The sequence below is a fragment of the Sturnira hondurensis genome, unplaced genomic scaffold (genome assembly GCF_014824575.4).
Source record: "Sturnira hondurensis isolate 20B ecotype Veracruz unplaced genomic scaffold, ASM1482457v3 Scaffold0023357, whole genome shotgun sequence".
NCBI lineage: Eukaryota > Metazoa > Chordata > Mammalia > Chiroptera > Phyllostomidae > Sturnira > Sturnira hondurensis.
Genome location: NW_028095988.1, coordinates 9,891,357 through 9,953,408, shown reverse-complemented (window position 1 = coordinate 9,953,408; position 62,052 = coordinate 9,891,357). Strand labels below are relative to the sequence as shown.

Sequence of the window (62,052 nt, the reverse complement as noted above, 5' to 3'; positions counted from 1 at the left end):
ACGGACTAAGGGAGGCCAAGAGGCCAGTGAGGAAGCTTTTGTAGAACTCTGAGAGATGGGTGGTTTGAGCCAGGGCGGATGGAAAACAATGGATGGAATCCATGGATGTAAGTGACTGGATACGGGGGTTATGGGAGAGGGAAGAATTGAAGAGAAGAGCTGGTGTTTGGTTGGGGGAACAGGGAGGTTGCATTTGGAGACACAGGGAATAAGGGAGGGAGAACAGATTTAGGGAGGAAAGACTCTAATTTCAGTAGGTTGACTTCAAGCTGGGACCTACAATGTATATATAAGTCTGAGATTTAGGAGGGAGATTCTGGATAAACAATGCAGAAGTTGCCAGCAAAGGCGGGGGGGGGGGAGGGTGGAAATTGCTGCTTTTGAGAGTGTGTCAGATAGAAGGAATCCTAGGGCAGAACCTTGAGGAAAACCAACAGTTAAGAGATGGGCAGAGGTAGAGGAGCCTGGAAAAAAATGGGGCTTGGACAGAGAAGTGGAGGGAAAGCCCAGAGAGTACACAGTCGGGGAAGTCAGGTCAGACAGTACTTTTAGAAGGAGGGTGTGGCCAACAGGGTCAAATGTTAAGGACAGCCTGAGTAGCAGGAGGACTAGGAAGTGTCCGTTGACTTCAGTGACATGGAAGTAGCGACCAGCTGAGCACAATTTAGGTGGAGTGGTGGTGGCCAGAGTTGGCTTAAGAGGTGAGTGACTGGTGAGCATAGACGTTCAGCTCTAAAGGGGAGGAGAATGATGCCATTTAGCTGTGGGGACATACAGAGCACAGAATAATTATATATCTACAACCATTTCCACATCCATTTTTTCTCTTTCAGGTTTAAGAGACTTTAACTACTGAAGAGAAGGAGTAAGTTGAAAGGGAGAAGTTGGACATATAGGGGAGATGAGAGAAAAGAAGAGGGTGTGTTTGGAAGGAATGGGATCCATGGCTGGAGGGTGAAGATAGTGGCCTTGGCAAGAAGAAGGACACATCTTCTACTGAGCCAGGTTGGAAGAAACCCAGATAGGAGGGCAGTAAGTTTCTACATGTGGTGACGGGAAGGGTTTCTGCTTGGTGTTTCTGCTTTTTCAGTGAAGTAAGATGTGAAGCTGTCTGTTGCTGACAAGTCGGGGCGAGGTTGGTGGGGTAGAAGTTTAAGGAGAAAATGGAAGGCCTCACTTGGATTCTGGGGAGGGTGAGAAAAGAGGCTGGCAAAGGAAACTGCAGAAGAATTGCCTGGAGCAGGGGTCCCCAACTCCAGGGTCACAGACACCTTGTCTGTGGTACCTGGTACCACAGATTGGTACCAGGCCACCTGGTACCAATCTGTGGCCTATTAGGAACCAGGCCGAACAGAAGGAGGTGAGTGGCAGGTGGGCACGTGAAGCTTCATCTGTATTTACAGCTGCTCCCCATCGCTTGCATTACCGCCTGAGCTCTTCCTCCTGTCGGATCAGCAGCAGCACTTGATTCTCATAGGAGTGTGAACCGTAAAGGGATCTAGGTTGCGTGCTCCTTGTGAGAATCTAATGCCTGATGATCTGAGGTGGGGCCGAGGCAGTGATGCTAGTGCTGGGGAGCGGCTGCAAATACAGATTATCATGAGCAGAGAGGTTTGATGGCACAGAGACCATGATAAATCAATTGCTCGCAGACCCATATCAAAACCCTATCAGTGAGTGGCAAGTGACAAGCTGCGTCTGGTGGCAGGCTTTACAGTGGTAAGTGAGTTGATGCACTTCAATTGTACAGTTGCATCTGGTGGCAGGCTTTAAGTCAAAATCTGACACTTATTTTAGTCCACATACAGTTTGAAAACAGAAGTGTATGGAAATCTGACAACTAAGGAGTTAAAGAAGAAACATTCACCCAGACTGGTAGGAGGGGAAGAGGCAGTCAGCTGAGGTGGACAGGATGCAAGGAAAGGCGGTGACGGGCAAGGTGGTGGCTGGCAGACCAGGCACTACCACACTAGCATGTGGATAAACCAGGAGGAACAACTGGGGAGTGAGACAGGCCACACAACCTGTTCCAGCATGGGTAACTAAAGCCTCAAAACCTCTGGCTGTAAAAATCTGTGGGGGTTGCGGTGGTGGGAGAAACTTCAAGTTTCACAGGATAGTTCATTAAAGGGAGCCATGGAGTCCTAGAAGGTACACAAACCCACCCATCTGGGGATCAGCACTAGAAGGGCCCAATTCACTTGTGGGAAGTGGGAGACATGACTGAAAGTGGGGTGAGAGCTGAGCAAAAGGTCTTGTTCTCTCTCTGACACCTCCCCCACATATAGCACCACAAAGCAGCAAAGTGGGTTGCCCCCGCCCTGATGAATACCTGAGGCTCTGCATGTTACAATGTAACAGGTGTGCCGAGGCAAATAAATATGGCCCAAATGAAAGAACAGATTAAAACTCCAGAAAAAGAACTAAGTGACAAAGAGATAGCCAACCTATCATATGCAGAATTCAAAACACTGGTAATCAGGATGCTAAATGAAATGACTGAGTATGGATGCAAAATACAGGAAGAAGTGAAGGCTAGGCAAAGTGAAATAAAGAAAAATATACAGGAACCAATAGTGAAAGGGAGGAAATTGGGACTCAAATCAATAATTTGGAACAGAAGGAAGAATAAACAAGAATTTTAAAAAAAGGTGGAGAGGCTTAGGAACCTCTGGGACAACTTCAAATGTTCCAACATCTGAATGGGGTACTGAAAGAAGAAGAGAAAGAGCAAGAAATTGAACACTTGTTTGAAAAAAATAATAAAGGAAAATTTTCCCAACCTGGTGAAGGAAATAGACATGCAAGTCCAAGAAACACAGAGAGTCCCAAAGAAGTTAGACCCAAGGAACAACACACCAAGGCATATCATAATGACATTACCCAAGATTAAAGATAAGGAGAGAATCTTTTCTCTTCTTTTTATAAAAAGATTTTATTTATTTATTTTTAGGGAGAAGGAAAAGGAGAGAGACAGAGAGGCAGAGTAACACCAATGTGTGGTTGCCTCTCACATGCCCCCTACTGAGGACATGGCCTACAACCCAGGCACATGCCCTGACTGGGAACCAAACTGGTGACCCTTTGTTGGTTCACAGGCCAGCAGTCAATCCACTGAGCCACACCAGCCAGGCCAAGATAAGGAGAGAATGTTAAAAGCAGCAAGAGAAAAGAGATAATTACCTATAAAGGAGTTAACATGAAACCATCAGCTGGTTCCTCAAAAGAAACCTCACAGGCAAGAAGGGGCTGGAAAGAAGTATTCCAAGTCATGAAAGGCAAGGACCTACATCCAAGACTGCTCTATCCAGCAAAGCTTTCATTTAGAATAGAAGGGCAGATAAAGTGCTTCTCAGATAAGGTCAAGCTAAAGGAGTTCATCATCACCAATCTTTTATTATACGAAATGTTAAAGGGAGTTATCTAAGAAAAAGAACATAAAAAACATGTACAGTAAAATGACATCGAACTCACAATTATTAACAACCACACCTAAAACAAAAACAAAAACAAACTAAGCAGACAACTAGAACAGGAACAGAACCACAGAAGTGGAGATTACATAGAGGGTTAGCTACAGGAGAATGGGAGGGGGAGAGAAGGGGAAAAGGTACAGAGAATAAGTAGCATAAATGGTAGGTAGAAAATAGATAGGGGGAGGTTAAGAGTAGTATAGGAAATGTAGAAGCTAAAGAACTTACGACACATGGACATGAGCTAAAGGGGGGGAATGTGGGTGGTAGGGGTGTGCTAGGTGGAGGGGAATAAAGGGGGAAATAGGACACCTGTAATAGCATAATTTATAAAATATATTAAAAAAAGAAAAATGGTCACCACTGGCAGCATATTTCAGTGACACAGAATAGCTTGCAAAACTTGCTTACTTGTGTGATATATTCAACCTGTTCAATGAACTTAATCTGTCACTTCAGAAGAGAATGACAACTGTGTTCAAGTTGGCAGATACAGTGGCTGCATTCAAAGCCAAACTGGAATTACAGGGGTGACGAGTGAACATGGGGATTTCTGACATGTTTCAAACATTAGCAGAGATTTTGAAAGAGTCTGATCCGCGTCCTTCTTTCTCCCAGCTGGTGCATGATCATCTATCTCAGCTTTCAAAAGGGTTCCAGCATTACTGCCCAGTCTCAAAAGACCCCCGAACTGGGAATGGATCTGTGATCCATTTGTGAATAAGCCAAGTGATTCCACTTTGTCCATGCTAGAAGAGGATCAACTGCTTGAGATCACAAGTGACGGTGGCCTTACAAGTATGTTTGAGACAACTTCAACTCTCCCTACTTTCTAGATTAAAGGAATATCCTGCGATTGCCACAAGAGCACTGAAAAGCCCACTTCCATTTCCAACATCCTGTCTTTGTGAGGCAGGTTTTCTGCAGTGACAGCAACCAAGACGAGATTACGGAGTACACTGGATATAAGCAACACACTTCGGGTGTCCCTGTCTCCTATCACCCCCCGATGGGACCACCTAGTTGTGGGCAAACAAGCCCAGGGCTCCCACTGATTCTGCATTATGATGAGTTGTATCATTATTTCATTATATATTATAATGCAATAACAATAGAAACAAAGTACACAAAAGTGTAATGTGCTTGAATTATCCCCAAACCACTCCCCCACCCCTGTCTGTGGAAAAATTGTCTTCCATGAAACCGAGCCCTCCTGGTGCCAAAAAGGTTGGAGACCACTGGCCTGGAGGACTGAGGATGGTGTGAATGGAGACCATGGATTTAGGTCTACAGAGGGTCCTCCAGTGTGGGACTTTCTCTGTAACGATCGGCCGCCAGGGCATGGCTGGAGGGAGAGCAGGCAGTTGGATGCTATTTTTAGGATCCTTGAAGTCTAAGAAGCTGTTTGTACCTGAAGCAAAATGCTGACCACCATCTGTGCTTTGTTTATTGTTTAATCTGTTTACTTCATAAATCCATTTTAGCAAAAATTGTCTCAACATTTAAACATGATTTATATAACCAACAAATCAAAGTCAACATGTTTTACAAATCAAATTATTTGAACATCAACTGCAAACTTAAATCCTCCTCCACACTTTGACAGAATCAGTAGTATAATAGGTCAGCTTCTCTAAAAGCGTCGAATATTTGGTAAAGCACAGATATCCTACAAACATTATGAAATTTATCACACCAACATTTAAACTCATTATAAAAATTGGTTTGTAGACCCAAGAGACAGACACTATCTCATTTGAGACCAAGTTTTGGATTTGGATATCCAAAAGAATACTATTTCAGCACAGATCAAGTTTTGGATTACCATTAAATACATTCTTATTCCAAATGTATAAAGGAAACTGCGAAACTGTCTTTCTCCAGAGCATTTGAGATCTTGCTTTTCAGCGTGTCATCAGTTTGGCTCCAATAAACTCAAACACACACACAAAAAATGGATGAATTCTGGGTTGGGATCTGGGAACTGGCTTACCTTTAAAACCCAAGCTTATTTTGTATTTCATGGGACCCTTTCAAGCTTACACCTTTTCCATGCATTTAGTGGTATTGTAATTGGATGCCTTTTCTTTCAGTGATGTCATCTTTGAGTTTATTGACCATAATATACAGCTGTGCAAGCCACATCCCTGGAACCACTGAATATGTTATATTTCAAGGCAAAAGGGACTTTTGAAGATATAATTCAGGTTGCGGGCCTTAAAATAGTTTACCATACCCTGGATTATCTGGGAAGGGCCCATCTAATCCCAGGAGTCCTTAAAATCAGAGAACTTTCTCTACTGAAGTCAGGCAGGTGGCAGAAGGGTAGGTCAGAGAGATTCAAACTGTGAGAAGGACTTGGCTTGATGTAGCTGGCTTAGAGATGGAGGGGGCCAGGGCCTCAGTCCTATAGCCATGCTGGGGAGACATTATCCTGTACTGTAAGGTTCTTCTTGCTGTATTAATAATAAAATTAACATGACACAGATTGGCAGGGGAAAATCAAATTGAAGTTTAACACGTGTACACCTCCTATATACATGGGAGAGCCCCAGGAATGCTGAATTAACTTGCCAACAGGGTGGATGCTATCACCTTGTCATACCACATCAGCTGAAGGTAGAGATGTTGGCCATGGAGAGTAGGTTATGGGAGGTTACCAGGAAAAGCACAGTGAACAAAGGTAAGGTCATGCAGAGTTTGGTCCAGGGCCTTCTCCACTGATACTGAAGGCAGGCTGGTATAGTGAGATAAACACCCTTACAGATGGAGACTTCCCTTGCAAATGTAAATGTCCTTTACAGAGAGTAACTTACTCTTGGTTTCTAGAGCTCCTCCCAAGTCGGCTGGCTCTTAAAATTAGTCAGCCTAAAATAATCAATATTCCAAACAGGCATATGTTGGGGTTGCAAATTCTGCTCCCCTTCCACCATCAAGAGCTGAATTCTGAATGAGCGTGGAAGTAGACTGTCACACTTCAGGAAGAGAGGCTGTCCTGCCCACACACCTTGTGTTTGGTGTTGGGAACTCTGAGCAGAGAATCCCATCATGCCCTGCTGGACTTCTGACCCGCAGAAACTGTGAGACAAATGGGTGTTGTGCTAAAACTACTATTCCAGCCAAGGAGATGCAGTCAGAAATGTGAGGTCCACTTTCAGGAAGTCTCCTTAAAGAAAAGGGGTGTGGCCTATCTTTTTTCTTTTTTCTCTTTTTTCCCTCCTTCTTGGGGCTGTAAGGCTCACCATGTAATGGCTGAACTCAAGGGGTCATCCTGTCAGGAGGTGATGTGCTACAGAGGGTAAACACAGGGGAGGGAAACTGGGCTGTGATGCTCATAAAACTACTGCAATATTATGATTTATAAGAAAGATGTACTTGGCCATTCAGATGACCAAAATATATTTCTCATATCTATTTGGTCTTCTTCCACAATTCTTGGATCACAGCTCCTGAAACCCGTCGAATTTCCTAAGTGTCGAGACCAAAAAAGGTGTCTTCTGGTATTTAATGAAGTGACTTTGGAAAGCACTTATCGATGGGGTCTGGCTGCCAATGGAGTCAACGAGAGGATGGTTGGCACTTTCAGTCCCATCACACACTCATCCCACCTTGGGGGAGGGGAACAGGGCTAGACGTTGAATCAACTGCCGATGATCTAATTAAACGTGCCCCTGTAATGGAGCCTCCATAAAATCCGGAAAGGACAGGGTTCAGAGGGCTTCCGGGTTGGTGAGCGTGTGATTTGAGGGAGTGGCACCGGAGAGGGTGTGGCATCTCCGTGCCCTTTCCCTGTGCCTTGCTCTGTGCATCCCTTCCATCTGGCTGTGGCCGAGTCTTTTATAAGCTGGTGATGCAGCAAGTAGCATGTTTCTCTGAGTTTCTCTACCCTCTCTAGCAAAGTAATTGAACCCAAGGAGGGGGGTGAATTTTTCCCAAGGGAAAAATTCTGAGACAAGGGAAAACTTCTGAGACAGTCTAAATTAAAGCTACAGCCCCAGAGAGTGAGAGAAAGAGACAGTGCAATCCCTGTTAATTACTGTATGACAAAAGACTGCTCACATTCTTGTACATCTGTTGGAATTTAGGATTAATTTCCAGGTAGCTATTTCTGTGATTATCCAAGAGAGAAGAGCGGGACACCATCAAACCCCAGGAGCCTTTGCTTCTTCTTTGCACTTGAGCTTTACAGATTCTTGCACCCCTCCCAGAACTAGCCCCTCTTCGCCTTCCCCAAGTCCTTTGCGCATAGCGAACGTAAATTCTTTCAGAACGGGCTTACAGCTTTCTCCCCATACCTGATGTAAAAATACTTGCAAAACTCCTGGACGTCAGACATGTTAACTTTTGTACTTAGCTGTGCAGTGGTTTAGATTCCGTGCCCTGAGACCAGTCGTTGTTGCCATCTAGTCGTCGTCGTCATCATCATCATCATCTTCTTCTTCTTTTGCTAGCAATGGCCTAATAAATCCTTTCTTTTGAAAAATCCAGCTATGGAAGTTCAAACTTTTTATTTAACACTGGAGCCCAGCCAGTCAGAGGTACAGGGAACAGCCTGGACTTGAAACTGGTTTTTGAACTGAGTTGCCAAGGACGGGGTGTGGGGGTGGGGTGGGGGTGTGGGGGGGCGGGGGTGTCGCTGGAACCTCCAATCTCTAGGCAGTTGATCAGAAGTAAATTTAACAGCCTGCGTTTTCCGCCGGGGTCTGAAGTGAAGAGGGTTGAGGTGTAGGGTGAATCCTTAACCTGTGGAATCTGATGCAAAATCCAGGCAGGCAGTGTCAGAACTGTGTTGAATTGAGTCAAAATCTTGGTTGTCCTGCTGGTGCCTGAGCATTGCTTGGTATTTTGTGGAAAGCACTCCCTCCCCTCCACACACACATTAGAATTGAATACAGGAACCCCAAAGCACTGCCATACATCCCTGGACTCTGTCTGCAGATTCTTCTGTGTGAGACAGAAATAATCTTCTACCTTATGTAAGCCATTCTTATTTTGGGCTTTACTGTTACTGTAATCTCATTTTAATTAGTAGGTAATACAGAGGCTCCCGTTCCCAAGAGATGAAGGATCAAGTCTGAGCAGAGAGCAGTTATCTGCCGGGCTTTCTTCCTTCCCAGCTGTAATGTATGGCCAGATGGTGCCAATCAGTCTCTTTCACTCTTGGTACAGTTCCAATTTTTTTTCTGGAATTACTCACAGCTCTCTATATCCACCCCTCTCTGCTTACACAGATAAGGAAAAGTAAGCGTACCTTATGAATAGTTAAAATACCTACTATATTTATACTCTTCTATTTATCAAAATGAAGTACAAATATGTAATATATTCCTTGTTCTTCACTCAGCACATGAACGGCCTTTTTGCATGCTTCATAGTGACTTTTTCCTTTTGGAGTATCACTAGAGTCATAAATTTTAAAAAATCACCTTGTTCCAATTAAGTGCATTATTTTCCTTTTGATTACCAAATTGCCACAGAATAGGAGTCTTTTAAAACTGGTCCCTTTGCCTTCTCACTCTCCCCTATACATTTAGAAAAGCATCCTTGCTTATTGTCATCAACAACATGTTCCAGGCCTAGAAAATTATTTGGGACATGGAGCTGTTCTCCAAGGAACCCTGGGTCCTTTTGAAGGTGAATAATGTTTGAGATAAAGATCCAGGTACTAAGAATGCCCATCAGAATTTCTCCTAATGTTGTTTCTATACTACTTTAGTGATAGTTTGAAAAATTGTTTATTTTGAAAACCACAAATTTACATTGGTATTTCCTACTTAACTCAAGCATTACTAAATCCTTTTTTTTAATTTGACTCTAATGTACAGTTTTATAGTTTCTACGACATACCTGGTGGTATTCTGACCCAAATTCTAAGGGCATCTTCTGTCTTGAATGATCTGATAACGTCTCATCAGCCACAACTCTCTAGTTGTTTTATTGACTGAGTCGCCCATGCTGGGCCAATGGGATGGGGAGGTAAGAGAGTTTATAACAGTGGCAGGAGATTGGCTGAAGGGATGAATTATTGGATTCACCTAATAGAAAGTTTAAGACAGCACAGATCAGGAGAGAGAAGAGAGGCGGTGGACAGTCTAGAACAGGTTCACTGCAGGTAACTGAGAGCTGGGGGAGGGAGGTGGTGGTCAGAGCAGGGGGGATTGAAGTGCAGACTGCAAAGGTGGAACTCTTTTAGAAGGTGGCTGTGGGCACTGATGTGTTTCATGCCTGGATATTTACACTCACCCACATGTGACCTTCTACCTACAGCTGCCCAAGGAAGTGCCGTATACCGGCTCTCAGCTGGTACAAACAAACATACACACCCCATGTCTCAGCTGGAGAAGTGAGAGCCAGAGTCCATTTGGGACCTGGTACAGAACACCCAGGTTCACTGCCTGCTGGTTGCCCCAATGTACATGAAAAATGTGTACCTTGCTCAGGCTGATCACATGTTCCCTTCCTGTCCTATCAGCTATAGGCTCTGGGCTGCTCGGTGGCCCTCCCCACACTTGTACTGGTGGCTGAGCCTCCCGCCGTAGTCCATATGGGCTGGCTCAGCTCCCGACTGTGCTGGCCAACATCCATGATGCTGGCACTCCTCACAGGAAGGAGCCTGCAGGGCATGCTAAGCCTGGTCCATCTGGGCCCTTGTGGGGGCCTGTCAGGCTCACCTGTCCACCTGTTTCCAAGTAGCTCTGAGCTAGAAGCTGGGGGTGGGGTGGAAGAGGGAAGAGCAAAGTTTGCAAAGTATGGCAGGCCTCTTTACCCGCCAAATCCTGCCCTCATCCTAGGGCTACAGACAAAGAGATGCAGTGAGAGGGGGAGGGGCTAAGAGGAGCCAGGTCTGGGGACACCACAGCTCTGCTCATTACCTTAGGTATTTGGCACAGGGTCCCATGCAAGAAGGTGAAATACAAGCAGCCAAAGGGAACCTCTCTCTGACCTCAGAGATATTGCTTTTGGGGCAGAATAGGGGAGAGGGCATAGGCCAGAGGTCAGGGGCTAGATTCCTGTCCTTGAAAGGCATGAACTCTCAGAGTGGAAAGATGAGGAAGCCAGAGAAGCTTGAATATTTCCAGCCACCCAGCAGGTTCCCCCGACGTAGACGCAGAGATACCCGGTCCCCAGGGTCCAGGGGCAGTAGCACAGAGCTGGTGGCTGCCTCTCGGGTCACGTCAGGGTCATTGGCAAAGGCTGAGATGACAGGCCATGTGTTCAGCATCAAGCTCACCTGGGAAGGGAGCCTAGTTAGCATGTCTCCCCAGACTTTGTCCTAGGACCCCATGTTTGTGAGGGCTGCCCTTCTTCTCCTCAGCCCCAGAGGGATACCCTAGAATCTGGGAACCTGGAGCTCATGCACTCTCCTGGGAGGGCTGAAGGGTGGTCAGCGTCGGACTCTGCAGGTCATCCCCATTCTGCTAGGCAGGCCCCTTCCTCCCTCTCTCCTGGCTCCCCAGGACACAGGCCAGTGAAGGGTCTGCCCAGGATTCAGCTGGGCTTCGCTTATTCCTCCCTCCACCCAATCTGGTACAGGGACAGGGCCTAGCAGTCAGATCACCTGGACGGTTTGGCGGTTGTACACCTTCACCACGTGGAACCGGAAGCTGTAGACACCCCGGACAGGGGCCACAAAGGAGCCTGAGGCCCGATCAAAGCCACCGCCCTCATTCACCAAGACCTAGGGGAAGCAGACTCTGCTGAGTGGGCTGGGGGCACCTGGGGCTCAGGGAAACTGCTGGGTTGGGAGATGGGACAGTGAGTAAGGAACATAAGGGGTGGCAAGTAGCTACCAACAGGAGGAATGCACAAATGCAAAAGAAATACTGAGAAAGGGCAAGGAGGAGTATGGGTAGGAGTGAAGGGAAAGGAGGTAGGCAGTGGGATTGGGGGGCAACTGGCCAGAGCACAGTGGGCTTAGATTTGATCCAGGCTTGTAGGGCAGGGGGTTACCTGGTCAAAGTAGATGGCCCCATTGGTGCCGTTGCCGATCTCCCCTGCTGGCTCATGGTGGTGGCTTCGGACTGCAGCAAATGCCACTCTTCCAGGGGGTGCTTCTCCCAGAGCTGCTCCCCCAGGTCCCCCTGCAGCAGCTCTGCCTGGCTCACAGACGACCAGGCACTCACCCTCCAGGAGGACAGGCTCTGCTCCCTCCTGGGCCCATCCGGTCCCCAGGGCCAGAATCATCAGGACCATGAACAATCTGGAGTTGAGTGTGAGACCTGATAGCCAGAGACGTGGTAGCCAGGGCTGCTTTGCTCCCAGCATGGCTGAGCAGCTCTGACTCACAAGTCCTCCTGTCTTCTTGTCCGCCTATCTGGTCCTTTCAGTTTCTGCTCTCCCTCAGACTCTCACCTCTCTCACCCTGCTTCTCAGCCTTCTATCGGCATCTCGCTGTCACCTGGTCCCAGCGTCTCCCTCTCCATACCTCTCTGGGCACCACAACTCTGTCCTGCTTCTCACTCCTGCTGTCACTGCAGTTCCCTTCTCCTTGGCAGGGCACAAAATGACAGCAGTTGGGCTCTGGGAGGGAGAGATGCAGCAGCCCGATAGGAGGGCTACAGCCAGAAACCCAGGACAGGCCCTCTGGAGAGTACTGAAGGCTGGGACTGGGGCCACAGAGATAGGGTGTGTGTGCGTACGTACACAACACAGCTCCTATAGACCTTCCTCTCATTCCTCCCCTCTTCGAAGTCCCTACAGGACTCTGAGTGGCACGTTTTCCATTGTTAGAAAGGAAAGCCCTTGTCTTTCTCCAACAATTGTTTTGGTGGGAAAGTGCTTGGGTCAGTCACTTTTCCTCCTGGGCCTTCCAATAGCTTAAAAGGGACTGGATTAGTCCCTTTAAGGCTTTCTTCACTTCTGACTTTCATGAGTGGCCCCTGTTTTCCCGGAACTACGGAGAATGGGCAAGAACCTAGAGGAATCCAAAGTGATAGTAGCGAGACCCAGGGAACTACGGGCAAGTGGGCGGGGCCGAGACCGGGGGAGGGGCCGAGAGCTGGGAGGAGATTGGCAGGGCGGGGGCGGGCGTGCGGCAGGGCGCACCGCGGGCCCAGACCGGGGGAGGAGCTCTACTGACTCCGCCCCCGGCCAGGAAGTGACTCCAAAAACAGTTCGAGATGTAAAGAGAGGTCCCTGTTGGGTGAGAAATCCGGGAAGGCCCGCCCAGATTCGAGCCCCTGCAGTCCCCAGTCTTTCTCCGCTCGGCCGGGGTCGGGGGCGCGGGAGAAGTTGGGGCCGACGTACACCTAGAGACACCGGCTGGAGAAGACGCAACGGGTGGCCGAGGCGGGTAGAGGTGGAAGTCTGAGGCCTCAGCGCAGTCCTTGGCCGGGGGCGGCGGCTGCCAGAGGCTGTAGGCGGGGCTCGGTCAGGACCCTGGGCCCCCCGGGGGGGTGGGGCGCGTGGCGCAACCTAGGGGGTGGCAGCGGGCGCGGAGGAAAGGGGAGGAGAGCTGAGATTGGCTGGAACCTTGGAAATGGCAGGCGAGGGACTCCAGAGTACAGCGCAGTTCAAGCCTTGGTGAGGATCCATTTTAAAGAGGACGTCTTCGACCTTGTGATTGCAGAGCCCCCCACCGAGGAGAGGGACTCTTTCGTCACCCGTCCACCCTTTTTAGACCCAGACCAAGCTGGAGCCCCCCCCCCGCCCCCCTCTCCTTCTCAGGCCTGTGGTCATCCTTTTACAAAGCCCAGACGCCCATCCCAGAGAGAGCCTTGTTTATCGATGACGTCCTCTTAGGAGAGAAGGCCCATGCCCCTTTATTCTGACATTCTCTTTCTACCCCCAAGATGGCCCTAGATCTCCTGGGTTGTTTATCGGATTTGTAACTAGGTGCGACCTGTTGGTAGCTGATGTAGCCCAAGAGACCAAGATTTGGTTTGAGGGGACGGCGAGGCTCTGAGTTGTCTTTCCTACTTCCAGGTCTGGGTGGCCAAGCAGCCATGCCTACCTGGGGGGCTGGCTCCCTGTCCCCTGACCGCTTTGCGGTGTCTGCGGAGACCGAGGACAAGGTGCGGGAGCAGCAACCCCATGTGGAGCGCATCTTCCGCGTGGGGATGGGCGTCCTCCCGAAGGACTGTCCTCAGAACCCTCACATCTGGCTGCAGCTGGAGGGCCCCAAGGAAAACGTCAGCAGAGCCAAGGTGAACGCCCCCTTCCTGACCCTTCTGGGAACAATGACTCCCTCCCCCTCTCAGAGGCCTGGGAGAAGAGGGGCCCGGAAGGATCTCCTCCATTGCTGGTCTCATGGCAACCTCAGTGGCCCTGGGCTATAAGACACTCTCCAGCTTTGTATTTGTTTGGAGTTTTGGTTTTATTTCTGCTGTGATGACCTAGGTTCTGTCAGGGCTTGGAGACAAGTGATTCATTTCAGATAAGCAAGTGCTCTTTGGGACAGTAGAGAAAATCTGGTTGCGCAAGCAGGCCCCACCAAGGAATTCACTGTATAGAGGCTCTGCCTGGGTTCCAGTACAGCTCTGCTGCCTACCAGCGCTGTGACCTGAGTTTCAGTTCCCTTGTCTATAAAATGTGCATAATAGCAGTGCCCGCCTCTTTGGGCTTATTGTGAATGAGATAAAGCATGAGCTCAGTCAAAGTTGGCAATAGTGATAATTATGATGAGAATACACAACACACACATATAAATATTTAGAGAGACAGTCCTGTAACTAATTAATTATGGTTGTATCTTAATGTCAGTCAAGTTCTAAGTGGAAATACTAGCCATGGCTGTCAGCCAGAAAGGAAAGGAAGTGAGATTCTTGATCCCTGTTTAACCCTCACCTTTGTCAGGATCTGTGGGGCTCCATTGTCTGCTGAGGTGTCCTGGAACTCAGGGGAGGGCAGTGAGCCTGAAGATTCTAGCAGCCTCCCTTTTTCTACCTTTCCCTTTCCCCCTAGGAGTTCCTGAAGGGTCTCTGCAGCCCGGAGCTGCAGAATGAAATCCACTACCCACCAAAACTGCACTGCATCTTCCTTGGGGCCCAGGGCCTCTTTCTTGATTGCTTGGCTTGGAGCACATCAGCCCACCTGGTACCTGGGGCGCCTGGTTCACTGATGGTCAGTGGCCTGACGGAGGCCTTCGTCATGGCTCAGAGCCGAGTGGAGGAGCTGGTAGAGCGGCTGAGCTGGGACTTCCAGCCAGGGCCATCTGCTGGAGCCTCTCAGTGTGCTGGAGTGCTGAAAGACTTCTGTGCCCTGCTTCAGCCCCAGGGGGATGCCCACCGAGAGGCCCTGCTGCAGCTGCCCCTAGCTGTCCAGGAGGAACTGCTGAGCCTGGTGCAGGAGGCGTCCAGGGGGCAGGGGCCCCAAGGGCTTCCTTCCTGGGAGGGGGGGAACCCAGGCCTGCTAAGTGCTCCATACCAGGGAGTCAGACCTCCTCTGAGTGAAGGCAGGAGGTCCCTAGACACTGGGCCGACAGGGTGGCAAGAGTCAAGGGGAGAGAGACATGCTATGGAGAAGCAGGGTGGTCCTAGGGAGATGGATTTGGGATGGAAGGAGCTGCCTGGGGCAGAGGTCTGGGAGAAAGAAGTGACCTCCAGGTCACAATTAGGGGGAGGAGAGGCAGGGCAGGAAGGGATCCTGAAGGGGAAGGCCCTGGGGAAGGAGGGGATGCCTCAGGAAAGAGGAAGGTTCTGTGTACAGGGTGAGCCTCCTGGTGCCCAGGGTCCCTGTCAGAAGGCAGTCCAGCTCCGGGGAGCCTCTCTCCTCCAGCGGCTCCACAATGGGGAAGCCTCACCTCCCAGAGTGCCTAGCCCCCCGCCTGCACCTGAACCCCCGTGGTATTGTGGAGACCGAGGAGACAGGGGAGACAAGCAGCAGGTTGTGGCTCGAGGTCGGGGGTCTCCATGGAAACGAGGCACCCGGGGGGGCAACTTGGTGACTGGCACACAGCGTTTCCAGGAGGCCCTACAGGACCCTTTTACCCTGTGCCTTGCCAATGTACCTGGCCAGCCAGACCTCCGCCATATTGTCATTGATGGCAGCAACGTGGCCATGGTGTGAGTACCAGGCGGGGCTGAGGGTCCAGGGGAGGGGGATGAGATGGGCAGTATTGCTCACCTTGGGGACATGTGCCGAGGGGCGAGCATTCCAGCCAGGCTGCCAGGCCCTCTGCTGGGGCCCCAGAGCGCTGACCCCTTCCACTGCAGGCACGGCCTTCAGCACTACTTCTCCAGCCGGGGCATTGCCATTGCTGTGCAGTACTTCTGGGACCGTGGCCATCGGGACATCACTGTCTTTGTGCCTCAGTGGCGCTTCAGTAAGGATGCCAAAGTCAGAGGTGAGTTGGGCCTTTTTGTGTGTCCTGGAATAGACCCTGCATCTGTCTTGAGGATAACCGCGTTGTGCTCCTCTGTTTCTAGAGGGTCACTTCCTGCAAAAGCTCTACTCTCTTAGTCTGCTCTCCCTCACTCCCTCCCGAGTCATGGATGGCAAGAGGATCTCCTCCTATGATGACAGGTACTTGCTTCTTTCCTGGACCCTTCAAGGAGCTCAGTGGGAGAGAGAAGGAGAGCCAGAAGCTTCTGACCCTTTGCACTGTTTCTTAGCCTGAGGATTGAGCAAAGGGCCAGTTAGTCCACCGTGTGCCTCTATGACTGGGCAGGTAAACCTGCCCGCAGGTGAGATGAGATGGACGGTGGACGACTGTGTTTGCCCATTCATCATTCATTTTCCTTTCACCAACTAAATAATGCTCTGCATTTATATAGTGCCTTACTGTCTGGAACATACCAGTTTAATGGAAAGGTGGGAAAGCTGATGACACGAATAGCTGACAGATGCCTCTTACAACCTAAATTTCTAAGCAAGTGGAGAAATTCCCCAGCATTCTGGAAAAACCAGAGTCAGTGTTCCAAATACCAAGTCAAATGAAGAAATACAATCCATGCATAGTAACATAAAACAAAATGTAAATAAAACATGGTATAATAGAGAGATCGCTGGACCTGGAATTTGATGATCTGACTTGGAGCCCCAGGTTGCACTGCTCTGACTGTAAACCAGTCTGTTCAGGGTCCCCTCCATTCATTCATGCTCCCCGTAACTCTCCAGAGAACATAAGGGGTATGCTTTTCTTACTCAGGGTGCTAGGCAAGAATACAGTGACAGCGCTGAACTGTTTATGGATCTAATCAGGTGCAGCAGAGGGCTTTGTCTCTGTGGTACAGAAATGGAGAGCGGAGGGTAAGGGTGGTTAGCTCTCTTGGCGACGTCTGCTAAGTGGCAAAGGAAAAACGAGAATTTAAAAGGTGTGTCCTGTGATAGACCCTGCTCTGCTGTACCTTGCAGGTAACTGTGTTGTGCTCCTGTTTCTAGAGGGTCCCTTCCTCTGGAAACGGGGTGGGAAATGGTCAGATTTTAAAAGCGAATTAATCAATTAAAAATGTTTACAATGAAAGTTCTCTATTCTCTTAGTATTTCCAGTTTTAAATAAAAAACTAGTTTCCATACCACAGTGATTATATATTTTATCTTTTCAAGTATTTAACTTTTTCTCCCTAACAAGTGAACGGTGTTCCACAAAAAGGCAGTTCCCTGTGTCCCAATGGTATTGTTTTATGTCTAGATCGCACCGATTATCTAAGATGTGGAAGCTTCTTTTTGTACCAGCATTTACGTAGAACTGAAGCTGAAGGTTGAGTCATTTGCTATGAATTTTAAAGGCGTGTGTGTGTGTACAGCTGCATAGGTCCTGATAGGCTGACAGCACCACACGAACTTGGAGTTTTGCCTAGTTACAGTGACTGAGGGTTGTGCACAGCACAGGCGTACTGGGTGAATATCGTTGAACAACATGTGCTCTAACACGGTCATGGTGAATGTGCTTAGCCTGAAAATACTGTTTGTATGTTATCTGATACCCTAAGCAATTGTACATCATATTCCTAATCTGTTTCCTGGACAGAAACTCAGAACCCGGTATCTGTCACCCCAAATTCTCGATACCACACTGTCTTCCCACTTACTGCTAGGTGTGTGGCTTTCAGAAAGAGGTGGGAATGTTGGGAATTTTACTTCAAAGAGCCAAAAGAAACTATAAACCAACCACTTAAGTAACCTGGAGGAAGGGGAAACTGCTTCTGGCTGGGGTTTTGTGGGAAGGGAGAGATTAGTGTTTTTCGATGCTGGAGAAGGATATGGGTTGGTATGGGTCTCTGGGTTCCTAAACGTGTTTAGAAAGATCCTCACCCACCTCTTCATGAGCCCTCCCCAGCTGCATGGAATCAGGATTACTCAGGTGGAGCCCAGGCACCTGTTTTTTAAAAGTTACTCTGGTGAATCTGTTCATCAGTGGCATTTGGGGCCACTTTCCAGATGGAGGGACTAGTTTGGGAAATGAAGTCAGAGAGCATGTTTGAAGAACAGGATGTAATCTGATCATTGATCTGGCACTAGCTGAGAGTACCGTTGGGAATACCTGGAGAGATAAGGCATAAAGGGGACTGGATCAAGGTTCCAGATGGGTTTGGCTGCCAGGCCTGGGCATGTGGACTTTCTTCGGGAAGTGAAGGGCAAGTATAGAAGAATGTTGTGTGGCTGCCGAGCATGTCTCCCTTTTGGGGAGGGCAGGAGAAACTGGAAGGTGGTAAATGGCAGGGGGGCAGGGACCCCCTTATCAGTGTCTCAGCTGCAGTGTCTGAATAGCTAAGGTGGTAATGGTGGAACTGGAAAGGAAGGGGACAGAATGGAAAGCTTTTCAGAGGAAAAACGTGATGGATTTGTGACCGACTGCTGATGGATCTGTGACTGTAGGGTGGAAGAATACAGAACCAGGGCTAGCTCTTACTGCCCTCCTAACAAAGCACTAAGTATTGGGTGGAGGATTGTGGTGAGTGGAGGGCACATCCTTGGGATTCCACACTGCATTCATCTTTGTTTTCTCTCTAACCCATGATATTGTATCCAGTCTGTCCCTTGCTGGCTGGGTCAAGATGAGGGGGGCAGGGAGGGGTAGATCTCCATCACCAGAAGTAGGTTATAGGAGTTGATAGCACTCTTTCGGGTTGAGGCTTTGGAGAATTCCAGAATGTTATGGTTTCTGAGACAGGTTCATGGTGAAGCTGGCTGAAGAGACGGATGGGATCATTGTCTCCAATGACCAGTTCCGGGATCTAGCGGAAGAGTCTGAGAAGTGGATGGCGATCATCAGAGAGCGGTGAGGGGCGTCCCCTGAGAAAAGGGCTCGGACTCAGACCTTTCTCTAAAACTGGTTCTGCTTTGCCACCGGGTGAGGACTCTGGAAATGGCCGTGACACTGGCTTGAAGGATGGTACCTTAGAGCTGCTGGTGGGGTCAGTCTCAGCTGTTTGGGAGATGAGCAGGGACCCCTCTGTGACCATTATTACATTTCCTGTCCCCATGCAGCCTGCTGCCCTTCACCTTCGTGGGAAACCTCTTCATGGTCCCTGATGACCCACTGGGGCGAAATGGCCCCATGCTGGATGAGTTCCTGAAGAAGCCAGTGAGGTAATGCCCCAGTCTGTCCTAGGCAGCCCCCAGCCCTGGCTCCCTTTCTGCAGGGGCCTTGCAGGCCTGGAGACTTGGGAGAAGTGTGACCTCAATCTGGGCCGGCTTAATTCTGGTGGTTTAGTTGCCTCGGGCTTGGCCCTAACTGCTTCCCTGGAAACCCTGACACAGACCCTCCAATCGGGAAGGGAAGCTCCTGTTTCCTGTTTCCCCTAGTCAGTGTTTACTGGAGTTATCTGGAACACGGTTGCTTTTACTTATAGCCACTTGTATTTAGCACTCCCTCTGCTGGGCCATTAAGTAAGTAAGTAATTTATTAGACATGAACTAGATTATAATAGTGGCAGGGTTCTCTTTCTTGGTTTCGAAGGAACCTCCCCTCTCCCCTTCAGGAGTGGGTTGATACTGCCACTTAGTGGTCAGCTTGGGGAACTTCAGAGCCAGGGGCAGGCAGGGCAGTCGAGAGCAGTGGAATGCTGGGAGGCCCACTGAGCTCTAACTTCTCTCCAGGATGTACATCAGCTCCTCTCTTCTCTCTGCTTCTTCTCAGGGCACAGGGGTCTTCCAAGGCTCAGCATCCTTCCAGGGGCTTCACAGAACACAGTAATCAGCAGCAGGGGAGAGAAGAGGAGGAAAAAGGCAGTGGTGGCATTCGGAAGACCCGGGAGACAGAGAGGCTTCGGCGCCAGCTGCTGGAAGTGTTTTGGGGCCAGGATCACAAGGTGGACTTCATCCTGCAGCGGGAGCCCTACTGCCGGGACATCAACCAGCTCTCTGAGGCCCTGCTCAGTCTCAACTTCTGAGCCTCGCGGTCAGCATCAGCCTCGCCCAGCTTAGCCTCTTCTGTGAGAATCCCCGTGATGCTCAGATCCTGACCCAGATCCATTCTGAGTTGGTGCCTTGGGTCAGGGAAGGACTGAGCAAGAGCATTCCAATGCTCTTGCCTGGGGCACTTTGGGGACAGGTCCATAAAGTGACCTGATCTCCTCTTGAGGCAGGACCTCAGCCAGCTCTCAAGAGGTTCTGTTCAGCTCCAACTCCTCAACTGTGGCACAGGGTTTCTGTAGGGATGGGGGCTGCCAGAAAGGGTAGGTCCTGGAGATTGGGACTGCCAGCTCCTCCTTGAAGCTGAGTTGGGGATGGAAGCTGGAGTGGGCAGGAGGGGAATGAAACAGCTGGCAAGAAAGCTGAGCCTTTCCCACTCCTGGCTGCCGCTCTGGATAGCCAGAGGATAGGATGCTTCCCAGGCCTGGCAGGGCTCCTAGGAGCCTTGAAGGGAATGCTGGGCCCTGGAAAGGCTAGCGTGACTGGGTCTGGGTCACAGTTCTGGTCTCGGCTGTGCCTCTCTGTGACCTTGATTGAGCTACTTGGCCTTTACTTCTGTCTTTAAATCAGACGTAAAAATGCCTGTTGGGAGAAATGAGAACATGGAGGGCTCTTTGGAGGAAAAGTACTTGGACCAAGTCTCAGGTGTGTCTGTCTGTGACTGCACTGGCTTCCAAACCAAAACCTCACTTTCATAGAACTGAGGGTCCTCTGTCCCCAGGGCCTGTGCCCTAGATTTTAACATTGCACCCTCACAATGTGCCCTATAATGGCTGCGTCCCTTTTGGGCAACCCCCAAATCCACATTTACAAAACAGTTAGGGGTGACTGTTTGCATTACCAGAATACTCTCAGGGTTCCTCTAAATGGCAGCTCTCCTGTTGCATTCGTGTTTGTTTACAGATTGACAAATGTGTCAGAAAGTCCCCTGTTCAGTGCACACGTGGTGTTGTGAACTCAATGGAAGCCATGCTCTGCAATGACAATGTGATCTAACCCTAGCGTTTTCTCTACAGAACACATGTTGCATAAAGCGAGGCCCACTTCTGCTTTGTGTGTGAGTATATATATATATATATATATATATACACATGGGGGGCTATACAAGTTGTATGTAGATGAGCTAATTATCTGGAAAATGAAAACTGAAGAGTTATTAGAATACGGAGATTCAGACCAACTGCTGTCCCGTTGGAACATTCTGCCCTGATTCCTACAGGTCATTGTCCTGTATCTGCTTGAAGTCCTGTGCCAGGGGACTGACTCCTTCCAAGTAGTCCTTCCTCTAGTGCAGCCCCGATTCGTGCTTCTGCCCTTGAGGCTGGTCATTTCTCCAGGAAAATACAGGGCTGGCCAACTTTCCTAGAGTCCAAGACTGGAGAGAGGAGGGACAGGATCCTTTTCAGGCTATGGCTTCTGCTCCCTGAGCAGCACTGGGAGCTGAAGGCTGCCACCCCAGTTCCTCATTCCAGCAACCAGTGGGAGCTGAGTGGTGATGGAGGGTCTCTGGGCCCTAGTGTGTGCCCCTTCTCCCTGTTGTGATGCGTACTGCTAGACCTACTCAGGGAGGTAGGTGACAGGGACTCAAAGTCCCCTTGGAAGAAAGGTGATTGGTTAATACGGCCCCAGGTGCGGGGCTAGAGGAACTACTGGTCAAGTTGTGGCAGGTATCAGGGTAGGGAAAAAGGGAGAGGGTCTTAAATGAACACTTGGGATTTCTTTTTACCTATTAGGGTTGTTTGTAGTTTTTCGTATGTTCCTTGCTCTTTTCACTTTCAGTGATGGTGGGTGTGAAGTAGACCAGAGGTTTCTTTCCTTTTGTGCCTGGGACTCTGGTTGACTGAGTGGCCTCAATCTGAAGCTTCTTACAGACAGAGCTGTTGGCTTACTCCTGCAGCTTGTTGAACTGGGACCATTGTGTGACCGCTTTATTAATTCACTGCCATTCAGCAACAGACTGAAGGCTGTCCTAGACTTGGGTCTCACCTCGTCCTCTGCTGGCATCCTAATGGTGCCACGTGAACAAGTATGCAGGGTAACCACAGAACCCACTAGAAATGGACCATCACCTCCCCTGTCTTCCAGTGCCTGCCATTATAACCTCATGCCCCAATTTGTTACCAGCTCTTTGGAGGGAACAAAAAGAGAGGTAATTCCCATTGTAACTTTAAAAACCCCACATAGCAGGGGGGGGGGCGGTCTTGTAGGGTGACACCACCCTATAAGAATCTAGGCTAAAGAGATGAGCCAAAACCAATGAGATAACTTATCTTTATTGCTTAAATGGTAGAGCATTCACTACATAGCAAAAGAGAAATGGGGCAGGAATAGGTCATGTAGGGGCACTGAACTCAGAGACTTTCTCAAGGAGTTGAAGACATTACGGTCCCAACCCGATGAGACTGCACCCTTGAAACAGTGGACAGTCGAGGTGCAGCAACAGAATAAGGAGAAAGGACAGGGAGGAGAGGAGTCCCCAAGAACCAGATGGGTTCACATGGCAAGCAGAGTACCTCATCCTCCTCAGTCCCTACCTAGGAAGCCTCTGTTGAGGACCAGGCTGTAGGCCCTGCCATGAACCTTCTTGCTTAGGCTATGACTTCCTTCAGTGCAGCCCCCAGCTCTGGGAAGGAATACTGGTAGCCAGTGGCCAGTGTCCGCCGTGGGATCACCTTCTGGCCCTCCAGCAGCATGATGGCACGTTCTCGCCCAAAGACAGCTTGCACAATGGTGCTAGGGAGAGGGATGAAGGCTGGGCGGCCTAGGGCTGTGCCCAAGGCCTGAGCAAACTCAGCATTTGTAGTGCTGTAGGCTGGAGCTACGCCGTTCAGGATGCCCTGCACGTGGCTGGCTTCAATGGCATGGGCCAGGATTCCTGCCAGGTCCCCAATGTGAATCCAGGGGAAGAACTGTTGCCCGGAGCCGATAGGGCCCCCCAGGCCCAGGCGGAAGGGTAGCAGCATGTGACCAATGGCACCACCCCCACGGCCCAGCACAACCCCTAGAACAGGCAAGAAGGATAGTACAGGGGGACCCCTCAGCCTCCAGGCAGCCTCACTGGTTTTTCCATTTCCCCTTCCTCACTCTTTTCCCATGCTGGCTTAGCTCTGTAGCAGTCCAGGGGTATGGCTGTCTTGGGGATTTCCCTTCCTCTTATCTGCAGGTTGGCTAGAAGTGGCATCCTCAACTCAGTAAGCTCTGCCCCTCCCCTTTACCCCCCAACTCCCTCAGGAGAGAGAGGACATTCCAATGCCACCCACTAGGCAGGGCCCTTGTTCTCACCAGAGCGTACCACCACCTGGCGTGTAGAATCTCCAGGAAGCCTGGCTGCAGCTTCCCATTTGGTTACGAGGTTGGAGAAGAAGTCAAAATCCCCTCCTGGGCTGTCCTCATCATACTCAGCAGTCAGGCTGGGCTGGTAGTAAGCTGCGGTGGAATAGCATTTATTTGCCCTGGCTGGCCTTGGTCCTGACTGGTCCTTCGCAGTGAAGGGCCCCCTTGGACTAAGCCGCCTTGGCCCTTGGGATGGAGCTGTGGATATTTTTCCCTTGAGGGACACCATTAGTTGACCTGTTCCTGCCCTGGAGTAACTTACCTTTTGCTGTAGGGCTGAGCTGAGAGACTGATAAGAGTGTTGTGAATAAATAAGTACACGGGTGCCAGGCTGAGTTTTAATCTCAGCTCCACTGGTTTAACTACAACTTTAGGCAAGTTACATAACCTCTCTGCAAAATCTGTGCATCTTTAAAAGGGGAACAGTAGTCTACCTCAGACTTTTTGTGAGGATTAAATGCTGTAATATGTGTAAAACACTCAGTGGCTAATGTTTATGCTGAAATGCTTTGCAATTATTTGGTCCCAAAGGTGAAATACAAGAATCAGAAATTCTATTCCTAAAGAACTTTGCTGTGAGAAGCAAGGGACCTGGGAGTAGGTGGACATTTTCCTGGCACTGGGGGCAGCACCATTCTACCCTCTTTCTCTGAGGGTCCCTGTTTCTCAGTGAAAGTACACAAAGGTCAGGAGAAAGATGCATGGATCAAGGGCCTAGGAAGAAGACTTCGGGGCATGTATACCTTGAAGGGCCTGAGCTACCTCTTCACTGTGTATTTTCCCTGGGTTAATGTAAGGGGCTGGTGATTTGGGGCATACCTACACCAGTGACTAAGACCCAGGCCTGGGGGGGTTGTGGGGCCTTGGTGATGGCTCTAGCCAGCAGGTGGGTGGTCTCCAAGCGGCTACTGAGAACTTCTTTTTGGAAGGCTTCATTCCACCTGCAGGAGAAACGGGAAATAAGCCACTGAATACATGCATGCACATAATCCCTTCCTCTCCCTTTCCTGGGAGCTTGTCCATGTCCATTTCTAGTAAAACCCTGCATTGTGGTTTAGAGAAACTGTCCATCTCTCTCAGAGAGGGAAAAGGCATATCCTTTTTGGGTATCCTGAGTTATGGGAGGACTAGAGTCAATGGCTGAGTGGGTCGGAGGGGAGGGTGGATTTGGAGGAGTGGGGCAGGGTAAGTAATCAAGGATCAGGCAGCTCCATTCTTCACATCTCAGGTTTCATCAGAGTTGTTCCTCTTCTCCTTCTGCTCTAAAGGGTATCAGTTTTAGGGTCCAGCAGCAACTGACCTTCGAAGAGGGTTGAGGATGTTCTCTCCAGCCAGGTTGACTGCTGCATCGCAGCTGGGCAGCCCTGACGTAGCGAGCTCATCCTGTCAGAGAAAAGTTCACAGTGCCAACCTAGCCCTGCGCCGCCAAATCGGGCCTCCCCCAACCCACTAGCTTCCGGAGGGTAGACATACCCACGTGATCCGACCTGGCCCGGGCTTTCGGGAGATCAGAGTCACTTCATGGCCTCTGGCTTTCAGCAGCTGTATTAGGGCTGTCCCAATGAAGCCCGTCCCCCCACCTGATCAGAAAATACAAGTTGTTTATCCTCCGATTTGGGGTGCCTACCGTTCCTGCATATGGCCCCGTCTTCTGGTGCTATCCCATTTGACCCCAGATTTCTCCCCTCTCTTTCTGCCCCATCCCTGCGACACACAGGTGACACAGGTCACAGGGATTTGGGAGATTTGGCTTCAGTTGACCCGGGGTCCAGGCTGCCAGTGCACGAGACAGTGCCCTGCACCAGAGTCCACTTAGTCCTAACCTCTGCTTCAATCTTTTTTTCCATAAACCCACTTCACCCACGAGCACCCGTATAACAACCAGGACCTCACCCACGAGCACCCGCATAGCAACCAGGACCCAACGCGCAGGCGCCAGCCGAAACACCCCTCTTCCCCCTCTGCGCGTGCGTGCTTCGGGCAGTGTGCTCCAATTGAGAAGTGGGCAGGACTGGGACTAGGCGTGGCTCTACCCGATGACCCGGAAGAATTCACAGTAAAGGCGGCATGTGTAAGTATTTCCCCAGAAGGTGTGGCCGGGATTGTGTGTGGGTGTGTGGGGGAGAGAGGGAAAAGAGGGCGCTGTCCGACAGGAGGTTGGCGGAAGAACTGAAAACGGGGTGGTGGAATTGACCCGGGGTCCAGAAACGAAGGGGAGGAAGCGGAAAAATGAGGGTTTTAGTGCAGAAAAACACCCTTAACCAAAAACCTGAAGCTGTTCGAACCACCAGATCCTCAAGGTCCATTCATCTTGGTGACTCAGTAATCCAAAAGCATCCGTCCACGGTCACAATGGATTTCTGCTTGACCAGGCTTTAATTTTTTTCTTCTTGTTCTTGTCCCTTCCTATAGGCATTTAAACATTCTGTGTCCTCTGCTAATGGCCTCTCTGTCTTCTCCTTCATTGTCAAGCTTCTAAATTATGGCTGTTCATTTTCTACTTCCCAATTCACTGTCGTCTGGCACCGATTTTATCATTCATTGCTTTTCTAGCCAAGATCACCAGTTCCCATGTGTCACCAAATTGAATGCCTTCTTTTAAGCCATTTTTCGGTATTACTCAACGTGTGCTGACTCCTCTCTCCCTTTGGAAATGCCCATTTCTTGACCTCAGTGAGAACTACACTCTTCTGGCTTTTTCTCTTATCTCTTTTCAGTCTGTTGTCTGCTTAGCTACCTCTAAGCTTTTAAAATGTTGGTATTCCTCAAAGCTGGGTCCTACGACCTACTTCCCTCTATGCACTTATGCCCAAGCATCTTTGTTGGTGAACTCAGTTATCAGTTTTTCAAGGAAGACTTGCCAAATCTCCTGTGCGACTTGAATCTCTCCTATGACTATGAGCTCCTGGCTCCTATAAAAACTTCCCACTAAACCTCTGTTCTTGAATGTCTGAAACCCTGTTGATTGCACTTACTAAATATCGCCCATCTATTTATCTCTGCCACCACCACTCTCCTCCAAGATACTATCTAAATTTTTGGGTAGATTTCTGCAATAGTTTCCTAATAGGTTTTTGTGTTTCTGCTTGTTTCTCCTCTCCAAAGTTGTCTGCACATTGCAAACTGAATGATCTTTTAAGAACATGTGGGAGGAACACTATGGTGGCATATATATCCTAAAAAACCCCTTCAATTGCAAAGTGCCTGGATATGCTGGATAAAATTTAACACATCTCTATTTAAATACATTTGTGAGCTAGCTGGAAAACAAAGGAAAGCCCCAGAGATCAAAAACAAAGTGTGCCTTGAGACTGAGGCTGCTTTGTGATTGGTTGTCAGTTTCAGTAACCCAGAGGCATGGGTGACAGGAGATGATGCCTGGGACCCAAGCAAAATTGGGAATGAAACTCATGTGTAAAGTTCTTGGTGGTCTGTGTCCACTTAGTGTCAAAGAACATGATTAGGAAACTTGTTTCTATAGGCTTGGCTCTTGGGTAGGAGCTGCTGTAAAACAACAGCAACAACAACAACAACAAATTAGTCTTTTCTGAGAAGTTGTATCCATTGGCCTGCCCTGATACAGTTTTGGAGTTTGAACTCACTGTTACCTACCTGCTTGGCCTAAGGAGCCCTAAGCCAAGTTTTCAACCTAAGTATTCCAGATAGGAGCCAATGTAAACCCTAGGTTTCATAGGGTCTCATTAGATAAAATCCTGCCAACCATCAGCACACAATCCAAAATTATAAAACATGGGAAACAAACCACTCTGGGGAGGAGTCAGCAGAGTTTGACCAAAAAGGATTTCAGATATTAGAATTTTGAGATATAGAATATAAAACAAGTTTAAAACTTTTAAAGAAGGAGACATTAAAAATGTGAGAGATAAGATACTATAAAAATTATAGCAGAATTGATAAAGAACCAATTCAAAGTCTTAGAAATTAAAAACATTGATTGAAATTTAAAAACTCATCAAATGAGTTTAAGCAGCAGGGAATAGATTTATCATTGGTTAAGAGGATTAACAAGATATGAAGAAATTACCCATAATGCAGCACAGAGAGATAAAGAGGTAGAGAATATGAAAGAGAAGGTGAGAGACAGGGAAGATCAAGTGAGAGATTCTAACTGTTCTATTTGTCATTCTGAAAGAGAGGAGACGGAGAAAATATTTGAAGATTATCTTTACAAAGTAATGAAAGATAATGAATACTCAGATTCAGTAAGTAAAATAAATATGAAGTAGAATAAATAAAAATAAATTCATGCCTAATCACATCGTAATAAAACTATAAGACAAAGACAAAGGGATTTTAAAAGCAGTCAGAAAGAAAACAGCTTGTCCATAAAGAAATAACAATTAGACAGGCAACTGACACCTCAACCACAACCATATAAACCAGTAGTACAGTACAATAGTACCTTCACATGCTAGCTGAACATAATTGCTAACCTAGAATTGTTTGTCTACAAACTGGTATTCAAGAAAGAAGGTTAAAACAAGGATACTTTTAGACAAGCAAGTGAGATTTTATTATCCTCAGACTTCTAAACTTTGTCAGAAAAAAAAATGATCTTGAAAGGAAGGTATGATGTGTGATAGAATAATCCAAATGTTAGTAAAGAAATGGGTAAATATAAATAAACATTGACCATATAAAGCAACAACCATAATATGTAATTCATGGGTAAAAATGAAAAGAGAACTTAAATATTAGTCACCAATAATGGAGAAGTATGTGACTGCAGCTGAATTGTTGGGAAAAGGATAATAATACTGAATAATATTAAACTGTTAAATACATATTTAAAAAATTAAGGGCAGTCCTGGCCAGGCGGCTCAGTTGGAACGTTGTCCCATACACCAAAAGTTTGCAAGTTCAATCCCCAGTCAGGGCCATACCCAGGTTGTGGATTTGATCCCTGGTCAGGGTGCAACCAATTGATGTTTCTCTCTTTCTCTGTCTCTCTCAAATCAATAAAAACATATCCTTGATTGAGGATTAAAAAGAAATTAAGGGCAACTGTTGCATATTAGTAATAAAATGTGCACTTCCAAATCAGCAGAGAGAAACAAGAAAGCAATTTAACCATTTAATTACCATTAAAAGAAAGTGTAGATGTAATTCAGTGGTGGCCGCTGAGCAGACTGGACTCCTCTTGTTTGTGTGCCTCCCTCCACTTCCTCAGCAACCATGTCTGATAAACCCGATATGACCGAGATTGAGAAATTTGATAAGTTGAAATGGAAGAAGACTGAAATGGAAGAGAAGAATCCACTGCCTTCCAAAGAAATGATTGAACAGGGGGAGCAAGCAGGTGAATTGTAATGAGGCCCACACTGCCTGTATGCTCTGTACATTCCACAAGCATTGCCTTCTTAATTTCCTACTTTTAGCTGTTTAATGTTGTAAGATGATCATCATCATCTCACTTGCTTTCTGATTAAAATATGGTAGAGCCAACAAAACAATTAAAATTCTAATATGGGGACCTGACAGATAAAGGATCCTAGAACCCTCTGTTCCTCCTTTGTAAGATGCTTTCCTATGACCCCTGGATTTGTGGTGACAGAGGCAGGATCCCTGAGTCTCTCCCTTCTGTGGAGAGACCAGCTCTTGTCCCATGGGAGTATACCTCCTTTTGTCTCCTCTCCCTTCCACGCAGACTTCTCGATGCTGCCCTCTGTAGTGAGACCATTATCCAGACATCTGTTTCTAGTAGGGAGACATCTGTTTTAACTCAGGAGTTGGTACTTCTCATCTCCACATCAGCTCCATCTTCTGTGTGTGTATTTGTGTTTGTGTGTATGTGAGAGAGAAAAAGAGAGAGATACACACACACACATCAGTGTGAGCAAGAAACATTGATTGGCTGCCTCCCATATGTGCCCTGATCAAGAATCCAACCCACAACCTTCTGGTGTATGGGACAATGCTCCAATCATCTGAGTCACCTGGCTGGGGCCAGAAATTCCATTTCTTACCCACTCAAAGAGAGGGCTACAGGTTACGGGCCACAGGCTGCGGGCTGTTGCAAGTGTTCTGCCTCTGGGCGGTAACAGTGGCCTTCAGGAGGCTTTATCTGGGTTTGTTTTCACCTGGCCAACCAGTGTAGCAAAATAGATGCAGGCAGGAAAAGTCAAGCCAGTCTGGGTGAGAGAAATGGTTTTATTTCATAGGTGGGTCATGAGTTATTAAACAGGGGATTTGAAACCCTTAGTGGCTTTTATGGGCAGCTTATGAGGGCTTATCTGATCAGCAGAGACCTGATGGGAAGATGGTCCATGGACATAATTCCACAGTAAAAGAATGGATGGTTCGGCAGGTGAGAGCAAAGTGACCCTGTGTGTGGGGAGGACATAAATAAGCTTAAAGTACAAACTTACATAATGTTTATGGGAGGAAATCATATTCTCATGTGATTTTCAGAATCACCTTCACATACAATAAAATGTTACCAGATTTTATGTATCATGTCCAGATGCAAAAAATGTATTCAGTGGCCTTCTAGAACAATTTGACATCCTTTCTGGGAATTTTTGAGTGAGTGGGTGAGGTGGTGAAAAGCAAAGTAGACTTTTATCACTTAAGGTTGAATGAGTAATAAAAAATGAACCATGAATATAAAAAAATTGAGTGCTGTCTGTGGTGGATCATATGACAGTCCAAAGAGTATAAAGAGTATAAAGAGTATAAAGTGAGAGAAGCTGTTAATTGAATATAAACTGTATTATTTGAGGAAACAAAGGGTGGAAAATGCCTTTTGAGGGTGGAAATTAGAAGTGATGTTTTAAGATTTTGGGATGTGCAAATAGATTGCAACATAAAGGTTAGGTGTTAGCTGTAATTCCTTTCTTTCTTTTTTTTAAAAGATTTTATTTATTTATCTTTAGAGGGGAAGGGAAGGAGAGAAATATCAATGTGTGGTTGCCTCTCGTGAGTCCCCTGCTGGGAACTGGCCTGCAACCCAGGTGTGTGCCCTGATTGGGAATCGAACCGTGATCAATCCACTGAGCTACACCAGCCAGGGCTTGTAATTCCTTTCATAATAGTGTCTATATCCAATTAAAGCCAACATTCTTGCAGAAGAGGGAGATAATAGATACAATAGGAAAATTAGTCAATGAAAAGTGGAAAGATAGAATGTTAAAAGGCAACACCCCATAAAAATTATTTGAATTAAGAAATATAATTCCTGGATTAATGTTTCCAGGCCCTTAAAGTAGCCCTCTTTAGTGATTAACCAGCATAGTTAAGAGGCTGCTATGGGTAAAAACATATCCTTCAAAAACAAGATTTTTATTTATTTATTTTTAGAGAGAGGGAGAGAAACATTGATGCATGCATGAGAGATATATCAACTGGTTGCCTCTTGCATGCCCCCTAGTGGGGGCCTGGTCCGGTAACCCAGACATGTACCCTGACCAGTAATTGAACCAGCAACCTTTTGGTTTGCAGGCTGGCACTCAATCCACCAAGTCATACCAGCCAGAGCTAAAAAAACACTCCTTCAAAAAGTATAGTAAAGACTTCTGGTTAAGATGGAGGTAAACATGGCTTACCTCCTTGCACAACCACAGCAAAAATTACAACTGGAGTACAAACAGCTATCACTCAGAATAGTCAGAAAATTGAGCTGTATGGAAGTCTGACAACTAAGGAATTAGAGAGATCACATTCATCCAGATTGGTGGGAGGGGCAGAGATACATGGAATGCGCAGTCCCACATCCATATCCATATGTGGTGGACAAAAATCAGGAGGGATACCTCTGGAGTGAGGTACTGTAGCCCCACACCAGAGCACCCAGTCCAGGGTTCCAGTGCCAGGAAGATAAGTCTCCATAACTCCTGGCTGTAAAAACCAGTGGGGGTTGGGGCGGCAAAAGAAACTGCAGGATTCTCAAGCCTCTCTTCTTAAAGGTCCTGCAGTGGAACTAGGACTTATGCAGCCTCACTCCCTCTGGGCTCCAGCACTGTGGCAGCAGCTGGAAGGGCACCAGTGACATACAGGGAGAAACCAAAGCATCTGGCATCAAGGGAAGTGCCCAGAGACAGCTTCCTCTCAGACAGAACTCCAGAGGCCATGCAGCAGCACTGTCCCCTTTCTGAGCCCTCTTCCACACAGAGCCACAGAGCGGAAATACCATATCTGAGACTCCATCAACCTGGGTTTATATAAAGTTGAGAAGCAGACAAAACTAACCTATGGTGTGAAAAGTCAAGATAGAGTTACCTTTGGTGAGAAAGGAAGGGGCAGGAACTGGAGGTGATTACTAAAATAATTGCCAAGGTGGGGCAGGAACATGGATTGTCCCACCTTGGCATTTACCTAAGGCTGTGCCCCATCCAACTTACTGTTATGCTTTTCTAAAATAGGCCACGCTACTAAGACAAAAAGTCAAAGCAACTCTACCTAATACATAGAAACAAACACAGGGAGGCTGCCAAAATGAGGAGACAAAGAAATATGGCCCAAATGAAAGAACAGAACAAAACTCCAGAAAAAGAACTAAACAAAAAAGGAAATAAGCAATCTATCAGATGCAGAGTTTAAAACACTGGTTATTAGGATGCTCAAGGAACTCATTAGGTACTTCAACAGCATAAAAAAGACCCAAGCAGAAATGAAGATTACACTGAGTGAAATAAATAAAAATTTACAGGGACTCGAGTAGAGTGGATGAAGCCAGGAATCAAATATGTGATTTGGAGCATAAGGAAGTAAAAAACATTCAATCAGACTAGCTAGGAGAAAAGAAGTATCCCCCCAAACCAAGGACAGGCCAAGGAGCCACTGGGACAACTTCGAATGTACCAACATTCGAATCATAGGGTTGCAGGAAGGAGAAGAAATTGAACACTTACTTGAAAAAATAATGAAAGAAAATTTCTCTGATTTGGTGAAGGATGTAGACATACAAGTCCAGGAAGCACAGAGAGTCTTAAACAATGGACACAGAAGACCACACCAAGACCCATTGTAATTAAAATGCCAAAGGTTAACTATAGAGAGAGAATCTTAAAAGAAGCAAGAGGAAAGCAGATAGTATCTACAAAAGAGTTCCTACAAAAGATATTTGCAGGCTAGAAGGGATTGGCAAGAAGTATTTAAAGTGATGAAAAGCAAGGACCTACAACCTAGATTACTCTGTCCAGCAAAGGTATCACTTAGAATCGAAAGACAGATAAAGTGCTTCCCAGACAAGGTAAAGCTAAAGGTGTTCATCATCACCAAGCCATTATTATATGAAATGGTAAAGGGACTTATCTAAAAGAAAGAAGAAGGTAAAAACTATGAATATTAAAATGGCAAATTTGCAACTATCAGTAACTGAATCTAAAAATCATACTAAGCAAACAACCAGAACAGAAACAGATTCATAGATATAGAGATCATTTGGAGGGTTATCAGCTGGGAGGGGGAAATGGGAGAATAGGTGAAAAGGTACAGGGATTAAGAAGCACTAATTGGTAGTTACAGAATAGATGGGGGGATGTTATGAATAGTATAGGAAATAGAGTAGCCAAAGAACTTATATGACTGATTTATGGGCATGAACTAAGGGGGGGATTGCTGGAGGGAAGGGGGATACAGGGTGGAGGGGAGCAAGGAGGAAGAAATTGGGACAACTGTAATAGCACAATCAATAAAACATTTAAAATATAGTAAAACTAGCTGGATAAGAAAGAAAAGAGAAATCACTTAATAATAAGATTTAGATGTTAATTAGAAATGAGATAACCAAAGAACTTAGGGGGACTAAAACCCAACTTAACAAAAACCCAACCTTTTCATTTCAATGTAACATTAATGTAACTCAGTGAGGTATCACAGAGTGAACATATTCATGTAAGCATGACCCCAGTCAGTACCCGCCCTCCAGAAGCCTCCCACCCCCCGAGCTATGCACCTCCTCCAGTTCCTGCCCCTTCCTTTCTCACCAAAGGTAATGCTATCTTGGCTTTTAACACCATAGGTTAGTTTTGTCTGCTTCTCAACTTTTTATAAATGGACTGACGCCATATATCTTTTTTTTTTTTGGTCTGGCTTTTTTCTCCACTCAACATTATGCTTGTGAGATTCATCCATATTATTCTGTTTTTATTGAGGGTAGTATTCCATGTGGTGTTACCATACCAAAAATGTTGTTTTCATTCTACTTGATGTACTTTTGAGTTGTTTCTAAATATCAGGTTGTTATGAGCATTCTTTTCAGGCTTTACAATGAAGATATTTCTTTTGGGTGTATTCCTAGGAGTGGAATTGATAGATCATAGGACATGTGCATTTTCAGTTTCTCATAATGGTTGAATGTGTAATGGTATTGTATTGTGGTTTTTGCACTTTCCTTATTACTAATGATGTTGGATAGCTTTCATATGTTTATTGGAAATTTGGATATCTTATTTTGTGGATTTCCTATTCACAATAGGATTTCTGTTGTCTGTTTTTTATTGAATTGACTGATTTTTTTCCCTTGTTGATTGATAGGCATTATTTATAAACTCTGCGTGAACTCTTTATTGGTATATGTGATACAAGGATCTTCCCCCACTCTGTGGCTTGCCTTTTTACTCTCTTAAAGATGTGTTTTGATGACTAGAAGTCCTTTTTTTTAAAATTTATTTATTTACCTTTAGAGGGGAAGGGGAGAGGGAGAGAAACATCAGTGTATGGTTTAGAAGTCCTTCTTGTAGTCCAATTTGTCAAGTGATTTTTCCTTTAAGACATTAGTTCTCAAATGGGGTGATTTTGCTTCCCCAGGTAGAGTTATAAGATTAAATATGTGACACCTGATTAAATGCAAGTACCAGATGGACAATGAAAAACATTTTTTAAATTCTTACCCGAGGACATTTTATTTTTCTTGCTTTTTGAGAGAGAGGGAGTGAGAGAAACATTGATTGGTTGCCTCCTGTATGCAAATGGACTGGGAGGGTGGAACCCTCAACTTAGGTATGTTCACTGACTGAGAATTGAACCCACAACCTTTTGGTTATGAGACAATGTTCCAGCTGAGCCAATCAACCAGCCAGGGTGAAATAGTTTTTAATGTAAGTGTTTTCCAGGTAATAATTGGGATGCACTTAGACTATTTTTTGTTGTTATCTTAGATTTATATTCTGTTCCCCCAACCACACACACCTAATTTTGGCAGTTGGACCTCCAAGGGACATTTGGCAACAACGTCTTGGAGACATTTTTGGTTGTCAAAATTGGGGGGGGTGGTGCTATTGGCATCTGGTGGGTAAAGGCCAGGGTTGCTGTTAAACATTCTACCACGTCCAGGACACTCCTCCACAACAAAAGTGTATCCAGTTCAGTGTCAATAGTGCAAGGTTGAGAAACTTGCTTTAAGGTTAGTGCTTTTTGTGTGCTTTGAGGAAATCTTTCTAAACCCTAAGGTAATAAAGGCACTCTCCTATCACATCATCCACAAATTTTATTGTTTTACCTTTCACGTGTGGATCACATGGAATTGATTTTTGTGGCTTTGTGAGATACGGGTCCAGTTGCATTTTTCCCCATAGATATTCACAGCCCAGCAACATGTACTGAAATGACTTCTTTCTCACTGCTCTGCAGTCCTTCCATAAGCTGAGTGTCCATGGATGAATGTGTCTGTTTCTGAACTTCATGCCGTTTCACTGCTCTAATTGATTGCCTTTGCATTAACATCACGTTGTATTCCTGGCAGGATCAACAGAGGAGTGAAGCAGCGAAACAGACAAGGAAAGAAGCAAAGAGAATACTGGGTGTGTTAATGAACGATTGCCTCTGTGGACGACTGGAGCTTCATCTTGCGTGAGACTATTGGGAGATGGTGACAGACATGTCTCAGAGTTGTTCCTCCAGAACAGTACTAATCATCCAGTTCCCATCTGTCATGGGTTGAGGTTACTTTAGAGGCCATTTCTGGTTTGCTGTGCACTGGCTACGGATGCTCCCGCAACCAGGGAAAGCTCTTAGGGAGAGAAGTATGGATGATTGGAGTAAGAAGCCTTCTGGAGAGGCTCACTTCAGTGAGCAGCGATGGACTGTGGGTAGGATATTAACAGTATCAGCTACCCTCCTGCCTCTGCAGTGGTCTGACCCACTCATGCCCTACAGTCAGTTTATTTCTTCTGGCCACTGGTCCTCCAAGATAGTGATCATTTCAAATTACAACAACAGCAATAAAACGTGTATCTAAATAGATATGTAGATAGAGATGCACGCAGGCTGGAAATTCAGGTAAGAGTGATGTTGTAGTCTTGTTCAAATTCCATAGGGCAGCAGGCTGGAAACTCAGGCGAGGTTTGTGTGCTGCAGTCTTGAAGAATTTCTTCTACTTTATAAAACCTCAGGCTTTCCTCTTAAGGTCTTCAATAGACAGGATGAAGCCCACCTGCATTATGGAGGTTTACTCAAAGTCTACTAATTTACATGTTAATCACATTAAAAGGCCTTTATGGGGACAGCTGTAGTCCCTGTTGTTACCATTGGTCCTGGGATCATTATTAATAGTTGTTATCTTTCTCCTGGAGTACCCGTCTACTTCCAGCTTCCCACCCCTCATTCTGCCCCTTGGAAGCACGTCTTGGTTTAGGTTGCCACCCTATTAGGTTTCAAAGATCTGACATGCAGAACATCAGCAGCAATTGGGGCTGTAGCTGGTGAAGTATCGGTAGTTCATTGTCATTGCTATGGTACATCTGGCTTTCCAGGACACCATCCCCTGCATGCTTTACATCTTTGAGGGTGCCCCTAAACTAAGCCATTTTGATGCAGACCCCAGCTCATGGAGTCCACCACATTCTGGATGAGATACGAGAAATTCACATGGACTACTGAGTCCTGTGGTGGAAAAGGGATGGCATGGCTTCTCTCTCAAGAGGAGAGAAAGCCTTGGCCCTTGCCTTGACCGGTATTTATTGCTTTTCTTGGCACATTACACATTGGTCCTCATTTACTATACACAGGTTCGCTTTACCTGGTTACCTTTTACAGAAAACAAAGGAGAGGATGCCACTAATCACACCACAGAAAAAGGATATTTGAAAATGCAAAGGGAAAAGTGGTTGAACTGGTTATGCTCCATACTGGGGAGGTTTAGCACAGACTTTAGGAAGTTACAGTAGGCATTTTCTCCCTCAATTCAAGATGAAGAAGTTTTAGCAAGAGCAAGTCTCATAGCAGTCTAGGCACAATGCAGGCCTGATTCCCCACGGGAGAACCTATCTGTGGCTGTGGGTCCTGTCTGGACTCACGCCACACAGAAAGGCCTGTATTTCCCTTCTTGTTTTTAGTTAGGACCACTCTCTATAGATCCCACAAAGCTTGCAACTTGCTGGTCTCTCACACGACCCTGGGAAAATAATTTGCAAATGTGTCAAAGTACACAGAGCATTATTATAATCAGTAAGCAACCAGTGGTTCCACAGACCCACATTCTCAGATTAAGCCCATCAGTCATTGTCAGGCAGTAATGATCAAATAGATAACATTCAGAGAACTCTGAGGGCCTATTTTTGAGTCAGGGTCAGATAGCTAAAGGGCCATAAAACTTTGGGGAAACAAACTTATTTCAGGCTTGGACCCTTATCATTTAAATTGAGGGTATCAGCAAAGTAGGTTTCATAGGATTTTATACATTCTTTCTTAGGCCTGATCACCCGGGAAATTTACTCTTTCCAGAACAGGGCCACACCCACCTCCAGCATTGTTTCAGGCTTAGGTGAGCAGGGGAAGTAAGGCAGCTAAGAGATTAGGAAATTTCTTGTAGACAGAATGAGGACAGAGGCTATGTCAAAGCCGAGGGGCAAGGGTCCATCACCCCCTTTTTCTATAGTCCCCCAGGTCCTTCCCTGAGGGCCTCCTCATTATCATGCCTGTCTTAGGTCATCCCCCATTTGAGGAATCTTACCCATCATTGGCTAACCAATCATGCACTGGGGGTCAGGCAGGGTGAAGTAAAGTGGGCAGAGGTGGTGCTCCTGTGAGGGAGATAAGCTTTGTCTCCTTAGTGGCTTATGGTCGGAAGGTCGCTCAGTCAGCCTTAGCCATGGGGGGTTACAGCTCCTGAAACCAGGCAGGGCAGTTCCCAACACCATTTCACCTAGGATGTTGCATTGCTTCTGAGTTCCCATTTTGGCCAGAGGTTTTGAGGCACCTACACAGGCTTTTCTACCAAAAGAGACCTTACTTTATAAATCAGAGAATCATTATGAGAGTCTGTCAGCCTCTACCTACTGTATGTACATTCCAAGTATGCACAGATCCTCCACTGAACTTTCCTAAATTCTGTGTGATTGTGCCATCTGTCACTGTTGGGAACTGACAGACAGATTCTTTGAGGATGAAGGCTCAAAGGACAGGTTGACACACTGGTTTCTCAGTCCAGAGGTGGGGTTGGCAGTGGAAAATTTGCAGTTGGTTGTGATGCGCTTTTCGGAACCAGCAGGCCCAGCAAAGATAAGCTCATGTGTGAGTGAAAACAGAGATTTTCATCAGGAACAGCACCATGAAAATTAGCAAAGATCTTAGCTTCCTGGCTACCCTTGCCCAGTGATGCAACTACTGATGAGGAAACTAACCCAAAGTAATGCAGCCAACTCCTCTTCTGGGGAGCCAAGGTGTCTGATAGCCCTAAAGCCATGTTATAGAACCCAAACCAAAAACTTTAAACACTTCAACTATCCAAATAAATTGAAAGTACTGAAAGGTTGAGTAAGGACAGAAGACTTTCATGATTTAATAAAAAACAGACTCAGTAAATAATGGTCTTAACCACAAAGCACACAATCTGGGCAGAGATCTACTAGCTTCTTTTTAATCTCTCTCTGGTTTGGGGGACTGAGGTGGGATATGCAGTCATGGATTATTTTACAGTGAGAAGAGGAAGTGTCCAGGGTCTTCCCAGGAAAAATAGTCCTGCCTCAGAGCCCCCATCCTGACACAGGTCATCCCCTGTCATTAAGCACACAGCTCTGCGTTTTGGCATGTAATCAGTACTCAGTGCGTTTTGATTTGAGCAGTGTTAGCTTCTGTCTCTCCCTTAGCTTAGGGGCTAGCTGGGTCAGTGTGTGCCGGGCAGGCCTGGGATGGTGCCCTTCCCATGGGTTGGGTGAAGCCTCTTGTGCTGAGAGATGGACCTCATGGAAATTCTTGCCTTTGGTGATTAACACCAGCTAGGTGGGAGCAAGCAACAAGCAACGACCCCAGGATCTCAGAGTCAAATTTCTATTGCTGTGGACACATATGGAGCTTGTTTGATGGGAGGAGGGGTGTTACTGCCACAGGCTGAATTAGGGCAATGGGCCCTGGGTGGCAAGGCTCTGCAGTGTCCAGCTTGGAGTTCCCTTGCAGCTGCCACCATGGGTGGTTCCCCCAGCCCTGGGTCTGGAGGGTCATGGGCCTCTCCTGTACTTTCTGTCCTGGAGATCTGGGTCCTATGTGCTCTGGTTCCACATCTTTTTGGGAAGGTCCTTCTGGTTTATGTGCTCTCCATGTTTTTTCCCTATGCATACACAAAATATACATCTACAAAATTGAGATTCCACTATAGGGAGGTTTTTATATAACTTTTAAAAAGCATTATGTTATATGGAATTTTCCAATATTATTAAATGTTTTTGAAAATAAATTTTTGGCCTGACTGGTCTAGCTCAGTGGATTGAGTGTGGGCCTGTGAACGAAAGGGCTGCCTGTTCACATGCCTGAGTTGCAGGCCAGCTCCCCAGTAGGGGGCGTGCTAGAAGCAACCACACACTGATGTTTCTCTCCCTCTCCTTGCCGTCTCTCTAAAAATAAGTAAGATCTTAAAATTTTTTTAATGAATTCAAAATATTCAATTATATGAATTTACCACTTAAACATGTTCCATGGCTCAAATTTCATTTTCTGTTTTTATTCTTTTTTTAAAAAGATTTTATTTATTTATCTTTAGAGGGGAAGGAAGGAGAGAAGGAAAGAAATATCAATGTATGGTTGCCTCTTGTGAGTCCCCATCTGGGAACTGGCCTGCAACCCAGGCATGTGCCCTGACTGGGAATCGAACTGCGATCCTCTGGTTTCGCAGGCCCGTGCTCAGTCCACTGAGCTACACCAGCCAGGGCTGTTTTTATTCTTAAGTATGGTTTAATACTCTTCTCCATTTCTGTACATTGAAACACTAAGAATTCGCTGCTTAGGATCTCTCTGTAGAGCCTATAGAGAATGCAGAGGCTATGGTTTTTAGCCCCTTGTATTGATGTGTTTGTAGAATTTTATTTTTTTTTAGTACTAAGAATACTAGGGTTAAACTCTTTATTCATGACTCTTTGGTATATCTCTGCTTATTTCTTAAAGAGGAATTCCTAGAAAGAGTTCACTTAATGGAAGGGATTCACTGTACCCTCAGAAGCGAGGAGTGCTATCAGCGGCAGGCTCCTGCTGTGTCTGTCCCTGTCCTGCCCTGTTTTCTCTCCTCCAGCCAGTCCCTCAGCTGGCAACAGTTTGTGCTGAGCAGGCTCTGCGCTTCTGTCTTTCTGCTGGTTTGGGTGTAGCCCTGTGTGGCAGGGTATTGCCTGTGTGGAACTTGTGGTGCAGTCCCTTCTGTTATCTGTTCCAGGTATCTGCTTTGCAGCAACGAGTGGGACGGAATCTACATCTCAGATTAAAGCTCCACAGATAGTACATCTTATTAAAGTGGACTACAAGGAGGACCTTATATGGTACTAACTGCCTTTCCTATATCATGTATCTAAACCAGCGGTTCTCAAATGAGGGTGATTCCTGCCCTCCTCACCTCCCCAACCCTCCACCCCCTGGGGGACATTTAGCAATGCCTGGAGACATTTTTGGTTGTCACAATATGGTGGTGGAGGGGGTTGCTACTGTCATCAAGTAGGAAGATATCAGGGATGCCGTAAATATTGTACACCAATTTGTTTATTTTAAAAAAGGTTTGATTTATTCATTTTTAGAGAGAAGGGAAGGGAGAGAGTAAAAGAGGGAGAGAAACATCATTGTGAAAGGGAAACACCGATTGGTTGCTGCTCAGACATGTCCCTAGTGGGACTGAACTGCAACCCAGGCATGAGCCCCAGTTGGGAATCGAACAGGTGGCCCCTCGCTTTGCAGAATTGTGCCCAACCAGCTGAGCCATACTAGTCAGGGCAACACTGTACACCTTGTTTGCAATTAAAATGTTCTTAGTGATTTCTGAATATTACTAAAGATAAATCTTAGTATAGGGTTGATCATTAAGACAAGAAGGGATCTGGTGTCATTTCTTGTTTAAGTTGGAAATATGAATCCTGCCTCTGAGGGAATCCCTTTCTCTTCTTTCTTTGTTTTTTCTTTCCCTATTTTTTCCCCTTTTCTTTTTTCTCTTCTTTCCCTATTTTTTCTTCATTATTTTCTCTGTCTCTCTGTCTTTCTCTTACACACCTATGAGCCCACCTCTTTCAAAGCTTATAGGCTGCCTGGGTTGGGCATCAGGTTGCTATGTACAGGGAGAAGAGACCATTAGAGAGAGTAGACACACACTCATTTCTGGAAGTTGAGTCCTTATTGAGGTTTATTGAGAGTTTTGTAGCATAGAGGAATCGTCTTGAGGATTAGGGGTGTGGCAGGACTTTCGTAGGGATCAAAGGCAGCTCCACAGTATGTGACACAGAGAACCTGCTCAGGTCCTGTTAAGATTTCATCTTGGGCTGGCCCAAGCTCCAGGGTTAATTCTCCTTCAGGACCTTATTGATCCAAGGCCGGTAATGGGAGATCCGGGTAAAGACAGCAGGGGGCTTTGCAGTCCACTGTCCATAGGAGACAATGCCCTGGGCCACCCCAGCACACAGAAGAGGGCCCCCCAAGTCTCCCTGGGTTGGGTGGGGTGGCAGGGGGGTGGAGAGAGAGAGAGAGAGAAAGAGAGTCAAAGGTGAGCCAGGGAAGTCATCCATTCCTGACCATGGGTTCCAACTCTGAGTAACAGTCAGACCTAGGGTTAGACCTAGGAACTCTGGCTCCTCATAGGGTTATACATCTTGATCTGATACCCCTTCTTGTTTTCCTTCTTGTTATCCCATGTCTTGTTTAGCAGACTGAGAGGGATGATTAGAGACTGCACAGGGCCATGGGAGATGGGTCCACAGAGGGACAGTTCCAGTGTCCTCAGTTCTTTGATCTCAAACCCGTCCACTGGCTGACAATTTTTTAACCCCATCTCATTCCAAAAGATGTCTAGACCTTGAAAAGTGATTTGTGGAGAAGAACCCTCATCTAAGGATTACCTTAAATACAGATTTTCTCTTTTTAGGCTTGCCCACGCACAGCTGAAGATTGGGGTCAAAATCTTGGAAGTGTCTGCAGGCCTGGGTATCCATAAGTCTCAGCTTCACCTCTTGCAGGGTGTCGGAGCCTGATTTCCCTACCTCTGTTATTCCCCAGCCAGCTGCCCGGCACATTCTCCCAGGTGGGATGAAGTTGAACTGGGGTGGAAGGGGGAGTGTCCCCACGGCCAGAGTCAGGTTGGCTTTCTCATTCAACTGTGAAGGGAATGAGGGGCTGTCGATGCTAGAAATGGGTTAGGATGCTGTTGGAAGCCATCAGGGAGGGAGAGTGCACATGGTTTTATATTGGAATCATGTCCAGAGAGGGGAGCTGTGCGGGGGGTGGGAGGGGGTTGCAGTCCAGGAGCAGGTCAGGAAAATTTCAGGGCAATGAGGACCTGAAGGAGAAGGCTAAGAGAACAGGAAGTAAGGAAGGAGAAGAAAGATATTTTCACCTTTAGTAACATGATGTCGTGACGGATAAGAGTGTGATCAAATTTTGGATGAGGGAATTGCTTTATGACCTCAAGCTTCTGCCATGTGTCTTCTTTCTTCCTTATGTCATGGGCTCCAAGGGTGACCATTATAGACCTGTTATGAGAGAGAGGAAGGTCAAGGAGAAGCAGTGATGGTCTGGGGTTTCTTCTGGAATGTACCCAATCTGAGAGAAGGGGACTGGAGTCTCTCAGTAGGTAACAAGACTCTATCCACTCCCCTTTTCTTGTGCCACTGTGACATTTGTGGGGCTCAGGTTTTATTCAGGGAAGGCTTTCCCCAGGGATCAGAGACAATTTCCAAGACTCTCAGGAATTTCTGGGGACTGAGCAGGCCCTGAAGGACCCAGGGCACTGGGTTAGCACTTCCTAGACCAGGGAGCCCTTTTGAGAGCCAGCCCTCTGCAGCAAGAGACATCGGAGAAAAGGAAGAGGTGGTGGAGTTTCAGGTGGACTCTTTTTCCTGCCTCCCAGGGAAAGGATAGGTCAGGTCCCTATATTTTTGGAATGACCGTAGAGGAATGACCAAGTAGTTCAGAGAACTGGGTGGGGTCCTGAGAAGTGAGTGGAGAATCTTATGTGTTGGGTTTGGGGAGAGGGGGAGTTACTTTTAGAGGAGGGTTATTTGGTTGGCATCTCCTATTCTTTTGTAGGAGAGCTGGGTGTCCAGTGACTAAGGATGGGGCATCCATTCAGTTAACAAGAACACTTTCCTTAGCCCAACTCTTGCCTCTCCTTAAAGGAACCCAGGCCCATGAACCCATCCTCAGGCCCCACCCCCCTGTGGATGAGTCTCTGGTTGCTACCCTTGATATTTGGAGAGAAAGAGGACCCTGTTGTCTCACCTTCCTGCACAGTGAGCAGCCGTCAACACAAAGTTCTGTCTTATCAGGAAACCACCACAATGAGCTACTTCATTCTGGGCTGTGACAATTTCCAGGTGGGCCATGTAGGGGCGAGAGTGAGGCTTGCATTCTGTGCCCCCAGTGATCTCCCCTGGAAGAGAGAATCAAAAGGCTTGAACACAGGCATTGGTACCCATTTCAGAGAATGTACAGGTTGGGTTACAGTTGAGAGTGTGTTTCTTGACTCTCACCCTTACCCTGCATTCTGCCCATCTTCCCTCTCAGATGTCTCTAGAGTCTGCTTTCCCTAGGCACAGCCTCCTACATAAATTCCCATCCCTTCCTTTAGGCACAATAGCCAACCAGCCTCAGATGCTGTTCAGGCATTTCCCCCTCTGATTTCCCCCACTCCCATTCTGGCCCTGCCTCAACCCTTCTGTCACCATGCAGGACAAGCTCTCCAAGGTTCCTGTCTTGACTTTCTCCACAGCCCATGAGCTGTGTCACAGAAGGACCAAATTCTAAGTTAATGTGTAGCTCCAAAGCTCAGAGGATTAAGAGAACATAAGACTTTACACACATGGCCACATATGTTAGAGAAGAAACCCCTTTTCCTCCCAGCTGCTCTGGGCTTTTCCCTGATCAATGTGGAGGTTGCTTGTTCCTGGGAACTCCCATAGGCTGTAGAGATGTGGCGGGAGCATCCAGAGTAAAGGGGAAGCTTTACTCTGGACTCTTGAAGAGAGATCCTGCTACTCTCCTGTTTAAGAGTCATCTATATTCAGACAAAACTTTGTTTTAGGGGCTGATCCTGAAGCTCCCAGAGGGAAGAACCCCGAGACTCACCAGCTTCGGATCTGGAGCATAGGAGAAAGAACAGAAGGGGAAGAGGAAGAGGGCCCATCTTCTCAGAGAGGCTGCCCATGGCAGGTGCTGCTTCTGTCTTTCCGTCTTGGGCTTTATAACTCTCAGCAAGAAGAGAAAGGGCAGGGCTGGTAACTACAGGAACTGGGTGGTCAGATTTTTTAAAATTCTTTTTCCTCCTCTCATTCTAAGCTGTCTGTCTTTTTGATCAGAAGTTCCCCCAGCCCTGACTGGTGTGACTCAGTGGGTTGGGCATTGTCCCACAATGCGAAAGGTTACACTTTGATTCCTGGCAACATGCCTGGGTTGCAGGACGCCCCCAGCATGGGGAGTGTGAGAGGCAGCCAATCAATGCTTCTCTCACACATTGATGTTTCTCTCCCTCCCTTCCCCTCTCTCTTAAAAAAAAAAAAGGAAGTTCCCCCAGAGTTGGCCTTTGTTTTGCTAGAGGTAAAGTTGAGGCCTGAACTCTGAAGTGCTGGCTTCCAGGATGAACTCTCCACCGTGGTGCCTTACCTGGAGTGGGGAGTGGGTAGAGGGGGTCATGTCTTTCCCAGTCAGAGCAGTTTGTTAGAGGCCCAGTAGAAACACAGGTGAGAGAGATTTGCTACACTGAGCATTCAGGAGCTTATGCACTTTTATGGCTATAGACCACAGTAGGAAATACATTTTGCAAAAACACTCAATGCCATATACATATTATATGTGAGTACATGAGCACAAATACATACAAACAAATGAAGCAAAAATTTCAGGAAACAATATTTATCCTTGTCAGGTACAGTGCCCTTTCTTAGTTTCCATTGCATTCCATTCCATTGCATTCCATTGCATTCCATTGCATTCCATTGCATTCCATTGCATTCCATTCCATTGCATTGCATTCCATTGCATTCCATTCCCGTTCCATTCCGTTGCATTCCATTGCATTCCATTGCATTCCCTGTTAAAACATGAATACTGTCCATTTAAAGAATTGTAGTCTGTAGTTTGAAAAACATTAATCTGGCTCTCTCTCTTCCTCTGAATCAAATGTTCATCAGCAGAAGAAAAGTGGGATCCAAGGAAAGTAAGATGGGGAAGTAAACATACCCTGTTTTAAGACTTGACACACATTATCATAAGATAAAATAGAATTAGCATTTAAAAAAAGATTTTACGTATTTTTAGAGAGAGGAAGGGAGGGAGAAAAAGGGAAAAAAACATCAATGTGTGGTTGCCTCTCATGCTCCTCCTACTGGGGACCTGGCCCCCATCCTAGGCATGTGCCCTGACTGGGAATAGTACCTTTGGTTTGCAGGCCTGCACTCAGTCCACTGAGCCACATCAGCCAGTGTGGAGTTAGCATTTTTGAGAGCCTATGTATATCATTTATTGTTATAACTCTGATATGCTTTCATCACAGTATTGTAAAGTGGGTATTATTGTCTGAATTTTGTGTATCTGCTATCCAGGCTTATGGTTCAGAATTAGACTTACCTGATTCCAAATTAAGGGCCCTTCTCCTGTACCACCAAAGGGAAATAGAGAAGTTGAGCTCTGCCAGTGGTGATGTGTAGATGTGGAAGGATGATCGCTTCTGGGGGGCTGCGGTTTCCTACTCTCAGGTTAGGAATCAAGGTTATTTTGCTGAAAAAAAAAATGTGCACACAGATGTCAGTGTCTGAGGTTTTTCCCATGACCACCTTGGGAAATACCATTATGGTGATTTCACAGATGTAGAATTGAGACTCACATACATTAACATGAATAAGATCACACAAGTCATAACTATCCTAACTGGATTTCAAGTGCATATCGGTTGTGTTCCGCAGAGTTGGAGAGGCAGGGAGTTTAGGGAAGAGTGGGGTAACATGGCGGCATGCTATTTCTCTTGGGGATTTGTAAGGCATTTAGTTCAGAGATGGGGAAGCACAGGAGCCTTATACCTTCCCAGGTCATTCTATCATGACCTTAGTCTCAGCTTGGGCTTGTAACTGGGGTGCTACAATTCTTAGTATGTACTGACTGAGTCCTCTGTTGCCCTCAGTTCTGACCCTGTCTAGAAGAGAACATTTACATATTTTCCTAATGCTTGAGGAGTGCTTGCACTAATTCATTTACTCTCTACAGTTACCAGTTTAAAATACAGAATGCCAAGTGAAATTTGTGTTACAGATGAACAACAAATCATTTTTAAGTAGATGAGTATCCCAATATTGAATAAGATATACTTGTAATAAAATTGTCTGAGATTCAAAATTCAAATACCTGAGAGTCCTGTGTTTTTATTTGCTAAAATTAGTAACCATACTCTGCATTCTACCATTAGCAAAGCAGAGAAGAAACTGGAGTTGCAGAAGTTTTGTCCTATAGCACTGTGCCAATTAGACCAAAAAGCAGAGGTGTAAACAAATGAAGGGCATTTGTTTTTCACTCATGTAATGAGGAGTTGAGAGGTAGGAAGTCCAGGGCTAGTGTGATTGCTCCCCAGCATCATTAAGGTTCAGATCCACCAAGACTCAAGTTTTGTTTCACCTGCACCGGCTGAGGGCGAGACAATGGAATAGGTGTAGCTCCAGTCAGGTGACCAATTTCTGAAATGAGAACTGCACAATCTGACCATGTTTCTTCCTTGCTATGTCATGTGTCTATTTACATATTTCAATAGCTTTCCTTTCTCTCTCTCTCCTCTGTGTTCCTTCTGCTGTTTTATATGTGGTACGTTGTTGGTGGTGAAGTTTATACTTTAGCCTATGGTTTGCTGAATATCAATTTGAAAGTGTGACTAAATTAGAAGTGGAATGGGTATCATGTAGAGTTCCTGAACTTGGAGTTGAAATTAGTAACTGATGAGATTGGGTTATTTTATTTCTGGGGAGAGCCAAGTCTCATTTTCCTTTGGACAAAATATAGTGATGGCTATGTTCAATGAGAGCATTTTTGTTTTGGGAAATAGTAAGTATGGTAAAAGAGTACACATTCATGTTGGGCAGCTAACTGATGGATTGTAGTGGTCATTTGCCATGTATGTGGTGGGTCCATAGTGTCTTTTGAATGTCCTTCCTGTATTAGCAGAATTCTCAATCATGATTCTTGCCCTCCTAAGGTAGAACCCACATTCCTCTTTTTTTTCTTTTTAAATGTATTTATTTTAATTGTTGTTCAAGTACAGTTTTCTGTCTTTTACTCCCATCCCAGCTCACCCCCACAGTGCTCCCCACCTCCCTCTCATTTCCACCCCCCTTAGTTTTTGTCCATGTGTCCTTTATACTTCTTCCTGTAAACTCTTCCCCTTTCCCCCTGAAATTCCCTGCCCTCTCCCCTCTGCTCACTGTCAGCCTGTTCTCTATTTCAGTGTATTTGGTTATATTTTGCTTGCTTGTTTGTTTTGTTGTTTAGGTTCCTGTTAAACGTGAGATCATATGGTATTTGTCTTTCACCACCTGGCTTTATTTCACTCAGCATAATGCTTTCCAGTTCCACCCATGATGTTGCAAAGGGTAGGAGCTCCTTCTTCCTTTCTGCTGCATAGAATTCCATTGTGCAAATGTACCATAGTTTTTGATCCATTCATTTACTGATGGGCACCTAGGTAGCTTCTAGCACTTGGCTATTGTAAATTGTGCTGCTATAAACATTGGGGTGCATAGATTCTTTTGGATTGGTGTTTCAGGGTTCTTAGGCTATAATCCTAGCAGTGGAATTGCTGGGTCAAAAGGCAGATCCATTTTTAGTTTTCTGAGGAAATTCCATACTGTTTTCCATAGTGGTTGTACCAGTCTGCAATCCCACCAACAGTGAACGAGGGTCCCCTTTTCTCCATAACCTCTCCAACATTTGTTGTTTGTTGTTTTGTTTATGATGGCCACTCTGACTGGTGTAAAGTGGTATCTCATTGTGGTTTTAATTTGCATCTCTCTGATAGCTAGCGATACTGAGCTTCTTTTCATGTGTCTCTGGATCCTCTGTATGTCCTCCTTGGAGAAGTGTCTGTTCAAGTCCTTTGCCCACTTTTTAATTGGGTTGCTTGTCTTCTTACAATGGAGTCATGTAAGTTCATTGTATATTTTGGAGATTAAACCCTTGTCTGAGGTATCATTGGCAAATACGTTTTCCCATACAGTTGGTTCTCTTTTTATTTTAATACTGGTTTCTTTAGCCGTGCATATGCTTTTTATTTTGATGAGATCCCATTTGTTTATTCTTTCCTTTATGTCCCTTGCTCTAGGGGACATATCGGTAAAAATGTTGCTGTGTGAAATATCTGAGATTTTCCTGCCAATGTTCTCCTCTAGGACTTTAATGGAGTCACAGCTTATATTTAAGTCTTTTATCCACCTTGGATTTATTTTGTGTATGGTGTAAGTTGGTGCTCGAGTTTCATTTTTTTGCATGTAGCTGTCCAGTTCTCCCAACACCATTTGTTGGACTGGCTATTTTTACTCCATTTTATGTTGCTGCCCACTTTGCCAAATATTAATTGACCATAGAGACTTGGGTTTATTTCTGGGCTCTCTGTTCTGTTCCATTGGTCTATGTGCCTGTTTTTATGCCAGTACCAGGCTGTTTTGATTACAGTAGCCTTGTAATACAGTTTAGTATCAGGTATTGTGATTCCTCCTACTTTGCTCTTCTTTCTCAAAATTGCAGCTGCTATTTGGGGTTGTTTATGTTTCCATATAAATTTTTGAAGTGTTTGTTGTGTCTGTGAAATATACCATTGGTATTTTAATAGGTATTGCACTGAATGCGTAAATTGCTTTGGGTAGTATGGACATTTCAATGATGTAAATTCTTCTAATCCATGAACACAGTATATGTTTCCATTTGTTTGTGTCTTCCTTGATTTTTTCTTCAGTGTTGTGTAGTTTTCTGCATACAGGTCTTATTCTTCCTTGGTTAGGTTTATTCCTAGGTGTTTTATTTTTCTTTTTGCTATATCGAATGAGATTTTTTCTTGATTTCTGCTTCTGCTGTTTCATTGCTGGTATACAAAAATGCCTTTGATTTCTGGATATTGACTTTGTATCCCGCTGTTTTGCCAAATTCATTTATTAGGTTGAGCAGTTTTTGGGTAGAGTCTATAGGATTTTCCATGTATACTATCATGTCATCTGCAAATAGTGACAGTTTTGTTTCCTCCTTTCTGATTTGGATGCCTTTTATTTCCTTTTCTTGTCTGATTGCTGTGGCTAAAACTTCTAATACTATATTGGATTGAAGTGGTGAAAATGGACAACCTTGTCTTGTTCCTGATCTTGTGGAAAATATTTTAGTTTTTTCCCATTGAGTATGATGTTGGCTGTAGGTCTCTCATATATGGCCTTTATTATGTTGAGGAATGCTCCCTTTATTTCTACTTTGCTGAGTGTTTTTTATCATAAATGGGTGCTGTACCTTATCAAATGCTTTGTCCACATCTATTGATATGATCATGTGATTTTTGTGTTTGGTTTTGTTTATGTGATGTATTATATTTACTGATTTGTGAATATTAAACCATTCTTGCATCCCTGGGATGAATCCCACTTGGTTATGGTGTATGATCTTTTTAATGTATTGTTGGACATGATTTGCTAATATTTTGAGGATTTTATCATCTATGTTCATCAGTGATATTGGCCTGAAGTTTTCTTCCTTTGTTGTGTCTTTATCTGGTTTTGGGATTAGGATGATGCTGGCTTCATAAAAAAAGTTTGGGAGTCTTCCATCATTTTGGATTTTTTGGAATAGTGTGTGAAGGATAGGGGTTAGCTCTTCCTTAAATGTTTAGTAAAATTCTCCTGTGAAACCATCTGGTCCAGGGTTTTTTGTGTGCCAGGAGTTTTTTGATTATTGCTTCAATTTTATCTGTTGTTATTGGTCTGTTCAGGCTTTCTGCTTCTTCTTCATTCAGTTTTGGAAGATTATATTTTATTAGAAATTTGTCCATTTCACCTAGGTTTTCAAATTTCTTAGCATACAGTTCTTCATAGTAATTTCTCACAATCTTCATATTTCTGTGGTGTCAGTTGTGATCTCTTCTCTTTCATTTCTGATTGTGTTTATTTGGGTCCTTTCTCTTTTTAAAATTTATTTTTATTTTTAAAATATATTTTATTGATTATGCCATACAGTTGTCCTATTTCCTCCTTCTTTTCCCTCCACCCTGCACAACCCCTCCCCCACAATTCCCCCCCTTTAGTTTATGTCCATGTGTCACAAGTTCTTTAGATTCTATATTTCACATACTATTCTTGTCCTCCCCTGTCTATTTTCTCTACCTACCGTCTATGCTACTTATTCTCTGTACCTTCTCCCCCCTTCTCCTCCTCCTCCCACTCCCCTGTTGCTAACCCTCCATGTGATCTCCATTTCTATGGTTCCACTCCTGATCTAGCTGTCTGCTTAGTTTGCTTTTGTTTTAGGTTGTTGATAACTGAGTTTGCTGTCCTTCACTGTTCATGTTTTTTACCTTCTTTTTCTTAGATAAGTCCCTTTAACATTTCATATAATAAAGGCTTGGTGATGATGAACTCCTTGAATTTGACCTTATCTGAGAAGCACTTTATCTGCCCTTCCATTCTAAATAAAAGCTTTGCTGGATAGAGCAATCTTGGCTGTAGGTCTTTGGATTTCATGACTTGGAATACTTCTTTCCAGCCCCTTCTCACTTGTAAGGTCTCTTTTGAGAAATCCGCTGACAGTCTGATGGGCACTCCTTTGTAGGTGACTGTCCCCTTATCTCTTGCTGCTTCTAGAATCCTCTCCTTCATTTTAATCTTGGCTAACGTAATTATGATGTGCCTTGCTGTGTTCCTTCTTGGGTCCAACTTCTTTGGGCTTCCTGGACTTCCTGGACATCTATTTCCTTTGACAGATTGGAGAAGTTCTCCTTTATTATTTGTTCAAATAAGTTTTCCACTTGTGGCTGTTCCTCTTCCCCTTCTGGTACCCCTATAATTTGGATGTTGGAATATTTAAAGATGTCCTGGAGGTTCCTAAGCCTCTCCTCATTTTTTTGAATTCTTATTTCTTTATTCTTTCTGGTTGGATGTTTCTTTTTTCCTTCTGGTCCACTTGATTGATTTGAGTCCCAGTTTCCTTCCAATCACTATTGGTTCCCTGTGCATTTTGCTTCATTTCACTTAGTGTAGCCTTCATTTTTTCATCTAATTTGTGACTAAAATCAACCAGTTCTGTGAGCATCCTGATCACCAGTGTTTTGAACTGTGCATCTGATAGGTTGGCTATCTCTTGGTTGCTTAAAAGTATTGTCTCTGGGGCTTGAGCTGTTCTTCTTGAGCCATAATGTTTTGGTCTGTTTGTGCCTGTTATGTATGAAGTGTGGTCCTTTAGGTGTTCACAAGGGCGGGGCAACCCAGGTTGCTGGGTTGTGACACTGTATGTGGTGGTGGGGTCAGAGAGGGGCAATGGCATTTTCTTTGCTCTCTCTTGGCTTTCGATTCCCTCTGCCACTTCCCCCAAGCAAATTGGGCCCTTCTGGTGCTGGTTCCCAAATGTGTGGGCTTGTGTACCCTCCAGGACCTCGTGGGTCTCTCCAACGAACTCTCTGTGAGCCTGGGAGCCTCTCCTGGCACCTTGACCCCCAAAGTTCTTTCAATCAGTGCTTTTAGGCTTTAATCTTGTCACTGGGGCCCTGCATTGCGTGGTCTTTTTCACTGTCCATTTTTTCCCCTGGTTTATCTGAGCGTGAATGTGTGACTGTGGTCAGCCAGCTGCCTTGCACCCACCCTCACTGGGTCTGCCTGTTGCCACCCCACACCTGGGATCTGCCATTCACCACCTGTGTGCCTGGGTCAGTCTGACTGCTTTTTCTTGCCATGACTCCTCTCCACCAGCCACTGACTCCACCCCTCTTACTGGTCTGGATGAATGGTTTATTATTGTTGGACTTCAGTACAGTTCAATTTACTGTCTTTTTTGGTTGCGTTATTGTTACTAAATCTTTGTTGTCTTTAAACTTAGTTGTGGGAGGAGGTACAGTGTTTCCACCTACGTCTCCATCTTGGCCAGAAGTCTCTTTTTTTCTTGATGAGCCCGCTTAAAGGGTTGTCTATTTTTTTAATCTTTTCAAAAAACCAACTCCTGTATTCATTGATTCTTAGAATTGTGCTTTTAGTCTCTATGTCATTTAATTCTGCTCTGATCTTGGTTATTTCCTTCCTTCTACTTGCTCTGGGCTGTCTTTGTTGTTGTTCCTCAAGTTCTTGCAGGCGTCAGGTTAGGTTGTTTGTTTGAACTGTTTCTATCTTCTTTAGGTAAGCCTGTATTGCTATGAACTTCCCTCTCAGGACTGCCTTCGCTGTGTCCCATAAGTTTTGGGTTGTTGTGAGTTCATTTTCATTTGTTTCCAGAAACTTTTTTATTTCTTCCCTACTTTCATTCTTGACCCATTTGTTGTTTAATAGCATACCATTCAGTCTCCATGGTTTTTGGGTGTTTTGGTTTTTTTCCTGTGGGATTGGTTTCCAATTTTAGTCCCTTGTGGTCAGAGAAAATGCTTGGTATGATTTCTATTTTCCTGAATTTGTTGAGACTCGTTTTGTGTCCTCTCCTGTGGTCTATCTTTGAAAATGTTCCATATGCATTTGAAAAGAATGTGTATTTAGCTTCTTTGGGATGAAGGGCTCTCTATATATCAGTTAAGTCCATTTCATCTAGGGTGTCGTTTAATGCCGCAATATCTTTGTTGATATTTTGTTTGGAAGATCTGTCCATTTTTGACAGTGGAGTGTTAAAATCCCCTAGTATAATTGTGTTGCTGTCAATATCTTTCATGAAGTCCTCTAAGATTTTCTTTATGAATTTGGGAGCTCCTATGTTAGGTGCATATATATTTACAATGTTTATGTCTTTTTGGTGGATTCTTCCCTTGAGTATTATGAAGTGACCTTCTGGGTCTCTCTTTATGGCCCTTTTTTTGAAATCTATTTTGTCTGATATGAGTATTGCTACCTGGCATTTTTTTCCCTGGCTGTTTGCTTGAAAAATTTGTTTCTAGCCTTTCACTTTTTGTCTGTTGTCCTGAGGTGGGTCTCTTGTAGGCAATATATGTGTGGGTCATGCTTTCTTATCCATTCAGCTATTCTATGTCTTTTGAGTGGAGCATTTAATCCATTTACATTTAAGGTTATTATTGATAGGTACTTATTCATTGTCATTTTTATACCTGTGTTTCTCTTTGTCTCTCTCTTTTCCTTAGAGCAGTCCTTTTAGCATCTCTTGCAGAGCTGGTTTGGTGGAGGTGTCTTTTTTTAGACTTCTTTTGTCTTGGAAGCTCTTTATTTGGCTTTCTATCTTGATTGAGGACCTTGCTGGGTAAAGTAGCCTTGGTTGCAGGTCTCTGGTTCCCAATACTTGGAATATTTCTTGCCATTCTCTTCTTGCTTGGAGCATTTCCGTTGAGAAGTCAGCAGCTAACCTTATTGGCCTTCCCTTGTATGTTACTTCCTTTTTCTCCCTTGGTGCCTTTAAGATTCTCTCTTTGTCTTGGAATTTTGCCATTTTAATGACGGTGTGTCTTGAAGTGGGCCTCTTTGGGTTCTTCTTGATTGGGACTCTCTGTGATTCCTGGATTTGTGTAATTTTTTTTTTCCACATCAAATTAGGGAAGTTTTGCATCATTACTTTTTCAAATAGGTTTTCTATCCCTTGCTCGTCTTCTCCTTCTGGTATCCCTATTATATGGATATTATTACGTTTCATATTGTCTTGCATTTCTCTTAATTCCTCTTCATTCTTTCTGAGCCTCTTTTCTTTTTCTTGCTCTTTTTGGGTGTTTTTTTCTACTTTGTCCTCCAACTCACTGATCTGATCTTCTGCTTCATTGATCCTGCTTTTGATTCCTTCCACTGTGTTCTTCAGTTCAGAAATTGTATTCTTCATTTCCTCTTGGCCCTTGTGGATAGTTTCTATTTCCTTTTTCATGTTGATATAATTTGCAGTGAGTTCATTGTAGTTCCCCTGTAGTTTCTGGTAGCTCATTGTGAGCTCATTGAACTTCCTGATAACCAGTACTTTGAATTCAGTACCTGATAGCTGACTTGCCTCCATTTCATCTAGTATTCTTTCTGTGGCTTCCTCCTTTCCTTTTATTTGGGGATTGTTTCTCTGTCTTTCCATTATTTGTGAGACTCTTCTTGTTAGCTTCAGCTTCTTAAATTGATCTGTTTGGCTCCCTGGGTTTATGGTGTGAACTTTTGTTGGATAATGCCTGTGAAATTCAGTGGTGTAGTTTCCTTGATCTCCCAAGCTCACAGGTCTTGGGCTGTCCTTTAAGTTGGCTCTGTGTTTATCTTTGGGTTTTGTTTGTTGTTGGGTCTTTCTTTTGTGAGTCCTTCCCACCAGCTGGTTAACTGGTGGTTACTCTGTCCACCACCTTTTGTAATTTGTTGTGCTGGTGAGGACAGGTTGTGTTGAAGCTAGTTCTTCCGTGTGTACAAGGTTTTGAGGATTCTCTTTTGCTCTTGTTCAGTTGTTTGTACTGGGTAGTTTCTCCACTATTTAGTTGTATTTCCAGATAGGTCCTGGATTGAGGTATGTGTGGTTTCCACTCCCTCCTTCACCTTCTTCTGCTGTTATCTGTTGGTGGTTCCTTTGTTATTGGGTTTGCTCTTCCAGTGGGTATCCTGGTGTTCACCACTTCCACCTACTCTTTTTTTGTGATCAGTTGGAAGGGAAGGCAAAGTGGTTTATGACAGCAGGAGAGTGTTCTATGATATTTACAGTAGCATCTGGTAGAGAAGAGATGGGAGATCCTTTGGCTATGTATAGTATTAACTGTGATCTTCAACCCAACTAGCCACTTTTAAGAAAGGATGGAAATAAGATAAAACTCTTGTTGGGGAGGGAAGGATTGTGAGTTGGATCTAGAAAGCAGTGAGGTTGTGGGAGGTCAGATTCTGAGGTAAGGTGAGAGTAAAGGATAGTAACTAGGTGTGGTATGTAAGAGAATAGAGTTAACCACTACAGTAATAGAGTTCAGTTAACTGTGAAATGGGCTAAGATCTGGGGGAGGTGTTGTGAAGTATTTACAAATTGTATGGAACAGCTATTATTTACAATAATGTTAGAGCAACGATCATATGACAGAATCTGTGTGATCTGGATAACATGCATAGGGGGTACAGAACTTTGAGTAGTTGCTAAAGGAACACAAGTGACATGAAGGACAGTATATTTGCAATACACTGTGGAAGAGAGAACAGGGAAAAACTGTCAAATGGTACAATATAAGAAGCCAAAGCAAAGAAGACTAAACAGAAAGAAGAGGAATACAAAAATACTATTAAAATAAAAGATGTAAGAATAATGAAAAAATACTACAAATATGCAGCAACTTGTAGTTTCTCTGCTATAGCAAAGTGAAATTTGTCTCACTGTCTCAACTGTTGGGATGCCCCCTCTTTGGGTCCAACTCTGGACCTTTCACAGTTCCAAGTTTTTTGTCTCGTGGATATTAAAATAAAAGGCAGGAGAAGGGAGGAAGAAGAGATAAGATTGGAAAGAAAGGAAGAAGGAATAAAACAAGAAAGAAGGAAAGGGAGGAAAAAGGTATTGAAAGATAAAACAATAATGAAAATTAAAAAAAAGATTACTTAAAAAAAAACAACACCTCTTGTTGGTTTCAAACTGGCCAAATTGGTTTTTCTGGTCTTTCTGCTGCAGCAGGTTGAGGGGGTGATTGGTGTGGCCTTTCTCCCTTCCTGATGTGTACTCAGCCAGTCCTGAGAGCACTCTCCCAAGGGCTAGTCTGGTGCCTCTCCCCAGCACCCCACGCTGGGGACCCAGGTCTTCTTTGGAGCACTTTCCCCAGGAGTGATCGCTGTGGGCTGGGGTGCAGCATGCACGCCTGGCCAGGCTGCCTCAGTCTGTGGGTTTGGGCACAAACCCTTCCCAGTAGTAAGAGGGAATGCAGGGCCTTCCGCCTAACCTCAGATTGTTGCTGCCTGGCTGGGTGGGGAGTAGGCTGAGCGGTTGTTGCAGGAGAGTTCCCCAAACAGTTTTTCTTTTTGAGAAATTCCTCCTATTCAAGCCTGCCACTCAGTACAGCCCAGGTCTCCAGCCAGACCAGTGACTATCAGAGTCAGTGAGCGTCTCTGCAGGGCTGTCAACTCTCCCAAGCCTGCAACCACAGACTCTGCAGGTGATCATGGCCTTTGTGTGTTTGCTTCTTTGTCCTTATTCCCCTCTCTGCAACTTCAAGCAACCAGGTCTCTCCTGGTGCTGCTCAAACCCTGGTTGGCCAGGGAGGGAGGGAGCAGTTGACCCAGCTCTCTCTCAAGGACTCTGTGGCAGGCCTGCAACTCCCCAGGAGGCCGCAGCCACCCCTGTCCCTGTGCTGGTCTCTAGGACCTTATTGTCCTGCAGCACTCTCCTCACAATCTGGTTTTTCAGTGTCTGCTACAATTTTTGGTCTCTTATTTTCATATATGCTGGGGTACTGTTGGCCGTTTGCTCTGTTCCTTCGTAGATTGGCCAGGTTTTTCTCCCATGTGTAGGGAGAAGCAGAATCTGCTCCCTCCTACTCCATCGCCATCCCCAATGACTTCCTTTTTCCGATTTTCTTTTTTAAAATTATATTTTATTGATTATGCTATTACAGTTGTCCAAATTTTTTCCCCTTTCCCTTCCTCCACCCAGCAACTCAGGCCATCTCCACATCAGGCAATCTCCCATTCCCTCAGGCAATCTCCACGTCATTGTTTATGTCCATGGGTCAGTCATGCATCTAAATTCTATGGCTTCTCCAATTCCTATACTGTACTTTACAGGCCCATGGCTATTCCGTGGGATTAGCTATAGCTATAGCTAATAGCTATTAGCTAATAGCCATAGCTATTAGCTATTAGCTATTTGGATTTCTTAATCCCCTCATCTCTTCACTTGTTCCCACACCTGCCCTCCCATCTGGCAACCATCAAAATGCTCTCTGTATCCATGATTCTGTTCTGTCCTCGTTCTTCTGGTTTGCTTAGTTTGTTTTTTAGATTCAATTGTTGATAGATATGTATTTTTTTGTTATTTTATTGTTCATAGTTTTGATCTTATTTTTCTTAAATAAGTCCCTTTAACATTTCATATAATAATGATTGGGTGATGATGAACTTGATTAGTTGTTTTTTTTTTCTGGGAAGCTCTTTATCTGCCCTTCCATTCTAAACGATAGCTTTGGTGGATAGAGCAACATTGGCTGTAGGTCCTGCTTTTTATGACTTTGAATATTTCTTGCCAATCCCTTCTAGCCTTCAAAGTTTCTTTTGAAAAATCAGCTGACAATCTTATGGGAACTTCCCTGTAGGGAACTAATTTCTTTTCTCTTGCTGCTTATAGAATTCTTTCTTTATCTTTAACCTTTGACATTTCAATTCTGATGTGTTTTGGAGTGGGCCTCTTGCATTCATCTTGTTTGGACTTTCAGTGCTTTTTGGACTGGCATATCTATTTCTTTCACCAAATTAGGGAACATTTTTTAAAGTTAGTTTTTCAAATACATTTCTTGCTCTTTCTCTTCTCCTTCTGGTACCTCTATTATGTGAATGTTGGAATGCTTGAAGTTTTCCCAGAGGCTGGTTATATTATCCTTGTTTGTTTTGGATTCTTTCTTCTTGTTGTTCTGATTGTTTGTTTTTTTTGCTTTCTTGTGTTGCAAATCATTGATTTGATTCTTGGCTTCATCCATTCTACTGTTGTTTCCCTCTGAGTTGTTTTTTATTGCAATTAGTGTATCCTTCACTTCTGACTGGATATTTTTTATGTTGTTGAGGTCCTCACTAAGTTCCTTGAGCATCCTTATAACCAGTGTTTTGAACTCTGCATCTGATAGCTTGCTTATCTCCATTTTGTTTAGTTCTTTTTCTGGAGTTTGATCTGTTCTTTTATTGGGCCATGTTTCTTTGTCTCCTTGTTTTGGCAGCCTCCCTGTGATGGTTTCTGTGTGATAGATAAAGCTGCTGTGAGTTCCTGTCCTGGTAGCATGCTAACATACTAGGTGTCCTGTAGGGTACAGTGGTACAGCCTCCCCTATCACCCAAGCTGGGTACTTGAGGTGCATCCTTCATGTGCGTTGAGTACACCCTCCTCTTGTAGTTAAGCCTTGATTGCTTTTGGCAGGTCAATGGGATGGAGATACTTAGGCTAGTCAGCTGCAAGGATTGGCAGTGACCACTGACCACAAATCTCCACCCTCCGTGGAGGATAAGCTGTACAGGGGCAGGATGATAGTGCTCTATCATGGTCTGTAGCTATCCACTGGGTGCACAGGCTCTGGGGTTTCCCAGATAGTGCAGGCCAAGGGCAGCTCCCATCTGAGTTTTGCCCGGGACTGCCTTGCCTGAACTGTAAAGCAATATGAGAAGGTTGCTGCTTGTGCTGAGTCTTGGAGATTCCCAGGCAAAACCAAGCTGTGAATCTAGGCTGACTGCTGTTTGTGCTGGACCTGGGCCACTTAGCAAGGTGTATCAGGTCTGGGGTCTCAGTGAGGCTAGCTGATGCTGGCTTGAGAGAATTTAGGAAGTTGTGAAGCATGAGCCAAGACCAGTCATTCACATGGAAGTCACTGTTAACAACTTGGAGGGTCCATGTTTTGGGTGGGATGGAGTCTCAGGGGATGTCTAGGGGCAAACAGTGTTAGCCATGTTAATGGAGTCTCAGATAGGCCACCTACCTGCTGACTCTGTGACTATATTGGGGGAGGATTCAGCAAAGGGACAATGGCCTCTGCCCACCATTCTGCCTGGGAAAAAGCTGTCCCCTGGCTCTCACCTTGATGCCAGCCAATTCAGTTCCTCCCTGTATGCCACTGGTGGCTCTTAAGTTGCTATTCTGGTGATGGAGCTCAGAGGGAGTAAATATGAGTAAGTCATTGTGTGAGTTCTTTAAGAGGAACTGCTTGGGATTCCAGAAGTTTCTTCTACCAACTCAATCTCTGCTGGCTTTTGCAGCCAGAAATTGTGGGGACTTATCCTGGCACTGGATCTCTGGACTAGAGGGCCTGTTTTGGGACTGGGACTCCTCTCTCCTGAGATATACCTCCCAAATTTTTATCCGCCACTCATGACTGAAGCACTAGCCCATTCCATGTCTCCACCCCTCCTTCCAGTCTGGATGGATATAGTTTCTATAATGCCGTAGTTGTCAGACTTCCATTCATCTTGATTTCTGATGGTTTTGAGTGATGGTTGTTCTATAGTTTAGTTGTAATTTTGATGTTGTGTGAGGAGGTGAGCTGTGTTTACCTATGTTGCCATCTTGACTGGAAGTTCTCTTTGAGTTTCTTGCATTAGGGGCCATGTAATGAGACTGTCAGTCAGGTGAATGGGTGTAGATTTGATTTAGAATGGGTAATAAGGTAGTGGGCATTATGTGGAATTATAATTTTTCTGGTGAGGGTGATTGCAGAGGGATCTGTCTTCAGGAGAGGAATTAGTCATGGTCAGGTGTCTGGTGCAAGCCAGCGGGCAGTGAGAACTTTGCCGAACAGTCTCATGGTGTAGTTCAGACATTGTTTCTGATCAGGTGGCTTCCAGATTGAATTCTGCAGCATCTGGCAAACAGAAGTTGAAATGGTATAAAGAAGAATTTACTAATAATGAGTTGTTACAACCTGATTGTGTGGTTAGGAGAGATAAGTGATTTCCTATTTGCTGGAGATACTTGAAGTAGATGTTGCATGAAGTCTTGTTTAGGATTTATGATAGTGGAAAGGAGGGGTTTGAACTCGATGTGAAAACACTGATATTTTGATGGCAGTGATTCCTTAGCCACTATAATGCAGAGGGATCAGTCCTTCTCTGAGTTCCTGAAACATTTATTATCTGTGCCATTTTTCACTTTGACATTTGAGGGATTCAGCTGCTTTTGCAGTTAGATGGGGTGAGCTTGTATCATGCTTCTTCCACTTAACTATCGGTCTGACTTAGGACAGGTCCTTAAGTTCTCAGCGTTAGTTACTACAACTGTAAAATATGAAGAGTGATATGAAACAGGGTTTCTGGAGAACTGAATGTGGTGTTAAGTGTAAAACGCCACAATGTCGGTCCTTAATATATGTTGGTTTTATTCCTTTAATTGTGTTATAACCTGTGTTGCCATATAGCCACTTAATGGGTAAATGATGCATATGTCCTCACTGAGGCTTTCTACTTGTCTGATCAAAGGAGATCATACTTTCTCTAAATTCCCATAAACACATTTCAGATCAGTCAGATAAACAGACTTCAGTTATGCCCTGCTTTGGACAGCATCTTCTTTCTTTCATTTAACTTCAGGCTGCCAGAAGTTACTGTTTCTTTGAGTAATTGGTTGTGTCTTTTTTGATTGAACATGTGTATGAAAATTGTTTTAACCTTTCAGTTGCCATGTAGAGATACAACACCTGTAAGCTATTGTAAATGTTCAAGTCTCACATAGCTATGGGTAGCTCAGCTGGTTAGAGCATTGTCCCGATATGCCAAACTTGCAGGTTTGATTTCTGGTCAGGGTCTTTACAGGAATCACCAATGAATGCACGAATGAGTGACATAGCAAATTCATGTTTTGCTCTCTCCCTCTCTCTAAAAATCAATGAATTAAAAAAATACTATGGATGAGGGACAACTGGCTGCACAGGCTCATGCCACCTTGCATCAGATTGAGACAGCAATGCAATGGAGCAGGAACAGAACATCCTTTACAGTATTGGCCACATTTTCCTGAAGCCAGGCTGGAGCTCACTCTGCTTAACTTTGCAATAACTTCTACCTGTTTCTGTAGTTAATGTTGCTGAATGAGTTTTTTTTTTAAATTTAAAGTCTAAATTTAACTGCTGCTAGTTTACATTCAGCACCTGCAAAGGAATTTCAAGGACATAAGCTGATTTATTTTACTATGTTCTTGCCTCAACTCTGAACACACTAGTTCCTTTTTGAATTACTGCACTGTGCACAATTCTCTCAGTGGACAGAGGGTCCAGAGGGATGATGAATGAAGAGATCACAACTATGTACATATGTAGTTATTGGGTGATTACCCCACATTTTGGAACAAGATGCTTCATGGTTGTGTGTCATCATTTCTGTCCCAGGTTTTCCCAGCCCCAATCTTGCTCTTTTGGAGTTTCTTTCTGATATTTCAAATTTCTTTTTTTATTTTTATAAATATTTATTTGAAATCAAATAACATTAAAAAAATAACTTATTTTTAATTACAGTTGATATATATTATATTAGTTTCAGATTTACACTATATTAGACATTTATATATCTTATGATGTGATCACCCCAATAAATCTACTACCAATCTGACACCATATGTAGTTATTAAAATATTATCAACTGTATTTCCTATGCTGTACTTTACATCCTGATGACTATATTGTAACTACCAGTTTGTATATCTTAATACCTTCCCTTTTTTCACCCACTCCCTTACCCCCCTCTCATCTGGCAACCATCAAAATGATCTCTGTATCTGTGAATTTGTTTCTGTTTTGTTTGTTTGTTTTGTTTAGACTCCACATATAAGTGAAATCATATTGCATTCATCTTTCTCTGTCTGACTCATTTCACTCAGCACAATACCCTGTAGGTCCATCTGTGTTGTTGCAGATGGCAAGATTTCATCCTTTTTCTTATGTCTGATTCATATTTCATTTAATATATGCACCACTTCTTTATTTATTCATCTATTCATGGACACTTAGGTTGCTTCTGTATCTTGGCTATTGTAAATACTGCTGCAATGAACATATGGATGCATATGTCTTTTTGAATTAGTGTTTTGAATATCTTTGGATAAATACCCAGAAATGGAACTGCTGGGTTATTTTTTGTCTCTTATTATAGCCCTTGTTTTAAAGTCAATTTTGTCTGGTATAAGTGTTGCTAACTGAGTTCTGTTTTGTTTTATTTTTTTGTTTTTTTAATTTTCATGAAATATCTTTTTCCATCCTTCTACTTTTGGTCTCCATTTGTCTTTTGATCTGAAGCAAGTCTCTTGTAGACAGCATATGTAAGGGTATTGTTTTCATATCCATCAGCCACCTTGTAACTTTTGGTTGAAGCATTTAACTGCTTACATTTATAGTAATTGTTGATAGATATGTAGTTATTGCCATTTTATTATTTTCATATTTTTAATCTTTTTATTCTTTCTACTTCTTCAAGAAATTCCTTTAGCATTTATTGTAATATTGGTTTGGTGGTGATGAACTTCTTTAGTTTTTTCTTGTTTGGAAAGCTCTTTATCTGTCTTTCAGTTCTAAATGACAGCTTTGCTGGGTAGAGTAATTTTGGTCATAGGTCTTTGCTTTTTATCACTTCGAATATTTTGTGCCAATCCTTCCTGGCCTGGAGTTTGTGTTGAGAAATCAATTGGTAGTTTTATGGGAACTTCCTTGTAGGTAACTGCTTTTCTCTTGCTGCTTTTAGGATTCTCCCTTTGTTTTTTTCTGGCCTTGGTCAAGCAGAAGATACTATCGTGGGGGTTG

General features: G+C 44.9%; 5 protein-coding genes, 1 long non-coding RNA gene and 1 pseudogene across 13 annotated transcripts; 4 read left to right on the top strand and 3 right to left on the bottom strand.

Annotated features, from left to right (window-relative positions):
- Nucleotides 1-9,392: 9,392 nt before the first annotated feature.
- On the bottom strand, nt 9,393-12,554 carry CBLN3 (cerebellin 3 precursor). Its single transcript, XM_037037731.1, has 3 exons — nt 11,424-12,554; nt 11,032-11,151; nt 9,393-10,704 (listed from the first exon to the last, which is right to left on the bottom strand). Exons 1-3 carry the CDS (start codon nt 11,736-11,738, stop codon nt 10,507-10,509), a joined length of 633 nt encoding a protein of 210 aa, XP_036893626.1. The 5' UTR covers nt 11,739-12,554; the 3' UTR covers nt 9,393-10,506.
- Nucleotides 12,535-27,100, top strand: KHNYN (KH and NYN domain containing). Of its 7 annotated transcripts, XR_005065240.1 has the most exons (9): nt 12,592-12,761; nt 13,398-13,618; nt 14,376-15,475; nt 15,626-15,756; nt 15,839-15,935; nt 18,526-18,633; nt 18,843-18,944; nt 19,495-20,273; nt 27,091-27,100. XR_005065240.1 is itself a non-coding variant. In XM_037037727.1 (8 exons), the coding sequence occupies exons 2-8, from the start codon at nt 13,418-13,420 to the stop codon at nt 19,745-19,747; spliced, it is 1,992 nt and encodes a 663-aa protein (XP_036893622.1). In that variant the 5' UTR covers nt 12,535-12,615; nt 13,398-13,417; the 3' UTR covers nt 19,748-23,579. The 7 variants fall into 7 exon arrangements, 6 of the variants coding, with proteins under 6 accessions (XP_036893622.1, XP_036893621.1, XP_036893619.1 ...); XM_037037727.1 differs by lacking the exon at nt 27,091-27,100 and having other exon boundaries at nt 12,535-12,615; nt 19,495-23,579; XM_037037726.1 differs by lacking the exon at nt 27,091-27,100 and having other exon boundaries at nt 12,591-12,771; nt 19,495-23,482.
- SDR39U1 (short chain dehydrogenase/reductase family 39U member 1) lies at nt 22,027-25,079 on the bottom strand. 2 transcript variants are annotated; one of them, XM_037037729.1, is made up of 6 exons: nt 24,996-25,079; nt 24,576-24,682; nt 24,403-24,485; nt 23,922-24,043; nt 23,052-23,195; nt 22,027-22,770 (listed from the first exon to the last, which is right to left on the bottom strand). In XM_037037729.1, the coding sequence occupies exons 1-6, from the start codon at nt 25,009-25,011 to the stop codon at nt 22,358-22,360; spliced, it is 885 nt and encodes a 294-aa protein (XP_036893624.1). In that variant the 5' UTR covers nt 25,012-25,079; the 3' UTR covers nt 22,027-22,357. The 2 variants fall into 2 exon arrangements, with proteins under 2 accessions (XP_036893624.1, XP_036893625.1); XM_037037730.1 differs by lacking the exons at nt 23,922-24,043; nt 24,576-24,682; nt 24,996-25,079 and having other exon boundaries at nt 24,403-24,484.
- A 1,032-nt stretch (nt 27,101-28,132) lies between the features above and the next one.
- On the top strand, nt 28,133-28,468 carry LOC118980980 (thymosin beta-4-like). The gene has a single exon (XM_037037732.1). The coding sequence runs from the start codon at nt 28,299-28,301 to the stop codon at nt 28,431-28,433; it is 135 nt and encodes a 44-aa protein (XP_036893627.1). The 5' UTR covers nt 28,133-28,298; the 3' UTR covers nt 28,434-28,468.
- Nucleotides 28,469-40,643: 12,175 nt separating this feature from the next.
- LOC118980905 (chymase-like) lies at nt 40,644-43,662 on the bottom strand. Its single transcript, XM_037037610.1, has 5 exons — nt 43,584-43,662; nt 42,738-42,888; nt 41,854-41,989; nt 41,360-41,614; nt 40,644-40,948 (listed from the first exon to the last, which is right to left on the bottom strand). Exons 1-5 carry the CDS (start codon nt 43,660-43,662, stop codon nt 40,805-40,807), a joined length of 765 nt encoding a protein of 254 aa, XP_036893505.1. The 3' UTR covers nt 40,644-40,804.
- LOC118980908 (uncharacterized) lies at nt 40,981-43,944 on the top strand. Its single transcript, XR_005065235.1, has 3 exons — nt 40,981-41,444; nt 42,635-42,832; nt 43,540-43,944. It is a non-coding gene; the product is annotated as an uncharacterized LOC118980908 (long non-coding RNA).
- Nucleotides 43,945-61,994: 18,050 nt separating this feature from the next.
- LOC118980825 (60S ribosomal protein L18-like) overlaps nt 61,995-62,052 on the top strand; it is a 708-nt pseudogene continuing 650 nt past the window's right edge.

Bases quoted from the DNA above. Each gene is read 5' to 3' on its own strand.
- CBLN3 (XM_037037731.1), bottom strand. From the start codon at position 11,738: ATGCTGGGAGCAAAGCAGCCCTGGCTACCACGTCTCTGGCTATCAGGT. The intron at 11,152-11,423 runs GTAACCCCCTGC...TGCTTCCCCTAG, and splicing joins GGGCCATCTACTTTGACCAG to GTCTTGGTGAATGAGGGCGG. The intron at 10,705-11,031 runs GTGATCTGACTG...CTCCCTTCCCAG, and splicing joins ACAACCGCCAAACCGTCCAG to GTGAGCTTGATGCTGAACAC.
- KHNYN (XM_037037727.1), top strand. From the start codon at position 13,418: ATGCCTACCTGGGGGGCTGGCTCCCTGTCCCCTGACCGCTTTGCGGTG. The intron at 15,476-15,625 runs GTGAGTACCAGG...CTTCCACTGCAG, and splicing joins GGCAGCAACGTGGCCATGGT to GCACGGCCTTCAGCACTACT. The intron at 18,634-18,842 runs GTGAGGGGCGTC...GTCCCCATGCAG, and splicing joins ATGGCGATCATCAGAGAGCG to CCTGCTGCCCTTCACCTTCG.
- SDR39U1 (XM_037037729.1), bottom strand. The intron at 24,486-24,575 runs GTATGTCTACCC...TTTCTCTGACAG, and splicing joins GGCCAGGTCGGATCACGTGG to GATGAGCTCGCTACGTCAGG. The intron at 23,196-23,921 runs GTATGCCCCAAA...ATTCCACCGCAG, and splicing joins GGTCTTAGTCACTGGTGTAG to CTTACTACCAGCCCAGCCTG.
- LOC118980980 (XM_037037732.1), top strand. From the start codon at position 28,299: ATGTCTGATAAACCCGATATGACCGAGATTGAGAAATTTGATAAGTTG.
- LOC118980905 (XM_037037610.1), bottom strand. From the start codon at position 43,662: ATGGGCAGCCTCTCTGAGAAGATGGGCCCTCTTCCTCTTCCCCTTCTG. The intron at 41,990-42,737 runs GTGAGACAACAG...CTCTCATAACAG, and splicing joins GCTGCTCACTGTGCAGGAAG to GTCTATAATGGTCACCCTTG. The intron at 41,615-41,853 runs GTGAAAATATCT...TTCCCTTCACAG, and splicing joins ACGACATCATGTTACTAAAG to TTGAATGAGAAAGCCAACCT.